The sequence below is a fragment of the Anticarsia gemmatalis genome, chromosome 20 (genome assembly GCF_050436995.1).
Source record: "Anticarsia gemmatalis isolate Benzon Research Colony breed Stoneville strain chromosome 20, ilAntGemm2 primary, whole genome shotgun sequence".
Classification (NCBI taxonomy): domain Eukaryota; kingdom Metazoa; phylum Arthropoda; class Insecta; order Lepidoptera; family Erebidae; genus Anticarsia; species Anticarsia gemmatalis.
Genome location: NC_134764.1, coordinates 2347209 through 2419297, shown reverse-complemented (window position 1 = coordinate 2419297; position 72089 = coordinate 2347209). Strand labels below are relative to the sequence as shown.

Here is a 72089-nt window from a genome sequence, read left to right as displayed (position 1 = left end):
CCTGTAATATAACATTACATTCACAATTTCTAATGTAATGTATGTGGTTTTAAAACACTGGCTGCTGCAAGTATATTTCTGTTGTTACGGTACTGATCAAAATGACTAGAACAGTACGATGCGTATGAGCATTGGTGTTTGTCATCAAACTTTACTTTACAGTCTGATGGATGGATGGATGATAGATGGACGGATGGGATGTTCTGTTCATATTTTACTAGCTGACCCGCGCGACTTCGCTTGCGTCACATAAAAAATAATGGGTCATATTTTCCCCGTTTTTGTAACATTTTTACTGATACTCTGCTTTGATTGGTCTTAGCGTAATGATATATAGCCTTTCTCGATAAATGGGCCATCTAACACTGAAAGAATTTTTCAAATCGGACCAGTAGTTCCTGAGATTAGCGCTTTCAAACAAACAAACAAACAAACTCTTCAGCTTTATAATATTAGTATAGATGTATTTATTTCAGACCTGCTGTATCTGCGCCAAGCACGTGATGGTGTGCTTCATCCTGTTTGTTCCGGTGTAGGCTTCAGCTAAGATCACAGAAGGCACTACTGCCATATTGATTAAGATGGTAACAACGTGAGACACTGTCATCAACTGTAAGTATGTGTCGTTTAACAAGCCAATTGGCATACAACATGCTGAAATTGATATAAATAAGTTTTTGTTTAATACATTTATTGAGGGCATGCAAAGTCCCCAACCCGCACTTGGCCAGCGTGGTGGACTCAAGGCCTAAACCCTTCCTCATTACAGGAGGAGACCCTTGCCCAGCAGTGGGACAGTAATGGGTTAAATTTATTATTATTATTTTCTAAGTTTTATCGACATTACTGTAGCGCGATTCTCTACAATCGGCACTGTTAAGTATCGAGAGTTTGACACTTAAAATGTACTTTAAAAATAGTTCTTGCGGCGCCCGCAGCCCACTTATAATAATAACATACAATATTTCTCGATAGCTAGCCGTTTGTCGATAGTGGTAGAGAATCGCGCGTCAAGAATTTTGCTAGGCTCCTGTTTTTTCTAAATAAATAAATTTCTATGTATTTTATTATATAGCGTGATTTTAACAGTCGTTAATACCCGTTACTATCGATTTCAAAATTAATCAAAAGCATCCGCTTGACGCGATGATCGCACAAAGTTTGTTGACAGCTAGTTGTAACGAGTCAATTGTAAAAGGAAATTGCAATATGTGAGGCTTAATAAGTATTTTGTTATAATTTATAATTAATTAAAATACTCATCAGGTGAAAATTTACAAGAATTTTAAGGTAATCGTTTTGAGCTCTACTTTGTTTGAAAACTATTTTAAAAGATCGCCGTAATTGTTTTTTTATACTGTACAAAAGTCAACATAATATTACCTGTAGTAAAAATAATAGTGTTCCCATACAGTCTAGCTGGTCGAGACACAGAGATGCGCCAGTCATTATTGACTCGCTCCATGCTGAGTGACGCTACTCCGAATATTCTTGAGAAACGTAGAGCAACGCCTAGTGCTCCTGATACTATACACTCATTATGTACAGGGGGATGCATCGTTACTGAAAGAGGGTAAACAATACCGTGTACTATAGAAGGGCTTACGTCAATACAAGTATCGTGTCGAATATTTTAGGTGTTACAATAGTATTATAATGACAAGTTATATGGCTGAGTTGTATGGCTAATTGATTATTATAATAAATGGTCTTCTAACTTTGTCAGTGAAAAAAAATATTTAAGTAGTAGTAAAATAAATGTTGTTTCAGCGCCAAATAAACTTGAAGTTATTGATAGATTTTATCTTGATTAATTAATTTTAGATTAAATTAAATGATGAGTAATATAATTTCAAAGTTAGTTTTTTTTTTGGAAATTGTTTCCTTATTCGTTTGACTTGACCCAGGTTTCGAACCCAAATTGTTATTTATTTAGTTTTATTATTTACTAACAAGAAGGCCAATACTATATCTATCTTTAGGATTTAAATATTAACAATATTTTAATACTTTAACTATTAATACGAAATCATTCAAATCAATATAAGAGTATTCCGAAAAGCTGATTACTGCTTGCGGTACAATCGTTTGACATTTAAAATGACTACAAAATTAGTTTTTACGGAAGACGCTAGGGGCGCTGATCAATTTTTCATACGAAATGATACGTAATTACGTTCTTGGTTCTTGACAGTGCTTGGAAATTGCCTTTGTACTTGCTATAAAATATATTAAAGAGTTAATATGACAAAATGTATGTAAAAATAATCATTATTCTTTTCATGAAATATTCATAGTAACTAATAGTAAGAAAATATATTTGTTAAATAAATGTTGGTTGAGTTAGTTCATTAGTTTATTTACAGGGTCAATTCAATATCAACATTCTGGTCCCATTTCTAAGAATAAAAGGTACAGTAAATTATTTATACATTTCTAAATAAATACCAAGAGGCTCTCTTTTCAAACAAGGAAATTTCCAAGTACTGAATCATTTATATCACGAATAATAGAACCACATAATATATGTGGAAATAAATAAGGTCTGCTATAATTAATTGTGTCTACACACTGTTAAAATATCACCCATGCCTTGGCGAGCACATAAAGCTGTCGAGCCTGCCCGTGATAGATACATGCAAGGTCCATTGGGTTATGAGAGTGATGGAATAGAGAATCTATTGTAATCACAATACAACATAAAGTAGTTCTAAGACACGGTTTTGTACAGTCGGTACTATCGGATAGAATTTAAAATTTGCTGCAAAAAATAGAACCTACGGCACCCTCTACAGGCGCTGATCATATTTTCGTACAAATGTTATATTTATTTCTCTGCACACTGTAGCTAAATATTGGCTTGAAGAACATAATAGAAAGATTCCAGGCGAGACGGTATTTTACATTTATTAATTCAATATTGTTCTCTTTATTTCAGTAACAAGATGCATCCCCCTGTACATAACGAGTGTATAGTATCAGGAGCACTAGGCGTTGCTCTACGTTTCTCAAGAATATTCGGAGTAGCGTCACTCAGCATGGAGCGAGTCAATAATGACTGGCGCATCTCTGTGTCTCGACCAGCAAAGTTGTATGGGAACGCTATTAATTGTATTGCAGGTAAAATACTTTTACATTAACCATATAATTGACATTGGGTTGCAATTACAAACAAATCGAAAACTACACAAAAGTACTACAGTTGCAATTCCTAATATATTTTCCAATAAGATATGGAATAAACGAGTAAAACATTAGCCTTAAAGTTTAAAAAATACAAACAAAACTACAAACTGCGTTATTTGCAATCATCTTGTGACAAAACCGAATTCACAGAAACGGATACTTAGATCCAAAGTATAGAATGAATAATAAAACTATAAATAAATAATTATTGCCTTCGTCGGCATAGTAAAATGCTGACGAAGAAATGAAGGAACATTTTTCACCTGTTTTAAGACTATTGCGTACCGTACACATAATAAAAGAACATCGGGTATACAAGTACAAAAGTCTTAGCATTATTTTACACAAGTTCAATTTCAGTATGCAGCTGTATTTTTCAGTATGTAGAGAGTGCGCAAATTCTACCTGATACCATTAATCATCATGCAAAAGATGCACATGCTAATAATTTCTATTGCAGCGTCTTCTATGTTCATCGCATTGGCTAACGACGCAAACTTACCTACGGAAGTAAGGAAGTACTTTCAGTCAGGGTCCCGTATCGTCGCCACGGTGATAACAGTGACCATGGTGTCATCTGTGCTGTTCTCTGAAGTCTTCACCGGAACGAACAGGATGCAGCACACCATCGCGAGCTTGGCGCAGATACAGAAGGTTTTATCTTAAAGGATGGAAAAGTTATTGGTTATGTTTATGCCTAAAAATACTTAAATACGGAAACTGCAGACTGATGATTCCAAGGTTTTGCTACATTATTTAAGACTGTATATATTTGAATCCTTGTTGTTCATAAAACCTCTGTGGCACTTTTTATCAATATCGACTATAAAATTGTCAATAATATTTCATTGAAATTTTTTAACTTTGCAAAAGCCATTTTCTGTAATTATTTTTTAATGTTAATGGTTGCAGATCGATTGTACTCATTGTAGCAAATTGCCCGCAAAATAAACTTAAGATTCTGAGACTATTTTAAAAATACGAAATCCTATCTTTAAGCCAGAAAGTAACAAAGGAATTATAAATTAGATGTCCATTTCAGATAAACACAGAACTCAATCAACACGAGACTCCTGGGTCGCATGAAAGAATCGAATGGTTCTTGGTCACTTGGTCTCTTATTATCGGCAACATTAATGTACTAGCGAACTCTGCTTTGCTCACCTTTGACATTATTAATACCCCCGTGAAAATCGGTATGTAATATTGGTTTTAACGCTTATCTTGAAATTGCTACTAAACAACATAGAGACCAGCTTTATTCACGTGCAAGGTGCGCGGGTGGCGGAGGGAATAAAAAAAATTGAATTTAAAAGACTTTTTACTAGGCATTTAGAAACCTATGCACAAGACAGTTGCCTCGCTGTTGCGGTTACTTCATTTAAGACATACTGGGAATTATAAATTTTACTCTAGATGTATAATTTAGCTTTCTACTAAGTTGTTAGATTATGATGTACCTATACCTACTTCATGAAAAAATTTAGCTGCGATATCGGCTGTTGTCAATAAAGGTAACAGTCGTTAAGCCATGTTAGAGCTCTTCCAGCAGCCTTGAAACTAGGTTAACTATAAGAAATAACTATAAATTCAAATACCCGATGTAGCACTTGTCCTATAAAGCTTTAAATGATTTAATGTCATAAAGAAAGAAGATATTTTAATAATTGATTGGTACTTTTTATTGCAGAATACTTACAACTGTGTTATTTAACGTTTCAAATGCAGTTGGTAATGATGCACTCATTGATGCTGCAAGTCTCGCTCGTGCATATCAAAGTACTTGCTACATTCGAGCACCTCAATGATTGTCTGAGAAGCAAGTTGCGACAATTACGTAAAGGAGGTCAGTATACTAATGTTTTACTGTGGAATTTTGAGTCTGTAGATAGTTTAAGAATCATAAATAGTAGTATGATTCTCTGCAATTGGATCCATCGAGTATCGAGAGCTTGACATTTAAAATGCACTGCCAAAAAGTTTCTACGACGCCCGTTAGAGACAAAAAAATAATGATTTTTTTAATGAATGTGAAGATGTGTAATGAGCAATATAAAATTACCTAAAACTTATTTTCTTGTACAGACATACCCCAGTCACTTTCTGAAGAAATCCCCGCGACCATACATCGTCTCGGTATTCATTATTGTACTATCGGTGACATAGTACATCAACTGAGTGACTGCAGCGGCTTGTTACTGGCGACCATGATCATATCCTTTCTAATGCACTTCATTATAACATTCTTCAATCTATATATAAGCATTTGTAAGTAAAGCATCGTTTTTTAAAAACTACGGTAGTCCTGTGGTCTAAAGCTTTGAGATATCTTGCTCATTGCGCTACCCATGAGGACCAACTCTTCACGTAAGTCAAGATAATATCTGAATTATTACAGCGTTTCTTTACAGTCGGTACTAATGAGTATCGAGAATTTGGCATGTACCAAACAATTAGTTCCTTCGGCACCTCCACCCTAGTCTCAACCTTCTAACTCCGGGCAATCTCTGAGATATTCTTAACAGGAAAATTCAGAAAAGATTTTTGGCTCCACAAAAGATCTAAACCCGAGTCCTTTGCGCGGCAGACGCATACACTACTGTATGCTCCATAGACGTAGTCACTTAATTAGCCAAATACAATAGAATTGCGGGCAGCAAGTAGTGGTAAGTTAATTAATAAATGATTGAATGTGTTTTGCAGACGGAGATGACCCAGACCTTTTTGAATCAATGATTCTGGTGGCGTGGGTCATCTACCACGCGGGTAACTTGTTGATGATTGTCGAGCCGTGTCATAGGACTTGCCAACAGGTGAGGTTGCACTATATTATGATCCTAAACAATCCTTGTCATTTATTATTTACACAAGAATACTTACAGGTTACAAATATATTTAAACTAAATTATATTATCTAATATATACAAAAATCTAAATATAAAAAAAGGAAAGAAAAGAAAGGTCTTTGTCATGATTCATAAGACCTAACGCCTATTATCGGTATTGGCAAGTAAAAAGCTCGTTTGACATCTCTAAACGCAAACGAACACTATCGCAAACTTTGTTTTTGCATGCTTAAAGACTCGTCAACTTCCCTTTTGGGCGTTGTAGTATGCCAAAGCATAGTTTCCGATAATGTGGGCTTTCATAAAAAACTGCTAAAGGATCCTTTTCTTTATTATAATAAATGGTCTTCTAACTTTGTCAGTGAAAAAAAATATTTAAGTAGTAGTAAAATAAATGTTGTTTCAGCGCCAAATAAACTTGAAGTTATTGATAGATTTTATCTTGATTAATTAATTTTAGATTAAATTAAATGATGAGTAATATAATTTCAAAGTTAGTTTTTTTTTTGGAAATTGTTTCCTTATTCGTTTGACTTGACCCAGGTTTCGAACCCAAATTGTTATTTATTTAGTTTTATTATTTACTAACAAGAAGGCCAATACTATATCTATCTTTAGGATTTAAATATTAACAATATTTTAATACTTTAACTATTAATACGAAATCATTCAAATCAATATAAGAGTATTCCGAAAAGCTGATTACTGCTTGCGGTACAATCGTTTGACATTTAAAATGACTACAAAATTAGTTTTTACGGAAGACGCTAGGGGCGCTGATCAATTTTTCATACGAAATGATACGTAATTACGTTCTTGGTTCTTGACAGTGCTTGGAAATTGCCTTTGTACTTGCTATAAAATATATTAAAGAGTTAATATGACAAAATGTATGTAAAAATAATCATTATTCTTTTCATGAAATATTCATAGTAACTAATAGTAAGAAAATATATTTGTTAAATAAATGTTGGTTGAGTTAGTTCATTAGTTTATTTACAGGGTCAATTCAATATCAACATTCTGGTCCCATTTCTAAGAATAAAAGGTACAGTAAATTATTTATACATTTCTAAATAAATACCAAGAGGCTCTCTTTTCAAACAAGGAAATTTCCAAGTACTGAATCATTTATATCACGAATAATAGAACCACATAATATATGTGGAAATAAATAAGGTCTGCTATAATTAATTGTGTCTACACACTGTTAAAATATCACCCATGCCTTGGCGAGCACATAAAGCTGTCGAGCCTGCCCGTGATAGATACATGCAAGGTCCATTGGGTTATGAGAGTGATGGAATAGAGAATCTATTGTAATCACAATACAACATAAAGTAGTTCTAAGACACGGTTTTGTACAGTCGGTACTATCGGATAGAATTTAAAATTTGCTGCAAAAAATAGAACCTACGGCACCCTCTACAGGCGCTGATCATATTTTCGTACAAATGTTATATTTATTTCTCTGCACACTGTAGCTAAATATTGGCTTGAAGAACATAATAGAAAGATTCCAGGCGAGACGGTATTTTACATTTATTAATTCAATATTGTTCTCTTTATTTCAGTAACAAGATGCATCCCCCTGTACATAACGAGTGTATAGTATCAGGAGCACTAGGCGTTGCTCTACGTTTCTCAAGAATATTCGGAGTAGCGTCACTCAGCATGGAGCGAGTCAATAATGACTGGCGCATCTCTGTGTCTCGACCAGCAAAGTTGTATGGGAACGCTATTAATTGTATTGCAGGTAAAATACTTTTACATTAACCATATAATTGACATTGGGTTGCAATTACAAACAAATCGAAAACTACACAAAAGTACTACAGTTGCAATTCCTAATATATTTTCCAATAAGATATGGAATAAACGAGTAAAACATTAGCCTTAAAGTTTAAAAAATACAAACAAAACTACAAACTGCGTTATTTGCAATCATCTTGTGACAAAACCGAATTCACAGAAACGGATACTTAGATCCAAAGTATAGAATGAATAATAAAACTATAAATAAATAATTATTGCCTTCGTCGGCATAGTAAAATGCTGACGAAGAAATGAAGGAACATTTTTCACCTGTTTTAAGACTATTGCGTACCGTACACATAATAAAAGAACATCGGGTATACAAGTACAAAAGTCTTAGCATTATTTTACACAAGTTCAATTTCAGTATGCAGCTGTATTTTTCAGTATGTAGAGAGTGCGCAAATTCTACCTGATACCATTAATCATCATGCAAAAGATGCACATGCTAATAATTTCTATTGCAGCGTCTTCTATGTTCATCGCATTGGCTAACGACGCAAACTTACCTACGGAAGTAAGGAAGTACTTTCAGTCAGGGTCCCGTATCGTCGCCACGGTGATAACAGTGACCATGGTGTCATCTGTGCTGTTCTCTGAAGTCTTCACCGGAACGAACAGGATGCAGCACACCATCGCGAGCTTGGCGCAGATACAGAAGGTTTTATCTTAAAGGATGGAAAAGTTATTGGTTATGTTTATGCCTAAAAATACTTAAATACGGAAACTGCAGACTGATGATTCCAAGGTTTTGCTACATTATTTAAGACTGTATATATTTGAATCCTTGTTGTTCATAAAACCTCTGTGGCACTTTTTATCAATAACGACTATAAAATTGTCAATAATATTTCATTGAAATTTTTTAACTTTGCAAAAGCCATTTTCTGTAATTATTTTTTAATGTTAATGGTTGCAGATCGATTGTACTCATTGTAGCAAATTGCCCGCAAAATAAACTTAAGATTCTGAGACTATTTTAAAAATACGAAATCCTATCTTTAAGCCAGAAAGTAACAAAGGAATTATAAATTAGATGTCCATTTCAGATAAACACAGAACTCAATCAACACGAGACTCCTGGGTCGTATGAAAGAATCGAATGGTTCTTGGTCACTTGGTCTCTTATTATCGGAAACATTAATGTACTAGCCAACTCTACTCTGCTCACTTATGACATTATTAATACCCCCGTGAAAATAGGTATGTAATATTGGTTCTAACGCCTTTCTTGAATTTCCTACCAAACAACATAGAGACAAGCCTTATACACATGCAAGGTGCGCGGGGAGCGGAGGTAATAATAAAAAAATGATTTTAAAATATTTTTTTCAAGGCATTTAGAAATCTATGCACAAAATGGCTGCCTCTTTGCTGCGGTTACTTCGTTTAAAACGGACTGGGAATTATTAATTATACTCTAGATGTATAATTTAGTTTTCTACTAAGCTGTTAGATTAAGCTATAGCTATACATGAATAAATTGAGCAGTATTGGTATGCAATATCGGTAGTTGTCAATAAAGATAACAGCTGTCAAGTCATGTTAAAGGTATTTCGGTTTGCATGAACAGCCTCGAAACTAGCCTAACTATGCAAAAAAAAAGAATACCCAAACTATCACTTGCCCCATAAAGCTTTAAATGATTGAATGTCATAAAGAAAGAAGATATTTTAACAATTGATTGGTACTTCTTATTGCAGAATACTTACAACTGTGTTATTTAACGTTCCAAATGCAGTTGGTAATGATGCACTCATTGATGCTGCAAGTCGCGCTCGTTCATATCAAAGTACTTGCTACATTGGAGCACCTCAATGACTGTCTGAGGAGCAAGTTGCGACAATTACGTAAAGGAGGTCAGTGTACTAATGTTTTATAACGGAACTTTCAGTCTGTAGATAATTTAAGAATCATAAATAGTAGTATGATTCTCTGCAATTGGATCCATCGAGTATCGAAAGCTTGACATTTAAAATGCACTGCCAAAAAGTTTCTACGACGCCCGTTAGAGACAAAAAAATAATGATTTTTTTAATGAATGTGAAGATGTGTAATGAGCAATATAAAATTACCTAAAACTTATTTTATTGTACAGACATACCCCAGTCACCTTCTGAAGAAATTCCTGCGACCATACATCGTCTCGGTATTCATTATTGTACTATCGGTGACATAGTACATCAACTGAGTGACTGCAGCGGCTTACTACTGGCGACTATGATCATATCCTTTCTAATGCACTTCATTGTAACATTCTTCAATCTATATATAAGCATTTGTAAGTATAGCTTCATAGACTTTTAAAACTACGATAGGTCTCTTCACGTTATTCTTCACGTTAGTCAAGATAATATCTGAATTATAAGCGCGATTCTCTACAGCCGGTACTAATGAGTATCGAGAATTTGGCATGTAGTGAACAATTAGTTCCTTCGGCACTCCCATCCCAGTCTAATCTCCTAACTACGGGCGATCTCTGAAAAATTCTTAACAGGAAAACTCCGAAAAGATTTTTGGCTCTACCCAAGATCCAAACCCGAGACCACTGCGCGGCAGACGCATGTATTACACTACTGATTGCGCCATATAGGCAGTCACTTAATTAGCCATATACAATAGAATTGCGGGCAGCAGTAAGATAAAATAATTGAGTGTGTTTGCAGACGGCGATGATCCAGACTTTTTCGAGTCGGTGATTCTGGTGGCGTGGGTCATCTACCACGCGGGTAACTTGCTGATGATTGTCGAGCCGTGTCATAGGACTTGCCAACAGGTGAGGTTGTACCATATTATGATCCTTGCTAAACATCCTCGTCATTTATTATTTACACAAGAGTACTTACAATTTACAAATATATTTAAACTAAATTATATTATGTAATATATACAAAAAACTAAATATAAAAAAAAGAAAAGAAAAGAAAGGTCCTTGTCATGATTGATTAGGCCCAATGCCCATTATCGGGATCAGCAAGGAAAAAGCTCGTTTGGCACCTCTACACGCAAGCGAACTATATCGCAAACTTTGTTTTTGCATGCTTAAAGACTCGTCAACATTCCTTCCGTCAAGTTTCCGACAATGTAAAAAAATGCTAAAGGATCCTTTTCTTCACCGATGCCGATAATGGGCGCCGAGCCTAAAGCACTTACTATAGTTAGATCTATTGTTCATATGCGAGAGAAACATCTGCTAAATGATGGCATACTAATGGCAATCCGCAGGTGACCCGCACGAAGCACTTGATAAGTCAGTTGCTGCGCTTCAGTCCGGCGGAGCACTACTCTCTGATGTCAGAACTGGAGCTGTTCTATAAGTATCTGATGTCCAGCGAGATCGTGTACACTCCGCTCAACATGTTCAATCTGAATAGAAGTATTATTGCTGCGGTGAGTTAGGGCACTTTTTTAACGCGACAAGTAGCTAACAGTACCTCGATTTTCAATCACTATCGACTACCGACAACCGGCTAGCTATAGAAATTTTGACATTTAGAATGTACTGCCAAAAGAGTTTCTACGACGCACGTCAGAGGCGCTGATCAGACTTTCATACAAAATTCCTCGATGACGGGTTGTCGGACGGTTGTCGGTAGTTATAGAGAATTGTAGCTCGATTCTCTACTTCTATCGACTACTACTTTTGACGTACTTGTAAATGTTAAAGGATTGTAGCGGGTGTAAAAAATCTTATTTACTTGTGTTTCCACTATACTATAGTTTCAGTTGTTCATGCTAATCTAAAAATAATGTAAAGAAAGTGTTTGGTTAATATAAAAATATCATTTTGATTTCAGATCTTGGGCAGCATCACTACTTATATTGTGGTCATAATACAGATTTAAGATGGTTTATAGTATAGTTGTGTATTGTGTCATTAATTAGCAAAAATAAAACCAGTATAAAATGATTGTTTTTATTTAAAAACCCAAAATATGTAAATCTAGCGTCTGCCAGTTTGCTTGTCTCAAGGTTGGGGGTTCGAAGCTCGGGTCGGGACAAATGCCAGACAAAATATTGTACGTGTCCATTACAGTTTTATGACTTACAAAAATGAATTTTAATTGTCTATTTGACATGTCAAATAGTTTAACATTAATAAAAAAATGGCATGAGAAGAAACTAAAAATAATTATCACAGCGAACAGAATCTTGTGATCAAGATAGCAACTGGGACGTCATAATATTTTTATTATTTTCTATCATTTGAGTTTATCTAAAAATATATTATTTGAACCCGTTACTGCCCATCACGATGTTTTCCTTCACCGTTAGTACAAGTGATAACTATTCCTAATACACACATATATAACTGCAAAAAGTCAATGGCCTCGGATTCGAACCATCGACCACTTGCGTGGTAAATGCAAACTTACAGCACTTCACTATCACAGATCATAATTAATTAATCACGATAAAATCATTTAGTTTTAGTTTATTTTGTGCTGAAATAACATTGATTTTACTATAACTCAAATATACTCTAACTGGCAAAGATACAAGACCATCTATTATAATAATAATTTATTAAACTCCATTTTGTATTCCCTGCCATAGAACTGTCACTATAGTAGGGTGTTGCAGAAGGTACTATTGTAACACCTAAAATATTCGAAACTATAATTGTATTGACGTAAGCCCTTCTATAGTACACGGTATTGTTTACCTCTTTCAGTAACAAGATGCATCCCCCTGTACATAATGAGTGTATAGTATCAGGAGCACTAGGCGTCGCTCTACGTTTCTCAAGAATATTCGGAGTAGCGTCACTCAGCATGGAGCGAGTCAATAATGACTGGCGCATCTCTGTGTCTCGACCAGCTAGACTGTATGGGAACGCTGTTATCTTGACTGCAGGTAAGGTACTGAAAAAAAGCAGCTTCTTTAAATATTAGGTCGGGAAAAAAGTCTTTTCGCATTATAGTCTGAATGAACTTGTAATACAATCTCTTTGGCTTCAAGAATCACAAATGAGTACACGGTTTATTAGGTTTCTTTCAGTGAGCTCGTAAGGTACCCAAATATCGAGATTTTTTGTGTAGAGAAAAGATTTTATCACAAGTTCATACATAGTATAATGCGAAAAGACTTTTCCCCGACCTAATATTTGCTGTATTTATTGGGCCTTATGGAAAAATCAGAAAATTAAACCTAGACTAATTAAATTCACTTAGCCTTTTGTTCCAAACTATGTTGGAGTCGGCTTCCAGTCCCACCGGATGCAGCTGGATACCAGTGTTTTACATGGAGTGACTGCCTATCTGACCTCCACAACCCAGTTACTTGGGTATTAACACGATACCCTTCGGTAAGACTGGTTGTCAGACTTTCAAGCTTCTGACTACTGTTAACGACTGTCAAAGATCTTCGAAAATGACAGCCGGGACCCACAATTTAACGTGCCTTCCGAAACACGGAGGAACTCGATATGTATAAGATGGTCACCCATCCACGGAACAACCTCGGCAAGCGTAGCTTAACCTCAGAGATCGATCCGTGCTGCTGTTGCAAACTAAGTCACGAGCTCCTCAAAAACCTAGACTAATATTATTAGGAAAAAAATACCCTACTTTACTAAATAGTCTAATTAATTGCAGGACACTAAATAATCTTAGTTGACTCCATCTATCGCCAAGTAATATTTATACAACACGTTTATTTAAATTACAGTATGTCTGATGTTAATGGCTTTGGGACGCGACGCGTATATACCTCTAGAAAAGAGAATATACTTGCGGTCGGGGTCCGACGTAGTGGCCACGGTGATCAATTTGTCAATAGTATCGGCTGTGGTCTTCGCTGAAGCATACTCCGGAACGAACAGGATGAAGCAGACCATTGCGTGCTTGGCGCAGATACAGCAGGTTTGACATACATAATATTAGATCGGAGAAAAAGTATATTCGCATTATAGTATGTATGAACTTGTAATAAAATCTTTTCTCTACACAAAAAAGCTCGATATTTGGGTACCTCACGAGCTCACTGAAAGAAACCTAATGAACCGTGTACTCATTTGAGATTCTTCAAGACAAAGAGATTTTATTACAAGTTCATACATACTATAATGCGAAAAGACTTTTTCCCCGACCTAATATTTATGAGAAAGAAGCAGTATTTTGAAGTTAATTTTAAATTATAGTTTGGTTTATACTTAAAAATCCATTCTTGATTGCCAAAGTTTGATATTAGGTAAGCAGAAACGTCCATAAACTCAATTGTTGCTAGACCGGTCATAAAAACATGCGATTCGTGTAATTTTAATCAAAGCGGTTAGAAAACATCAACCAATATTGGAGTGTTAGGCAGCCAACATTTAAAAGATATAAAAAAAAACTATTTTATATTAAAAATTAAATATTATGTAACTTGTTTGTTTATTTTAGATTAACGCAGAACTAAATAATATGAATGATATGAAAATAATATGAAATAAATAATATGAAGTAACAATAAAATACATATGTACTTATACCAGTATTAGCAAAGGTAGCTCTGTCTATCTCATCATCATCATCAGCAGCATCATCATCATCATCATATCAGCGTATAGACTCCAGTCTTCTGCTGGACATTGGCTTCCCCCAACGATGTCTACAACGTTCGGTCTAACGTCGCCCGCTTTTTCTTATATTTGTCCATCTATCATGGTGTTATTTTGATAAAAAGTACGGGGTCTATTAAATATATACAACTCGAGCTTTAGTAATTCCTCTAGTGTTGCAGGGACTTTTAGAAACGAAGAAATAACAGAGATCACACACAACGGACCCGAATTAAATTTTCGTAGATTGCACAAATATTTGTTCCATGTTAAAGTAAAATTAAGGACCTCGCTCTTCCGTTGAAATGTGATGTAATTTCCACAAAATACATTTGTTTACCTGCTTATGTGTCCTATGGCACGGCTCAACAGTCAATACCAAGTCTGAAAAGTGGTAAATGATCCACCATAACGACAATAAACCTCGGTAGAAGTCTGTAGAATCTCCCACTGTAATGATATAAAAAGATTTTTTTTTAAAATAATTCGAATAGCAGGTTTGTCTGAATCTCTGAATGCAGCATTATTTTATGTACATTAAAAGCGCAAAATAAATACAAAGTTTGTTGACATGTCTGCCGTATGCACACTTCAGGATGACTATAGTCCGACGTTTTAAAACAAAACTTTTATTGTGATTTCTTACTGTTGGCTAACCAAGTATCGGCAATTTTACATTTTCTTGATAACTAAGTACGTACAGAATTCCCTTAGGACGCTGGTCAAAGGATAGCTATTTATTTATTGACTAGCGGACCCGACAGACGTTGTCCTGTCTAATAAATTAAAAATTAATTAAAAAAACATTGTCCAGCGGACAAAATTGTGAATCTAAACCATTCTCAGATCCCCTTGAACACACACAAAAAATTTCATCAAAGTCGGTCCAGTCGTTTAAGAGAAGTTCAGTGACATACACACTTACAGAAAAATTATATATATAAAGATAGTCAAAGGTAGTGTTAGAAAATCAACTCAGCAATGAAATAATTAGCTAAATGAAAAGAACTTACGAAGCAAGACAATAAAATTGTATGGAACTATTATAAGATGTGTGAAGTAGGACATCATGATAGCCACGAGCAATGGACCGTGACTGTCGCTCATTTGTTTTACTACAGTTTCCAGAGAACAGTACAGGAAGCCGAGGCGACGAACTACGTGAGCTGTCTCGAACGATTCATGTTTTCTCTCTGTAGAAAAATAACTTATGTTATGAGCGATGTTATAGGAATGACAAATAAAGAAATGTAAAATATGTTTTCTTGCCTCCTCCAAATATTGGTCGGGGAAAAAGTCTTCTCGCATGTATGAACTTGTAATATAATCTCTTTGGCTTCAAGAATCACAAATGAGTACACGGTTCAGGTGTCTTTGAGTGAGCTCATGAGTTACACAAATATTGAGCTTTTTTGTGTAGAGAAAAGATTTTATTACAAGTTCATACATACTATAACGCGACTTTTTCCCGGCCTAATAAATTAAAAATAGCTCAAATAAGCATTGCAGTTTCAAATGGGATAATTATTACCTAGAAATCAGAATAAAACACAAGTAACTGACAAGGAACACTTTTAAAAAAATTTACTTCACTTGTTCAGTTTTATAGCAGGGTAATTATTTTTTAAACTCATATTTGTAAGTCACATCACATCTCATGTAGACATTATTATGGAACTATAACTATCATTAATACTAATGATTACGTTAAGATTATAATAATACTAACCTTTTCTACGAACATTTCGCAGTATGCTCTCCAAACAATCGTTGAGGTGATTGAAGGTAGACAACACAGATACAAATATCATTGTGATTTGACAAGTTAACACTTTCATCATACCGATTTTACAGTGAAAAAACAAGAACATACTATGCACGAGAACTGAAATTAAAAAATACAATGAATAAATACAGTATTACGAGGATGAGTAATCGCTTTCTACGTAAGTAGTTGGGGTTTTAAATCAATGCAAATGGGGTTTCAAAAATGTGTGTATAAAAATAAAAATCCTCTTTCTATTACAAACCTGGCATGCCTAGGAGATCTTTAGAAAAGTTCTTGAAGGAATCCAAACTCTCATTTGCAACAGGTCAACGAAGAGGAATCAAGGCTCTACATTAATACCTGACGATTGATTCAAAGTTCGGAGCTGGACGAAGCAGATCTTCATCCAATTTCGATTCGAGGCAATTTTATACCCAGCAGGGGAATAGTAATTAATTTGATTTACTTTTGTAAGCTCATGTTACTTTGAGTTATTTATACATACCGTTTCTTGGTTGATGTCTGAATAGAATATCGTAGTTGTATAATCCACCTTCTATAATGAGAAGACCTCCTCCGCCCACGAGGGTCCATATTGTGATAAATACTTGATACCTTTCATATGACGCGAGGCGGCCATATAGGACGAGTTCTGTATTTATCTAGAAACATAAGTACATGTAACTACATCTATTTAAATCTAGGAATTAACGCTTTAATTGTAGATATTAATAAGATTATTCACCTTCAAAACTTTAGAGCACACTATAAACGAGAAAACAAAAATATCTACAATGTATTGTAATAAGACTAATAACATAAGAGTAAATAAATTATATTTCATACTAAAGACATAAATCCATGAGAGACTCGACTCAAAAGATCAAGAGCATATCTCTAACTGAAGTAGCCAAACTTATTACCTTTTGTATCTGTGCCAAGCCTGCGACTACTTCTTCAATCCTGGACTTTCCGCAGAACAATTCCACCAGTATAACTAAGAACAAGGTCGCAACGGTTATGAAAACAACCACTATTTTGGAACTGGCGCGAATTGCAGCAGACTTTAAGTCAGAGAAGATGGTTGCCGACCAAAATCCGGAACATAGACCTGCAAATGATGTTATAGAAGTTGATTTTCCTGCACAACTCTAACTAAAAGTTGAAAATGACTTGATCAATTAAAATAGTTTTTAGCAAAGCTTTGAGTATCTGTTTCTTTCATTTGTAGCGACTCGACAGACCTGAATATAATTTAGCAGGGAGATGAAAAGACATTTGTAATATTCACATAGACATGACAGACACTGGCATTCATATAGGCAACAAAAAAAACAATGGTGACTATAAATACAACACAGTCGGCATTGTTTATTGTTTGCAAAAAAAATTATATGTCATCAATATATTTTTTTAAAAATAATATTTTGTATCAAAAGCTCATAAAAGTAACTTACAAAAAGATATAACAAGAATTTTGCTGTACAAATTGGCGACCCGTGTGACACGGATGCGCCAACCGTCGTTGCTTTTATCAAAGCTGAGCGTGGCGACGCCGACCGCACGTGACACACGGAGTACGAAGCCTAGCGCACCAGATACTGTGCACTCTTGTCGGACGACATCCATCTTGAATAGTCTAAAAAATAAATGTAGGTTAGTTGGGTTATTCAAGTGATACAATTTTCGCCGAATCCTAATGTTGATCAATCAGTCTAGCCCTTCTTTCGAGTTCTAGCAGTTATTTTGACTCCTGGTAACGAATGTCAAAAATCTTAATATTAGGTCGGGGAAAAAGTCTTTTCGCATTATAGTATGTATGAACTTGTAATAAAATCTTTTCTCTACACAAAAAAGCTCGATATTTGCGTACCTCACGAGCTCACTAAAATCAACCTAATGAACCGTGTACTCATTTGTGATTTTTGATGCCAAAGAGATTTTATTACAAGTACATACATAGGTACTATAATGCGAAGACATGTTCCTCGACCTAATATTACGGTAGGGACCCACAATTTAAAGTGTTTTCCGAAACACGTAGTTCCACTGAACATTCGAAATAGTCATCCATCCACATAACAATCCTGGCAAGCGTAGCCTAACCTCAGAGGTCGAACCGGTAGTTACCTCATCCTAATGTTGATATAAATGCAAAATATCAATTATGCACTAAAATACGTGGTGAACTATTTTGAGACAAAGTTATGGGGGCGGAGAGACGGAATTGCTTTTTTCAAAATTTATTTTGAGAAAACTTCGTGCGATCTACCTACCTGATACTTAGTGTGTTTTCTTATAGTGTGCCGCATAATCCGTCATTAGAATAAAGTAACGATTACAATATTTCTTAGTAATTTGATAACGGATCAAGAATTAGGAATATTTATATTGTTTACATTACGATACGCTGTTAGAGTAAAAGTTACTTAGCAGTGTATGTAAATTGGTTATTTATTGGTCATTAAGGGTTCCCCCACACTTGAAGCAGAATTGGCTAAGTCCAGGCTCTTGTTGGCTAAGTGCTGACCTCAGTCAAAATTAACTTAATCAAGACAGTCTTCAGATTTGTCTTACATTATGGTCAAGTCATTATCAAAGGATCGGTAGCGCGATTTTCGATTATTGACAACCAATAGAAAAAAATGTATGAGAATCTGACCAGCACCTCTTCTAGCGGGCGCCGGAGGAACTATTTATGCAACGCATTTATAATAACTATCTTTTGGTGCTCCATTATACTTATTATAGAAAATCGCGCTAATGTTTATCTAAAACTAGTCTATGAAAACACTATTCCACTCTTGGCCACGTCTCGTAACAAATGATGTGAAGAGACCCTAATACATTTGAAAAAGCCGTAGCCCAATGATTAAGGCTTAGACTTACTTAGGTTGTGGGCTCTAATCCACTTCAAGAAAACATCGCCAAAAAATAGAGTTATGCCTAATTCAGTAGTAGCAATGTCACATCTTATTAGTCCAAGAAAAAAAGTATAGAATTTCCGTTTTCGACTTTTTCTGCAATGCAAGCACGTATTGCAGAAAATATACCTTGAATAAGATTTCTAAGATAACTATGCATAATAATATAAAAGAAGCAATATGATAGTTTTTTACCCCAAAGCCGACTGACTGAGTTAGTTAAATGTCAACATTATGTTTTGACATTTAAATTAACTCAGTCAAAGCCACCTGAAATTCCACATATCTATGAAATAAATCGAATAAAAAAAACGGTAATAGGTACAAAATACTTTATAAATATAGGTATGCATGTGTTGATGTACATCATCATGCCTACTAAATTGCATAGCATAATATGATGGTAAATAATGTTAATCTCAAAATCTTTCCACGTGAACAAAGTCGATTAAAACAAATTTTTTATACAAAGTTCAGTATTTACTGTCATGGAAACATAAGTACTATTTAATTATTTCCCAAATATTATACAATTAGCTATTAGGTATGAACGCCTACAGTTGCATATGGAAAAACAAAACCATTTGAAATGACCGTGAGAGAAAAGGGTATATATAATATCATGTTTTATGTTCTTTTAAATAAATAAAAGAATAGAAATACATTGTAGGATTTATTTACATTTGAAGTATTGATAGTATATCCAGAATAAAGGCCGCACTATACATATCTACCTGTAAACTTATAATATGATAGTATGTATTTTATACCATAGTATATATTTCATAATCTAGCATCTGTCCCCGGCCAGGAGTTAACAAGCTATAAACAAGTGCAGCATCGTCTTATAATGCTTTTGAACCACAATGCTTTTGTGCCTGCGTCTGAACCAACGGTTTACGTTTTGATATGTATGCTACAAACCTTAAATTTGAAATGAATATTTAAGAAAGTAGCTGTCAAAAGAACTTGGCATTATTTTTTACCAGTCTCTTTTCGCGGCTTCTCTCCTAGTTATCAGCCCGGAAATTAAAAAAAAAAATTGATGGTTTCATGCCAATGTTACGTCCTCAGCCTTCTAGGCAAAACTAAAATGCCTATTCAAACCTAAAGTCTTTAATTATTTAATTGTTATTAAGAAAATCCCAAAAATCTCAGACAATCGTGTTTTCTGTCATTAAAAAGTCCAGAAATAAAATGGTATCTTCTCAGCAAGAGTGTTTGGTATCCGGTTCACTAAATTTAGTTCTTCGTGTGTCACAAATTTCTGGAGTAGCCTGTCTAAGATTTAAGAGCACGCGCAATGGAACCTTCGCTTATGTATCACGCGGTGCCAGCGTGTATTGCAAAATGGTCATATTGTTCTTCTGTAAGTTAAATATATCAACCAATCATTATCCCAAATCCACAAACAACATCGCAGAAAAAGAGTATTATTTTGCTTGACTGGCCTAAAAAGTTATCATGGATATCAGTTTAGAATCACTGTACAATATTGAATGGAAAAATATCATCTCCCATTTTGCCAGTTGCTTCAGAGGCCATACCTAATAGAGGAATTTACCAATATAGAGGAATTAACTGTGAATACCGCGCCGAAACGTCAAGAAAAATAAAAAAAATATAAATATGCTTGATTGGAGTTTTAAAACAACTCACGCACATTTTTTTAACACATACGGTACGGATATTTTGACTAGGCTTGGTACTGTAAGTAAAATAATCTTTTTATTCTAGGTCTTGTATGTCTTTTCACAACAATCTACGACATGTGTTTAGACTCTAAACAGTCGATCCACTTTCGCACTAGTTCTGACGCTGTCATGGCAATGATTACAGTGACCGGTATAACAATAGTAATGTTATCAGAAGCAAATTCCGGTACCTATAGGATGAAACAAGTTGTTGTGTGCTTGGCTGAGATGCAAAAGGTAATATGTACATATTTTACCGATGATACTAACGACATTTTACTTTTAAATAGTGATAGCCGAGCATTCGTCTTTTGGTCGATGATTTAACATACTTACTAATTTTTATTTGATGGAGCGACTGGCTACCGGACCTCCACAACCCAGTTACTCAAACTTTAACATGGTAATCCTCGGTAAGGCTGGTTGTCAGACTTTCAAACTTCTAATTACTTGTAACCCCTGTCAAAGATCTTTGAAAATGACAACCGGGATCCACAATTTACCGTGCCTTAAACATGGATTATTAATTTACTGTATTGATTACGATATCTATACAATTGTTATAAAATATAATATATGTATAATGTATATGTAACTTATATTAGGTCGGGGCAAAAGTCTTTTCGCATTAAAGTATGTATGAACTTGTAATAAAATCTCTTTGGCTTCAAGAATCACAAATGAGTACACGGTTCATTAGGTTTCTTTCAGTGAGCTCGTGAGGTACGCAAATATCGAGCTTTTTTGTGTAGAGAAAAGATTTTATTACAAGTTCATACATACTATAATGCGAAAAGACTTTTTCCCCGACCTAATTATATTGAATTAATAAATCATTGATTAAAATAATTTTGTTTCAGATAAACCACGAACTGGATGGCTATGAGGCACGCACTCACTCGTTTAAGACTATCAAACTGCTAATGATAATATGGTCGATTATAGCGGGAAATATCATCATTTTCTCAGACTACGTCATATTGATGTACGAAATCATCATCAGAGATGGCGAATGTATGTATTTTAAGTATTCTTTTTTCGTGGTTCGTTCTCCTAATCTATACTAATATTATAAAGCTGAAGAGTTTGTTTGTTTGTTTGAACGCGCTAATCTCAGGAACTACTGGTCCGATTTGAAAAATTCTCTCAGTGTTAGATAGCCTATTATATATCATCACGCTACGACCAATAGGAGCAGAGTACCAGTAAAAATGTTACAAAAACGGGAAAATTATGACCCATTCTCTATTATGCGGCGCAAGCGAAGGTGCGCGGGTCAGCTAGTTGTTAAATATTGTGGCCTTCATGGAAGAGGCTAGGCAATAAAAGTAAAGAGTTGCTTATCTTATACGAAAATACGACAAGCGTATTCAAAGATTACTTTTCTTAACATTATTTTCGAACCCATTACTGTCCCACAGTTAGGCAAAGGTCTCCTCCCAAATTGAAGGAGAGGTTAGGCTTTGAGTCCACTATGCGAGCCGAGCGCGGGCTAGGAACAACATTTATTTTCTTAACATGATTTTTCTATTTGATTTTTGATTTGTGTATTGCAAATTGCAATAAGGTAAATTACTGTTTGCATGTTTTCCGTTATACTAATATTTCGCTTCCTATGTTTTTCGAAGGAGAAAACCCATATTCTTACAGTGTGTTGGCACAATAAAATTATGTTGAATATAAACTTTTATTTCGCAGTAATTATGGAAGGATTGTACGGAACGTTCTACATGGAGGTTGCGATGATGAAAGTGCTGACATTACAGATATCTTTCGTTCATATGAGCGTGCTTTCCACTTTCAAACGACTTAACAGTTGCCTGAAAACTTTGTTGAAAGAGATATATAGAGACAGTAAGTGTTTTCAAAGCAATAATTATTTTGTACGTGCAGTTAGGTCTTACTCTGTGGGCAGAACTGTAGTGAGTGCAATCAGGGCATCTTAAGTCCGATACCGAAGTCATAAACTGTCTTGTGGTCCAATTTTAATAGGAATGTTCTTAATAGCAATTCAAAGATTGGTAGGTGATACTGTTCTATGTATAATAGAATAAGGGAATTAATGCGAACACGCATTTTACCTTAAAATGCCTAATGTTTCAGCGCAGGTTGCACTTGCTGTGGTCAAAGGTAGTTAGCCTGCGATCACGGCGAGTCTACGAGTCTACCCACCATATTAACAATTTGCTCACTTTCCGGCTAAAGAAACAATTCTTTCCATGTCTGTGCAAAGACCTAAAACTTATACCATCTTCCTCAATCCAGGTACTGTCGGTATATTCACAAGAACAGCTCCAGCAAAGATCCACCACCTCGGTCATTTATACTGTTCTCTTACCGATGCGGTTCTAAAGCTCAGTGATGGTCACAGCGTAGTCATAGTCGCTAGTCTTCTGTTCTTCCTGTTGCATCTGATTATCACTCCTTATAACCTGATCTCTAGAGTTGGTAAGAAATAATGTATATGTTTTCTTTCATTTAGGTTGTTAAATTCACAAACTGTATTTAGATAATGTTACCTAAATCGAGGCGCCCATAGCCAGTTGCGCTCACCGGTCGGTGAACGATCTGTGGGTGAAGCAACTGTTGGCGCGGTCATTCCATGGATGGGTGACCGCATAGTGGTATTTGAACTGGGCGTATCCGTGCTTCGGGGGGCACGTAAAAAGTCGGTCCCGGTTGTTGTCGATTAAGATAACAGTCGTTAAGCCACGTCAAAGGCCTTCGGGCGGCTTGAAAAACTTTGACATTAGGTTGACCACTAACCATACGATGAGAAGTAAGACCTAAATTAATAAATGAAGCTCGCTACGAGTAAAGTAAAAGTACCAAATTTTACTGACCTTCCAAGCAAGTCGATGCGGGTACAAAATATACGCACTTATCAATACGATTATCATGTTCCAATCGCGATGGCTGAAAAATTAAGGTGCTTTTATTCTTGTTGTTAGCCCAATAAGCCACGTCAAAGGCCTTCGGGCGGCATGAACAACTTTGACACCAGGTTGACCAATAACCATACGACAAGAAGAAGAAGAAGAAGCCCAATAATTGTTAAATTCTAAATGACGATATTGAATAAGACTCAATTCAAAACTTAACTTTTGTTACAGGGGCTTTCTTTTCAGTTGGAAGCAAGGCAGATTTTTACAGAGCAATGGTGCAGGTCACGTGGGCTGCGTATCATTTCTTTGACCTATTGTACATTGTTGAACCGTGCCATCAAACACATCAACAGGTTGTATAATTTAACATACTACGTTTAATAAACATTGAGCCAACATCAAGTCACTTGCGCCTTTATTCTATTAACCTTTAGTAGAATAAAGGCGTAAGTGATGATGTATATGTGCCCCATTTTCATTGCTTTTAGGAGCTGATTTAAAAATAGGTTTGATGTTATGTCGTTAAATAATCTAGTATCTTGGCATCGAGATAATATTTATCCAGATTAGGAACATGAAAAATGTTGCAAAAATCAAAAATCTTGCCTGGTTTATTAGGGAGAAGATGTGACTAACTATTTAATAGATTTTGCTTTGTTTTATCCTTATCCCGCGTGAGGAAAGGTCACTCCTGTTTTTGTTGTCAAAAACATGCTGTAAAGACATTTAGCTGATGCTTACGATTGGCCGACAGCATGTCAACCCTCCTTGGAAACTATACGTTAATCTGGAAAGGAAGTATGGGAATGTCGGGGATGTAGATTAATACGTATCATGTTGGGACTGTGGAACATTGCCTTGTATAAAAAAATATTAAATTCACGTTTGGCGCAGTGGTTTAAGCGGTCACCTCGCCGCAACAACCGTACCGCAGCGTGTGGTGGGTTCGAATCCCACCCGGGACAAATCTTTGTGTGATGAGCACGAGTATTCGGTCTGAGCCTGGATGACAATTTATCTATATAAGTATGTAGTTAGAAGTATATAAGTATGTTTATCAGTTATTTGGTTACCATAGTACAAGCTCTGCTTAGTTTGGAATCAAATGACCGTGTGTGAGTTGTCCAATGATATTTATTATTATTATTGTATGTCTTTGGTATATCTCGGGACTACAGAGTCCCGGACATTTGGAAGGCGTGCGTTATTATTATGGTTCAGCTAGTCTCGTTTCAATATAAATTTAATCTCTCCAGATGTTCCGCACGAAGCACTTGATAAGTCAGTTGCTGCGCTTTAGTCCGCCGGAGCACTACTCTCTGATGTCAGAACTGGAGCTGTTCTATAAGTATATCTCGGGAGACAAGGTCGCATACACGCCGTTACACATGTTCAAGATTAACAGAACTGTTATTATGACGGTAAGGTCTGATTAAATAATAATATTCAAGTTATTATAGCGTAGCGTTTGTAACGGGTTTGGGTGATGTCAAAATTTAAAATAATTTCGTTACCATACATACTGGTTGTTAACCATTTGACCGACACGGTCGGCTATACTCGATAAATCAGAAAGTGCTCACGATGCTGTCGTCGGCAAATGTCGACAAAAATATAGCGTCGTGGGCTCGTTCTGATTTGTCAAGTATAGACGACCGTGGCGGTCAAAGGGTTAAATAAAGTAAATCAGCTTTCAACAGATACTTCCAGGCATTCAACTTATACATACTTGCAAGCCTTCGAATGTAGACACTCTGCATAATAAGGCATATTACTTAAGAGATAGTATCATGCCCAATAAAAGTCAATCAATCAACAATTGGTTACGTTTACATACTATAGGATAATGTTCCGACCAAATAAATGCAGTATGTTATTTTTTCAGATTCTTGGCAGCATCACAGCTTACTTAGTAGCGATAATACAGCTATAGAAGATTGGTGTGTTCAGGAGTTAATGGCTTAAATAAAAATTATTAAAACGTATCGTTTGATATATTTATTTTTATTCACAAAACCGTCTTATACCTTAAAGATAATGTTCAATATAAAATAGTTGTGTTTTCAATTTTTGTTTTCTACAATTGAATCACGACTGCGAGATACGTTGCGACGCTTCCCATTATCTGTAAGAAAACAGAGTCAATCTTACAAAAAAGATGTTTAAAAAACGTGGTCTTCTTCTTCTTATCGTATGGTTAGTGGTCAACCTAGGGTCAAAGTTGCTCAAGCCGCCCGAAAGGCCTTTGATATGGCTTAACGACTGTTATCTTAGTAGACAACAACCGGGACCGACTTTTTACGTGCCCTCCGAAGCACAGAGACGTCCAGCTCAAATACCACTATGCGGTCACCCATCTATAGAATGATCGCGACAACGGCCGCTTCACCCACGGATCTTTGTCAGACCGTTGAGCGCAACTGGCTATGGAATATTATAAACAGTAGCACGATTCGCTATAATTTAAACATTCGAATATCGAGCGTTTGACATTTAAAATGTACTGCCAAAATAGTTTCTACGACGTCCACTAGAGGCGCTGATCAGATTGTCATACAACATATTTCGATCGCTGTCCGGTTGTTGGTATTCGATAGTGGTAGAGAATCGCGGTACAGTTTAAACTTTAATGTTTGACCATCTTGTTTCTTACTTTTATAAGGGTTTTGATGACAAGATCCTAATTTGCGATCATTCTTAATGACACATTAATACTACTGTTTTGGTGCTTGTCGGTGCTACGAAACATGATGTCAACTAGAGTCTGCACAGTCAGTACTTACGGAGAAACAAAGCGTTTACAGGAAATGAGAGTTATACAATGTACTAATTTCCGTAAATGACTCAACATTATAATCATAAATAATTAATAATATTCGCTGTTTTTCGCAGGTATATCACACTGTGTCTGGGATTTGACATATATGATTTAGGGCTGCAAATAAAAACGCTCTTTCATACCTTTAGGGAACTTACCGTAGCAATTAAATGTCGACTAAGCGTGAACATTTTCATCGGAGTATAAGCGGCGTCGTTAGTCATGACATGTATGTAGAACAAATCCAGTTCTGACTCCAGCGAGTAATGGTCAGGAGGAGAGGAGAGCAGGAAATCACTGATCAAGTTCTTTGTGCGAGTCATCTGAAAAAGAATAGTATTTTTACTTCATCATTGGTCATCATCTTTGCTCATCTATTGCACGTGATTCAGGTGGCGACAGACAAAGGAATATTTGTAATGAAGGAACATCTTCACTCGTGGCTTAAATGGCCTATGGGTATACGGGAATGAAAACCGTGACTTATTTTTTTACTTACTATTAGGTACAACAAAGGAATAAGATATTTTATTACTTTCGTGCCGGGTCTTATCTCCAAAACTGCTAAACGTATTAGAAAAAGCTCTACCTTGCGTTCGAGAGAAGACCCTTACCCAGCGGTAGGTCAGTGGCGAGTTTTGAAAAAAGTTGATACTGCACCAAAGTTTACCTCGAAGAGTTAAACAAATACATGCCCTTCACAAATTCTCACATTTATATTATTAATAGGAAGAAAGTAGTACTTGTTCGTGTGTCTGATGACAGGGTTCCACAATGGAGATCAGGTCAATTATGTGACAAATAGTCCAGATCACCTCCAGCACTGCATCAAACCAATCAGCATCATCGTCCACTGAAATTTAATAATTATAATGTAATTTGTCCCATTCGGTTATTATCAATTTATTTATCGACCAGCATCAAAATGTCTCGAAGAAATTTAATGCATCAGTATTTTTACACAAAAAATGTCGACTGCTAGTCGGTTGGTTATGGTTGATAGCAGTAAGAAAAAGCTCTGCAATAGCGCGATTTTCTACAGTATAGCTCACCCGCGCAACTTCGCTTGCGTCACATAAGAGAGATTGGGTCAAAATTTTCCCCGTTTTTGTAACATTTTCTACTGGTACTCTGCTCCTATTGGTCGTAGCGTGATGATATGTAGCCTATAGCCTTCCTCGATAAATGGGCTATCTAGCATTGAAAGATTTTTTAAATCGGACCAGTAGTTCCTGAGATAAGCGCGTTCAAACAAACAAACAAACAAACAAACTCTTCAGCTTTATAATATTAGTATAGATGCAAGTCAAATTTCAAATCAACTCACGTATAATAACTATAACGTTGTAAGGTGTGATGACGAGATGTAGAAAGAACGACACGATAATAGGCACTAGAAGCATGCCTTGTCCGTCGCTCATCTGTCTGATGACGTCACACATAGAACAGTACAGCAAGCCCAGCCGTTTGATGGTTTGCACCGAGATTGATGCACTCGATGTGTCTGTATAACAAGCAATCAGTGTCACATTATAGCGGTGTGTGCAAGCAATCAGTGTCACATATATAATATTACTATTTGATTTTTAATAATCATAAAAAAAGATCTTAAAAAGGCTACTCCTGGACGAAGAAATGCTATTGTTTCGCGGGGACTTTTACAAATATACAAACGACGGACCCAAAGTACAAATAGACCAAAAGAATTGACCCGTATGGGAATCGAACCCATGATCTCCCGACGCAACCTTGATCACTGCGCTATAGAGGCAGCCAAATCTGTCAGATCCAGTCCAAAATGAACATTTCAAGAAATCACACGTTAGACAGAATTTTAATGCGTAGCAGAGAAGAGACAGAGAGAGAGAGGGAGATAGAGCGAAGGAGAGAGAGAGACAGAGAGAACGAGAAACAGATAAAGTAAAACCAGCTGACCTTTTTCTTCAATTGAATCCATGACTCTGTTCATTGTCTTGTGAGATATAAACGTAAACTTGCGAGTGTCTAAACTCTTCTTTTTCTTTGGTTTTGATCCTGATAAACAGATAAGCCAAAAGTTAACAGGCATTTGTCTTAAATAAATCTTGGTTGAACACAGATATAATTATTTCAAAGTGTAGCGACTAACCGACGCCGACGTTGATTTCGGCGCCGGAAGATTCTTCTCTTCTCTGAACTCGACGGAATGTAGGCTGACAAAAATGATATACACTAATGCTAAAATGCTATTATGAATGCAGATTTTTGGCAATCGTGCTACAGAGAGCCCATAAGTGTGTGATAACTTTTTATGAATAAGACCGACAATATTAAAGAATTAAAGGCTCGCCTACCTGCTGCCATTGTTTGTAATAATATTAATGGTAAACTCACATGCCCTCACTGTACACGTGAGCTTTCTGTTAAAAGTGGCTATGCAAACCACCTTCGTCCGCATCAGCGCCAATTTGATCAGTAGTCGAAGTGGTCGCCATGGCCGAAATCGGTCGGATATATTATCACAAGTATAATACCAGCGAGCGTGTTGAAGGAAACTTTCTGTGCCGAACGTTGCACAGGTGTGTCGGCTAAGTTAACCGTAGCGTACTAACCTTTGTCATATAATTGTTCCAGTTGGTTTTCTAAGCAGTCATTGAGATGATGAAACGTAGACAGCACAGTCAAGTGTATTAAAGCCACTTGTAAAATCAGTGCCTTTGCCATTGACACCCCCAAATAATAGCCGAAGTAGAAGCATTCCATGTAGACTGAAAGGCAAAGATTATGATATAGAATGATAATGTCCTACTGCAGAGTGCTGAGCAAAGGCCTCTCGCTAAGATTTCCAGTCCCTTCATCCGGCCGTCCAGAAACGCGTCCAAATCGATAAACATGCTATAGAATGGTAAAATAATATGTAATTATACTTACAGACTCTGTTTCTGCTGATCATATAATGAATTAGCGACAAAATGTCAAGGATTATAACAATGTTTCCTAGAACGAGTGAAAATACGGTCATTGTTCGTTCAACCTTTTTATAACTTTTTTGCAGTGGAATGTAGTGGTTCAACTCTGCGTTTATCTGAAAGCAACATTTTATAAAAAAAATGCTTAGAAACACTATGAAAATAAGTAATACAAAACTAAATCGTATAAAAATGGAAAAAGATATATTTGGAAGTACCATTACAGGCAATTTTATTTATCGATCACATACTCTAAAGTGGAGTTCTAAGAGAAATGCAGCATATAAATCTAACACAAATACTCCTGATATATTGAAGAGATAAGAAGAAGACACGAGCTCAAAAATATTGCGACACAAGGTGCTGTTTCTGTATATTTTTACACAAAGTATTTTTTTTATCTAAGAGGGGACTTCATGGTCAATGGTACTATTTTCCATGTTCGTTTCTTTTCTGGCTACTTCAAATGCAATAAGTTACCTTCTGTATCTGTACCAAGCAATTAATAACTCGCTCCAACCTATATACTCCAGAAATGGCTTGAGCAATGATCACTCCAGACATAGTAGCCACAGTGGCGACAAACACCACGCTATCAGAATTGTGGCGGGAGTGGATCGCGTCTTTACGATCTAAGCAGAAGTCGTACACCACCGATATTGCTGGAAAAATACCTGAAACATAAAGTAGGTACCTATAAAAAAATACGTCTGCCACCCAGAAGCACGGTTATTCACCACTGTCGACTAACGACAGCCAGTTATCTATAGATAACTAGCTGACCCGCGCAACTTCGCTTGCGTCACTTAAGAGAATGAGTCAACATTTTCCCCGTTTTCGTTACATTTTTTGTTGCTACTCCGCTTCTAATGACCGTAGCGTGATGTTATATAGCCTATAGCCTTTTTTACTAAATGGGCTATCTAACACTGAAAGAATTTTTCAAATCGGACCAGTAGTTCCTGAGATTAGCGCGTTCAAACAAACAAACAAACTCTTCAGATTTATAATATTAGTATAGATTTTGGTTTAAATAAGATATACGCCCCTCTAGTGCATTGCATGCTGATTGTGATCACACTTTGACTACTAGGAGTGGAGCTGAAAACAAAAGTCTACGCAGACGATGTGGCGGGCTCCCGCATTTTATAATAAGTGCCTTTGAAAAAACTGATACTTGTGACCCATCAGTTGGAAGAAAGTCGTGCTTACTAAAATTTTGCAGATGATTTAAATTTCTAACTTAATTATAGTCAATTATTTATATACCTTTATTGTTTTTATACAAGAGATTTCATACAGTAAAGAGTATGCATTATAATATTATAGTAAATAAATTAACTTACATGCAATAAAAGTAACAATTCTGCCATAAATCTCAGCTACTCGTGATACGCTGATGCGACAGCCTCCTGGTACATTTCTGCACCTGATAGATGCAACTCCCAACATTTGTCCCACTCGCAGTGCAAAGGCGAGGAAACCCGAGACAGTGCACTCGTGTTTTTGGGGTAGATCCATTATAATTAACCTAAAAGCGAAAATTTAAGACTGAAATTAAATCATTTTTATGTAAGGTCTTTTGATATTTCAACCAAGTCATAGTTTACTCGGCGATCAGTACAATGATACAATGTTAAAATGTCAATAGAATGATGTAGTATGTATTAAAATCATTCTAAAGGCAATGTGATATTATTTAGAATTTGAATATATAGCTAAGTTAACACGATATAATAATATTGACCTTTAAACAAGTAACAAATAAACCGGCATTCTGTAAAACAATGTCTTGCTTTTTTGTGTACAATGTTCTTAATACACGCTTTAAATACCGCCTTAATTATTACCTCAGCCTAGATATTAAATTACATTGTTAGAATATAACACAAATCACATTGTTACGAAACAAAAAACATCGCAACCTAATATTACCATTACAAACTTGTAAATTGACTGTTGGCACTAAAGGAGAGCCCTGAGGTACTCCATATTTTTGAGTATATGTATTATCAAGTTATTTTACGAATAGACTAGTATTTGCAGGAGTTATGGTAAACTATTAAATAACTGTTAAGATAAGCTTAGCCAACAAAATCATCTGGTTACTAGTCATACCTGGTTACTTGGACTAATTTATCTAAAGTTTGAAGAGTTTCTACGCATCCATAATCATCTTCTTACTTAAAAATACATAGACTTAAGAACTTATTTACTTATAACTCGTTCATAACTACAACTTTTGTGACACACAGATAATTTTCTGACCCAAAATTAAGCGAATATTCTGTTTCTTCGTCAAGTTTTTTACTACACAAGTATAATCCATTTCTAATGTGAGACTTATTAAAACAATAAAATACATTTTCATTGTTTTTGTTATTTCTACTACAGTTTAAATATTGTATTTCTATTAATTAATCATCGTCGACACATCTTTAATCGTTTTTATTCAATAAAACATTAATGACTTCAGTTAGCAAATACACCGACATAATATGAATAATCGTTATTTGAAACGGTAGTAGTAATACTGATTGTTTAGAAACCGGACATTTTTAAAGCACCGGTAAAGATTGCTTTAAATTATTTGTTGTCTATGTACTGGCAAATGTCGTCACCTTTTGGCGCGAATTTATATACAATCATGGCTGGCTTTATTTTTCATCAATGTATTACCATATTTCTAGAATAAAAAACTCCCAGAGTTTCCGATTGCTCCTAAGGAATCATATATGATCATCATCTATGTATTTTTGCAGTTAAAGCGCCATGGATTTAGACGAGCCTCTTCGAACTGAATGTACAGTATCAGGACCTTTGAGTTTCATTCTGTTTATCTCAAAAATAATTGGTGTGGCTCCTCTGAAGTTTGAGAAAGTGCGAAATCGTTATAGAATCAGAGTGTGCAAGATCCACAGTTGGCATGGCCAAGTCATCAGTATTATATACAGTGAGTATTACTTTGTAGCACATGTGAGTGCGATTGCCTTGTGGCATAAATATGTGCGTCTGTAAATCGCAGGTGTTTGTTTTTCTAGTTGACAATTTTTTTCTATAGTAAAGCTTAACTCGCTCTTTTTATGAATGTTCTTCTTTTATAACATACGATCATTATTGTTATTATAACTTCGGATGGGAAAACGAAAGGAGTTACAAAAACACATAGCTCCGAAGAGTTTTTAAAAACATTATAATCCAAGAGTTTGACATTTAAAATGTGCTGGTATAATAGTTCTTACAGAGCCCGGTAGAGACGCTAAACAGATTTTCATGTAAATTTTTTCGATAGCTAGCCGGTTGTCGGTAGTCGATAGTAGTAGAGAATCAAGCTACAATACTAACCATGTTTCTGTTATTCTAGTGTCACTCTCATTGGTAGCCTTAGCAGCAGATTTAACTATAGATACGAAGACTTCGTTCAAGACTACTGGCAACGGTAACCAAGTAGTGTGGATATCAGACGTGGTCATTGTTGGCGCGGTGGTCATCACGGGGACGTTCACTCGCATGACTAGGATGAAGAATATGATTGATTGTATTGCACGAGCGAGAACTGTGAGTTATATACTTTTTTATTACATATTCGCTGAAAATTCCATGGACAAATTCCAAGCCATGCAGATGATTCGCATCTCCCGAAATGAGGAGTGGGCCAGGCCATAAATCCACTACGCTGCTGAGCATTGCAACCTTTGAAGAACTGATTTCTATGAAGTCTCAAAAAAGCGAGGCGTGATAACGATATTTTCCTTTACTGCTAGATCAAGTGACATTTCATTTTCAAAAATACACAGGTCCAAAAAATATTTTAAGTACTGCCTTGGGTTTTAACCTCCAACCAGTTATGTTCTTTGACCACAAAAATATTTTCGTTTTTATAATAATACCATTGAGATATTTTTTTCCAGATTCACATAGAATTAAACAGCTTCCATCGACCACCAGTTTCAGGAGAACGGAACACTTGGATAATGGTTATGGGAGCAATACTCTTGGGAACATTTACTGTGTTTGCGGACTATGGTATATTTATGCACGCAGTTTATATTGCAGATGGAAAAGGTAGATTACCTATCCTATAATCATAATTATAGGTTTAATAATAGTTTTGTGTATTTATTGTTTGGGTGCAGTACTCGTGATCGAATTAATTAAAGTAAGACATACATACGTCATACATATATACAAAAAATCACGATTTGTTCCTATATTGGAGACCAAAGATAGACTCTTGACTTAAGCAAGATATTTGGAACCAACTTCTTTCTGGCAGAGCCCTGAGTCTTTGAACCTGAGACCTTTGCACGGCAACTGTTAAATACAGTATGAATATGAATTTATATTATTATACATACATAAGTACATAAAATCATGCTATCTAGTAGGCAGCGACTAGAGAACACCACTTGGTACGATCCTTACAAATTTCCTTTGCTACATTCACATCCATACATCTTGTCCTACAGGACAGCCGGTTACAATACCATGCACCTGAGAATATTATTTAATTGAATATAAATTTTTCAGTATTAACATCGAGTTTCTACGTATTTTACACAATATCAGCTTTAAAACTTTACATGTTGGTGCTTCAGTTCAATCTAATAACAATGCAAGTGTTACCGTCATTGGAGGTACTGAATAATTCGCTGAAGAGTATGGTGAAGGAAATGTACAACAGTTGTTAGTATATTCCAATTTTTTACCTTTTTCTATTTATAGACAACGCATGAAATAGCAATAGTGTTTTATTTTTAAGAGAGTTTAAAAATAGAGGACTTAATAAACGAAAAACCACTTAGACCCAGAAGTAAATACTTTTCCGAGGATTTGAAAATCTGCGTAACGATAATGAAATGAAAATTTCATAATACGTCCTCATCTATCTATCGATTCAGCCCACTTCTTCCACTGTTGAGTATAGGCTACTTATCAGAACGCTACTTAGTATAGTACTGTGCTTCTCTCATTCGTTGCAGCTTTATGCATCCATCTAGTTAGAGAGCCTACTTTGTGACCTTCGCCCTTTACATCAATGCCTTCAAATTTGAAATTATAGACAACTGTGCTTCAGAGAGCAAGCAGACCTTTTAGCACTTAAGTTTCTTTTTTAGCTTTTTTTATCTCATACTTAATTATTTGTATGCTTTACAGCGTCAGCATCATGCTTTGAACCAATATATCGTAAAACAGTAGTGACAAAGAAGATTAGTAGAAATAATCTGTTTAATAAAATTACTAACAAAACCAACGGTGTATCTGATTCAATGAAGATGAATGGAGGTAAGCATCGTATCCTCGAGCCCTTACCGATATTTTAATAATAATGGTCACAGTTTGTCGTTTGTCGTTTTGACGTTTGTCCTTCTTTCAAACACAGTTGAATATTTTTGGGAGAAAGTTTCTGAACCGGAGAAGCACATACGCTACTTGTTTCAAAGAAAATTCCAGCGACATTTTTTATTTTTTTTACCTGAGTAAATGAATTATTTCTAATTTCAAACATTAAGAGGAAATGCTAAAGCAGAATCTATTATGCCGAATTTCTTTTCGAGGAAGTATAATAGGTCACATTTTACTAATACAATAAATTGTCAAGTTGTTTTGTAAACCCTGACATGTATCAAGTATTTTTTCTTTTAGGTGTGAAACTGTCTCCAACATCACTCCGTCGAATGACGTCCCTCTACTGTTCCCTCTGTGATATTATAAGACAGTTGAACGACAGCAACGGACTGCTCCTAGTGATCTTACTCCTCTCTATACTACTACATATGGTTATCACACCTTATCATATGATTGTTGGGTTATGTATGTATTTGTGTGGTGTATTTTTAACTAGGTTCTTATAAGCATTGGTAGCTGAGTGATCTAGTCACTTTCTCCAATTTCATGGTCGATCATTCGATAATCGAGGTTTTAAACACGAGGCAACGTGAAATGACTTTTCAAAAATTTACGCGTATCAGAAATAAATATGACTTTTTCTAACTATGAGGAAAGCCTCGTGATCAAACGTGCATGGCTAAGAATTATTTAATACAGTTTTTGAAAGGATACATTATTATTACCCCCAACGTCGTGGCCTCACTGCTTAAAGCCTCTTTCATTTCGGAAATGGATTAAGTGAGAAAGGGGATCGCTTTCTAATTAAGCTGCTATGTTTATAAATATTTGTACTACAATTTTGCCATACAATGTCCATATTTGCGTTTTGATCTGAATGTTTTTTTTACAGTCCATGCCTCATTGGCCGATCAATCAAGAAGTATTGAGCTGCAAGTGCCGTGGGCTATGTTTCATTTCTCTAAGCTGTTGTTAGTCGTTGAACCTGGACATCTTACTCATGAACAGGTATTCAGGATACGGTTGATATTAAACTACTACAAAATTTGACTTTTGGTCTACATCGCTGATTGTGGGCATCTCTTATTGTTAATTATTGTATCAACTTCATTGTTAATCTTTTGGCGATTAAAAAGAGAGGCTGTGAGTTTCTTGCTCTTCTCATAAAGCTTTATGGTATATTTAATGGTAGATGCAATTATTGAAACGACTATTCTATTTATAACTACCCTGTCCTACTTCTTTTGTTTTTATTCCCTGCGTTCTTCTTCGTAGCTTGTTGCTATTATCAGACACATACTGATTGACGCGTATTATGATAAGTATCATTTGTATGTTTAGATGGATCTAACCAGAAACCTGGTGAATCAGATGCTGCGTTACACTTCTCCGGACGACGTGGCCATCACCTCAGAACTGAAGCTGTTCCGCAAACACATCGTACTGAACCAACTCACATACTGTCCTATGCAACTCTTCACGCTGAACAGGACTCTTATATCTGCTGTGAGTATCAAATTTATAGCAATTTTATAAGACGATCGACAAATATCTAAATATATATAACTCAAAGGTGACTGACTGACATAGTGATCTATCAACGCACAGCCTAAACCACTTGACGGATCAGGTTGAAACTTGGCAATCAGGTAAATGTTTTGAGGTTAAGCATCCACTGAGAAAGGGTTTTGATCAATTCTACCCCCAAGGATATGAAATAGGGGATGAAAGTTTGTATGAAAATTCTGTCCAAAGTCTCAAACCACGTGGAAGAATGCTGCGGGCTAAAGCTAGTTTGATAATAATGTCTAAGCATCAGTGGACCTTTCAAATAAACCTTGTCATAGTGAAAAGTTATTCTTTCTGTTTTTTTTCAGATCATGGGCAGCATTACAACTTATTTGGTCGTCGTTGTCCAGTTGTAAAATATACAACTCATTCAAATATGGACTTAACTACTACCGTTACTTAGTTGAACAATATTTTGAATCGTTTTTCGTTATACTATTTTCATCATCATCATCATTGGCCTGTGTCCATCCATTGCAGATGATTCAGGTGGCGTCAGATAGAGGAATATTTGTTACAAAGTAACATCTTCGTTCGTGGCTTAAAAGACCTATGCCTATTATTTTATACATAGTATAATGGCACATTGATTTAATTTAAATGGTACCAAATAAAATTGTTTACAACTATAAAGGGCTCTTTTTTATTATTATTTTATTATCTCAGGATAATTACCGACAAACCAATTGGTTGTCAAGTAGCCAGACATTTCTAAGTAATGATCAATCAAACACTCAAGACTTTCTTAGAAAAATGTTATAATGAAATGCTTCATAGAACAAAGTAATTAGGTAGTACCGTCAAAGATATGATCTAAATCATGTTGACTGAGCAATAAAGACGTAGACACACACATTACACGTCTGAACAAATATCATTATGTAGTTCCAATAACTAGTGTGTCGACGACCTAATATTAGTTTTGTACTTAAACTATGGGTAGTTTGGATAAGAATAAATGCGAAATAATATAAAATGTGCATGAAATGCTTCCGGAGTTTAAGTATTTGTTATGCGACGTATTTATTTATTAGGATTCCCTATGTATCCTTGATTGGACTTAGTAATTCTCTGTGCAATGTTCAAACGACAGCCGGAAAAATTGTTGAATGTACTGTGAATACATCTTTGCAAATAACAACAAATGTTAACCTTTGAGTCACGATTAAGTTATGGATAGTATTACATTGATATACGGCATTAGTGACGATTTTCTTTCAATTCATACATTTCAAGTTCAAAGTACCATTTTCGATGTCCCGTGTTTGCACTGAATAAGTATTATTTCTATTGGCAACTAATTCGCAGATTAAGGATTGTTAATTTTGCTTTAATAAATACAGGCTTCGTAAAAATAAGGAATACCTTTACATTTTACATTCCATATCAGGATTTAAAATTCGTGACGAACAGTAATAAGTTTGTTTTTCGATAGAGCTTTATGATAATTCAAATGACCGTTATTCATTTGTGTACTCTGTACTTAACGATCGTTGTTTACAAAGAGCGTATGTGACATGTAGTTTCGAAACACGTCGCATGGCAAGGAGGTGAGAGGTAAATACTCATGACATATTATTAATTTAAGATAAGATATTTTCTCACACTGATTGGTAAATTATCAATGATTAGAGCAAATTTTGTCGCGGACTAAAGTCAAGTCCCAAAGTCAGTAACTATAAATAGTGAATGTTATTAAAAATTAATCATAGTCAAAAAAGATATAAAAATGATTTGATTGTAATTTGATTTAAAATGATAACGATTATATACCTTCTGGAATGAGGGAAGGGTTTATATAAGATATAAATAATTCAAACAAACACAACAATTCAAACCGAATTTATTACTTAGAAATCGAATTAATCTATTGATTAATGATTAGCGCCCTTACGGTAACTTTTTATTGTTTTGTGCTAGCGTTAAAAAGTAATCAAATTAGGTCATTGATTATGGAATTCTTTTATAAAGTGGTATGTTTCCGAGAAACCAATGAGCGACGAGATATCTACTGTTATTAAACATTAATTATAAATAGGTTTCTGCTTAATTTTATCGTAAAATTTAATTTAACTCAGTGCGTTACTAGATTTCTTTCAAAAATACTGTATTCTCTACAAAGATACTATATTATATCGATATTTAGATAAAGTTTTACCAAATACATGCACAATATTTCGTATGCAAGCCGACCCGTGCAGGCAAAATCGTAGTTGTGCTTGTTCCAGTAACGCGATTCTCTACAGTCGGTATCCAAAGTTTGACATGTAAATGTACTGCCAAAATAGTTCCTACGATGCCCGTCAGAGGCGCTCATCAGATTTTCATGCAAAATTTATCGATAGCTGGCCTGTTATCGGTGGTCGATAGTAGTAAAGAATCGAGCTACAGTACATAATATGCAGCTGAAAAATAAATATGTACTGCCAAGTTCCTAAGTTCTGATTGTTTATGTTTTTTTTATGTGTAACAAAAATAAATGGTTTAATGTCAGTTAAATCTCACAGATAATCGTACACTCTCTTTAGTTTCCTTCTACAAATACTTCAGGTAACACACCATGGATTTAGAAGAGCCTCTTCAGAAGGAGTGCACAGTATCAGGCACACTAAGCTTCGTACTCCGAATGTCTCGCCTGGTTGGTATCGCACCGCTCAAGTTTGAAAAGGTCCGCGATGGGTGGCGCATCCGTGTGTCACGGTTCTATAGCGTTTATGGGTTTATCGTCGTTATTGTTTTTGGTAAGTTTTATCTGATTATGTGAGAGATTTTAAGACCCTAGACGAAGTTTAAGAGTTAACCATGAGATCAAACAGTAGTGTGATTTTCTATGACTACCGGCTATTGACTGCGGAGTCAATAATTGTCTGAAAAACAGCGCTCCTAGCGTTGTTCACAAGTTTCACGGCAAGTAATAGTAGTAGTAGTCTTTGGTCAATAGACCGTCTGCAGATAAGACTAGTAGCCCTGCTAGTAACTTAAACCATAGATTAAGATTGATTTCAGATATTTCTATTATCACAATACTATTTCTAAGCAAAAATGATCCAGCAGACTGGTCCTAAAAGCGTTACAAAACGCAAACTTTCACATTAAAATATTAACATATAGATTTTTTACTAACGTAATATTGTTCTTTCTTCCAGTGCTATTCGCAATAGTAGCTCTAATGAGTGACTTAGCCATCGACACGGAGAAGGCGTTTAGGACGACGACTAACTCCAACCGTATGGTGTGGATACTGGACATCCTCGTCGTAGGAGTGGTGGTTATCGCTGGAGCATACACCGGGATGAACAGGATGAAATACATGATCGACTGTATCGCGCAGTTGAAAGATGTAACGTTTAGATTGGTTGATATTGTTAATGTATTGAAAACATTTTAAGATATTTTGCACTGAGGTTTTTTGTACCTATTTATGTAATCTTCATGTGAAATAGTGGTACATAGGTGAGCTTATTACACGAAGGCTTCCTTTACCAGCCAATAATTGGGTCAAAAAAACTACGAACTTACTTCATATCTTAGTTATTTATGTTTAACTATAACTTAATAATTATTAAGTTTTTGTTTATCGTAAATTCGGATTTTCGAGTTAAGCCAAAATATAAATATTTAAAAGTTTACGTTTAAAGTGGAACTTAAGCAAAAATTCTAACAACAAACTGTCATACAAAATAACGATTTCTTGAATTTTGTGGAACTCTTAGAATTAACGGTACATTTAACGATTTCAAAGAGGTTCTCTGTTATATTTCTTCCAGTTTCGTTTCTTTAGCCTAGCCGTAATATGGGTAAGTACTTATAAATCAGTATTTTTGCAGATAAACAAAGAATTAAGTCATTTCAGTCACCAAACAATATCAGAGAGTGACAGAAAGAAATGGATAATGGTAGTCTTTACACTAGTGTTCGGATGTTTCACCGTGTTTACTGATTATGGCTTGTTCATGTTCGAAGTGGTCGGGGTCGATGGCAACCGTGAGTATACAGAACATTTACAATTGTTGGAAATTCATTATAAGATTTAATTTTTCGTCGACTTTTTCTGACTTCATAATTTTTAAACTCTCGCGTTGCATGTTTCATACTTTTGATATAAGTATTGGTTAACTTTAGAATAATTTGGAATATTGGGACAGATTTTATCACACTGGCTGTTTCTCTTTCTATTAGATAGATTATCGGACTCTTATTTAAAAACTTTAACATTAGTCTTTAGTCTAATAACTATTATATTGTCCTGTGCCAGCTCAATAAACTAATAAAATCTTTACAAACATAACATGTCCTTTTTTTTAGTAGTTCCTACTACACATTATTTCCTGACATTTCAGTGAATAGAGAGCCTTATGAGCAATTATCATAAAGGTGGATACAATTTTCCTTACTTGTACACAGACGCAATAAAATTGTATTTTTCTTTCAGTCCTAACATCAAGTTTCTACATATTCTTCGGCATATCGAGTATAAAACTACTGTTACTTGTAATACAATTCGCTTTGATAGCAATGTGGGTGTTGCCGACACTGCAACTGCTAAACAACTGCTTGAGAGACGTACTACGGGACGTATACAAGAATTGTAAGTACCATTTTTGCTTTATTATTCTCATTGTTAGTTTAAAGACAGTCGTTCGATATTTTGTCATGTTCAAAACTGCTGGTATGATTCACAAAATAAAAGTAATGAGAACCCAATCGGAAGTGGTTTAAAAAATATACATATTTTTGAGTTATAGAGAGCAATAATAATATTTTCTTGTATTTTTTCTGGAGGATTAATAAAATAGTATTTGTTTTTTTTTACAGCTTCCGAATCAACATTGATAACAACGTACCCGAAGTCTATTGTCGTCAAAGAAAATAGCAAAAATAATGTGTTCAACCGATTTGGAAATAAATCAGTCAACCGCGTGATAGATTTAATGGCAATTAATGGAGGTAAAAGTGTACAGAACATTGGCATATCGTCATTAATCGTTTCTTCTTCAAATTAAATATTGAATGACTCGTGAAGTAGCGCAATTCTCTACAGTCGAGGTAATCGAGTATCGAGAGTTTGACATTTAAAATGTTCTGTAATATGTATGTGTATGTCCATAGCCAGTTGCGCTCACCGGTCGGTAAACGATCTGTGGGTTAAGCAACCGTTGGCGCGGTCATTCTATAGATGGGTGACCACTTAGTGGTATTTGAGCTGGGCGTCTCCGTGCTACGGAGGGCACGTAAAAAGTCGGTCCCGGTTGTTGTCTACTAAGATAACAGTCTTTAAGCCATGTCAAAGGCCTTTCGGGCGGCTTGAACAACTTTGACACTAGGTTGACCACTTACCATACGATAAGAAGAAGAAAAAGAAGTTCATACGTGGCTCACTAGAGGCGCTGATCAGATTGTTTTCATACATAATTTCTAAAAATGGCCCAATATTTGAAGCTTTACTTTTAATTGTTATGTATTAAATAGGTTTAAAAACAACACCATCGACGATACACCAGATGTCTCACCTGTATTGCTCGTTGTGTGATATAATACGTCAGTTGGATGATAGCACCGGGTTTATACTGGTGCTGCTACTCTTCTCTTTCCTAGTGCATTTAATTATCACGCCGTATCATCTTGTTACTGGATTGTGTAAGTATTTAAAATTAAACAGTTATTTTTTGTAATAATAGTACCTGATATTTTGAGTAACGCGGCTATCCAAAAACTAATATCAACTGCTATGATAACATCGTCTTTATATCCCTCTTCGAAACCATAAGCTCCACCGACATTTGACTTATTGTCTTAAGCACGATTCACTCAGAAAGCGAGTCGGGACGGGAGTATAGCTGGTCTAATTATTTGTATTCGTATGGACTACACCACATTGGCTGCCCCCGACCCCATCATGCTATTTTCATATGATGATTTTTGCAGTTCACGACGAACAGTCCGATCATTCAAGCGTTCCTCTACAATTGGCATGGGCTGTTGTTCATTTTAGTAAGCTTATGATGATAGTAGAGCCCTGTCATCGAACTCATGCACAAGTAAGTTATCAAATATCATTCTTCTGTTTATAATTGGATTCACTGTTAATTGTTAACTCTAGATATAGCGCTCGAGATTTATTTTTAAAAAGTATGAGGTAGGAAGTACAAATTGATGAAACATTTTGACGTAGAATCGTACCTACTAGTAAGTGATTGGCGAGTAGTAGCTGAAAAGAGAGACTGATGAAAGAGTTCGCGAACCTTTGTTCAAATATAGGACTAAATCGGTTGTTTGTTTGTCGTATGGTTAGTGGTCAACCTAGTATCAAAGTTCTTTAAGCCGCCCGAGAGGCCTTTGATATGGCTTAACGACTATTAGCTTCGTAGACAACAGCCGAGACCGACTTTTTACGTGCCCTCCGAAGCACGGAGACGCCCAGTTCAAATACCACTATGCGGTCACCCATCTTTGGAATGACCGCGCCAAGGTTTGCTTTACCCACAGATCGTTTCCCGACCAGTGAGCGCAACTGGCTACAGGCGCCTCACTAAATCGGTTAATAAATAATAACCAAGTTACATTGAATTAGTTAACAAATAATTTGTCCGTTTACTTATTTCTAGATGGACCAGACTCGTAACCTGATCAATCAGATGCTCCGCTACACTTCTCCAGAAGACTTCGCCATCATCTCAGAACTGAAGCTGTTCTACAGACACCTGATGCTGAACCAAGTTACTTACTCTCCCATGCAGCTCTTCACTTTAAACAGGACCCTAATAGCAGCTGTGAGTGTTATTTTAAAAGATTGTGATACCGATTCTGATGTTTTAGAATCTTGTTAGAGAAACGAAAATCGATGGATTCTTGATGGTTTCACGTTTGCGTTTATGTAAAAGACGTCGTATTAGATGTTGAATGCATTATCTTCTGAAATTGCATGTAGTTGTGCTAATTAGTATGCAAGTACACGACAAAATCAAGGAACTAAGTGGTCCGGTCTGATGTAATTAATTTTATTCTATCTATTTTTCAGATCATGGGCAGCATCACAACATATTTGGTTGTTGTGATCCAACTATAAAGGAGTACTTGTACATATTCATGTGTATGTTTCTAAATAAAAATGTTATGATCAACCTATAATAATTTTATTGGGACAACGGTGAAAGTATTTTGTATTTTAAATAATAACATTTAAACAGTGTGTCACGAAATGGTTCTGAGAATAAGTAGATATTTTTTTTCATTAGATACTTTTTTCTACACATACATTTCTAACTAAGAAATATAATTATTTCTAACCCTATTACTTAAGTTGAATGACCACAATGAGGTATGTAGGTACAGTCCCAGCAATCTGTAACAATCAAAATAATGAAGTTATAATTAAAATACACGATCCTGTCCTAGACTATGTTAGTTTTGAGGAAATTGGGTAATAGATATTTTAATCGCAAACTAAAGTCCCTTAAACATTTCATATTTGAACGTACTTTCACGTTAACCGCCCGCACCGCAGTCTGGCAACTTTTTTGTGCGTATGAATTTACACACCTAATACATACATATTACAGTGAATTTGGGACTCAAAATTCGGAGCTCCGACCGCTAGAACGCCGATGTGTGGCTTATCAATCTCTCAAACCTCAAAGTTAATGTTAATATTTCTAAAGCCAATACTAAAAGACACTTTTACAATTCCCTAAACACTAAGGTATATTTAGTTGAAAACAAATCACACATTTAACAGAAAAGCTCCTTACCGCAGCAATGAGCATTCTATCCAAGATATAAAGTTTGAGCGGCGAGTAAGAGATCTGCTTCAGCATGTAGTGTCGGTAGAACCGTTTGATCTCGTGCACCATGCCGAAGTGTTCAGACGGAGTGTAGCGGAGTAGCTGCTTGATGAAGTAGCCCGTCAGGTTGAACTGTGAAGTACAAAATCATATAATCTTTTTTGGAGGCTGTTGATGATCATGGGCTCAATATGAATAAGAAATACTATTTGACAACACTAGTTAAGTTTTATAGAATTAAAATATATTTTTGTCTAAATATAAAGTAAAACTTTAAAAAGTATAAAACACACTTGAAATTTTTAAGTTTTGGAGTAGGTAGATATAAATACGACTTATTTTGCATGCTGGAAAAAATAATTGTGAAATTACTTCTCTAATGTTTTTTTACCTGTTCATGAGTGCGTTGGCAGGGTTCAATGACCATCATCAGTTTAGTCAGACTGTAAATAGCGCATATAGTCTGCACCGGCGCGCTGTAGTTATCTGAACGCCAACCTTTGACTGAAAATCGAAACTGCTTATTGAGCCTAGAATAAGGAGTAAAACGCAAAAAAGATGCAAAAGTTTTCTGGAATATAAACATTTATTCTAAATGCAAAATGAAATTTTAAGCTTGTAAATACATATTTAAGACAACAGAAAGATTTTTCTAAAAAAATATTTCAGTTATTTCATTCAAGTAAAGGTGTAGACAGCATGAAAATATCTATTCAAAAAAGACAAAAAAAGCCTTAAAAAACTGTTCCAAAATACGTACATAGTCCAACAGTGATGATATAATACAGTTCAATGACGAGATGCAGCAGAAACGAGAGCACCAACAACACTAGTACTAGTCCGTAACTCTCATTCACTTGCTTCACGATGTCACAGATGGAACAGTACAGGTAAGCTAGACGGTGAACTGTAGTGGGTATTGGTTTCAAACCTGAAAATGTAATGTTATGATTATTTTGAAAATTTTCAAAAAAGAAGATAAGTTTCGTTCTTGTGTTATTGGGTTGAAAACATACAAACAATGGCTACAAAGTGCAATCAGAAACAAATAATTGTGGATCACACAAATATTTTTTCCGTGTTGGTATCGAACACACGACCCGACTTAATGGCGTTGCGACTACTTAAACTACTGCGTCACGGTGTCTTATGCCCTGAATTCGATGGTCTGATGGCATTATTAAATAGGTTGGGCTACGGTACATGGTACAGGCGCAGAACAGTACAAAGTTGCGTACCGGGGTACTCGTAACTTTAAGGGCTAAATACATAAAAGACCTTTGTAAACAGACTAAAGTCACTTAAATTATACATACTTACTTCTTTTAAATGCCATAGTGTCAATGACTCGATTTATAGATTTATGTGATAAACGGTTGTACCAAGTTGATGCAACGTCCATTATTAATTTCGGTTTTGAATACGTTGAGGCTGCAACAAACTTTATATTAGTAATGATATAACACCTATCAGGCATTGTTGTTGTCAAATCACGACCACACACCACATTTACACGTTGCACGTATTTCACAGTCGGAACAGTGTAAAAGCGAGCATTTGACGTTTGACTCCCTAAAACCTATTTTAAATGGTCTGAAGATATCCTTCGCAACATGCTTGGTGCCATAACCAGTTTTAGTGAAGGCATGTTCTAATTAACTAATTTTCCTACAGTACTGTATTTGACCTACTTACATTCGTTGCGTATTTCCTGTAGTAGTTTCTCCAAGCATTTGTTCAGTAGTTGCAGACTAGACAGTACTGACATGGCGATCAGACCAAACTCTATCACGAGGAGCTGCAGCATCAAACACGAGAATATGTTGTGGAATATGTAGAAACTTGATGTTACCACTGAAAAAGGAACAATCTAAATAAACATTGGTTTATTTATTATTTTATATATATACATATAATCACGCCATTCTCTCAAGGAGGCAAAGACTAAGGAATAATTTAATTTTTAATCAGATTTAGCATTGCTATAAAATAATTCGATCAAAAAACCGCTATAACTTTATTAGTACCAAGAGACAATCATAATAGTATCAAAATGTACAAAGCTAGACATTTTTTAAATATCTCTATAGGAACTTATTGAATCTGTATCAGATTTAAATCACTTGGTTAGATGCTTCTATTTCCATAAAGGTGTACGCAGTAAAGAGATTACCTCAGATAATTTATGGAACTTACCTTTGCCGTGAATAGCGACAATTTTATTCATAAATAATGAGAAGTTGATGAAGAGACAGGAGGTTCCCCACACCATTAAATACACGATGAAGAACGACCACCAGTTCTTGCTGGTCTTCGATAACGGCGCGTGGTAACTGTGCAGTTCTTTGTTTATCTGACAATAGTATGAATTATTTTGACAAGGAAATATTATGACAAAAGTAAGAATAATTTATTTTGAATGTAAGATAGTATCTAAAGACATTATTTTATACTGTCGACAGAGCGCTGGCATAATAACAACTTAATTTTCTAATTACGTGATGGGCGGGGTGTTTTGAAAAAGCCAGCTTCTGAAAATGCCTGACCAATAACCGAATTCACTAGACAAGACACAATACCGTAGGTATTATCAAGTATCGAGATTTTGACATTTTAAAAATACTGTAGCAATAGTTCCTACGCTGTCTGCTGGAGGCGCTTATCAGATTTTCATATAAATTTTCTAGACAGCTAGCCGGTTGTTGATAGTCGATAGCGGTAGAGAATCGCACTATAGTTGTTAAGCTACTTTATGGTAGGTACCACTTTTACATAACTGTCAGTAAAATCAGAGCAATGTTTCACATGCTTTTCACTTTACATAAAACGTATTTACAATATTTTGTCTTACATCTTTCAACTTGGCCAGACAGTCAATCATCTGGGCCATCCTGTTCAAGCCGGTATACGCTCCGAAGAACAGCACTAGCTCTACAATTGCCACGTCCAGTATCCACACCAGCAGTAGACTGTTAGTAGCAGTCTTGAGGGATGTCTCCGTGTCTATGGCCAGGTCTGCTACGAAGGCTACAAGGACTAATGAAACTGCGAATAGAAAAGTTTATTAAAACGCTTGGACATTCAAGGCTAAAATCCTTATTGATTTGCAGAAAAAAATCGAGCAACGGGTTTATTGTAGCCAAAACTTTGTGTTATGTTAATTTTATCACAGTATTACGTATATTCCTAGTGGGCAGTAAATTAGAAAAGAAAACTAAAGCGTGTTGAAAAATTTAAAAAAAATCTTCCATTTCTCAATGAAAGAGGCCTAGTTTGTAAGACGTTACGTTTTATCAACAAAATTTGAAAACTACAAAATTAAATCACTTTTTCATTCGTACAGTTACAAAGCCAACTTATACAAGTATAATACAATTATAATAAAACTGCACTTCAACCCGTGATATAATAAACTTACTAGCAATAAAAACAAGAGTATTTCCATAGAAGCTGTAGATCCTAGAAGTTCGGATCTGCCAGCCGTCCCGTACCCTCTTGAACTTGAGAGGACAAATACCTCCGATACGACAAACATACAGCACTGTAGCCAACATACCGGTCACCGTGCATTCAGTACGTAGAGGCTTCTTTAAACCCATCTTGTTATAACTGAAATAAGGTATTTGGTTGGCTAATAATTACCTATTACAACACAATGTCCGACGCCACTGTCTATCTGTTTACGATATATTTAAAATCTTTAGAAAATGAACCTCGGGGAAAGCCTTTGTGTATAGTTTGTTAAGATTAACCCGGTGTAACTCGGGCGAAATCGTGCTGGGTCGCTAGTGCAGTTTTACATTACAGCAAATCAAAACAAGAGTTTGTTTGTCTAATAAGGCTAATTCTGCGACTAAATCTCTGAACAGACTTCGATAAAATTTATCAAATAGTGGAAGTCTGGAATCAATCATAAGCTACTTTTTTTACAAAAATAACTTCTAATTGATGGAACTCTGTAAGCAAACGGAGCCGTGACAATCCGCTAGTATTCCATTAAATGGAATACAAAAATTCCTAGAAATTTCTAGCTTACCTGACTTTTTGTATAATCATTATGCTGACACGGGTATACGATTAAAAAAGAAAAACTTTCTATTGTCCAACATTGAACAGAATTAGGTATATTAATAAAATTAATAGTCACTAAATACACGTAACTTTATCAAGGTCTGTAATATTTTAGAAGTGAAAATATTGGATAAGAACACTAACTTAGGTTATTCTTTTAGGTAACAGCTTTTGTGAAGTGAACTTTAACTTTTCTTATCACAAGAAGCTTGTTACAACCTATCGTATGAAGGTGTTCTAAATATATTATAAGCTAGTCAATAGCTCGATTTTCTCTGTAGCGCGGTCGGACCACTAGGCCCCAGCTTTGATTTCCAGGTTGAATGAAGTGCTATTGGTCTTCTTCCAACTTATATGAGATTATTCTTAACAGCAGCTTAAGGACATTTACCCAGGAAATTGCAATAGGTTCGCCCCCTATTACATGGGAAACGCGGTAGTATTTCATACACCTCTGCTTATACCTTCTGGTATAATAGGCGTGATATTATGTATGTGTGTTTGCATGCTAGTCAAGGATAAGCTGACACAGCTTTGTTGTTTTTAATTTCAGCACTCTGCTTGTAAATTCAAAAATGTATTCCTTCAATTTAATTACTGAATTTCATATCCAGCCTTACTTATTCTTTCCAAGTCTATTTTTTATATTCTATTGAATGAAACAATTAATTATGTTTCTATGAATCACCTGTATGACATAAATAATCATTGTGAATATAAATAACTACGTTTAATCTGATTTTATCTTTGTTAGCTTTCTATAATGTAAACTTCAAAGACAAGAGACGACATAATGATATTTGCTACTTTTACAATGGACCAAACTGATACTCAATTTTGTAGATCAGTTAGCTACTGCTCGCGATTTCATCAGCGTGGAATGATTTTCTGGGTTAAAATATTGAGGTCCTGGGCTGTCTGTGCGTCGGGATTCATTAAAATGCATCTAGTATTTATTGTGTGAAAGAGTAACAAACAAACTTTTAAATTTATAATATTAACCAGACATTTGAAAAAATACCTAAACAGCATGTAATGTAATAAAAAAATATATAACAACAACATTGTTTTAAATATCAATTAGAGTTCCATTAAATACGTTTATGAGTTTTTATTCTGCACAATTCTATGGGAACCAAAAGATGTTTGGAAAACATGTTATTCCCAGATTATCGATAGATTATACTAAGTGGATGATATACTATTATGATTACACAATGTTTACTAAAAGTTCTAGAACTATTGGCATAACGTAGGTACAAAATTGTGCGATTAAAGGTCACTTATCTTATTATATCTAACTAATCTTCTATGAATATTAAAAGTGATAAAATTAAGTAAAAGTATGCAACGCCTCTAGCGGCCATTACACGAAACTTTATTTTCATAAATGGTAACTTTCGTGCCCTGAGCATTGGAAGGTTACGTAGGTCACAGTTTGCGAAATGTTTTACCAGGTGGCGCTGATGAGGCTGTATTTAAGGATACTATGTACAATATTTATATATTACTATATACTATGGTATGTACTACTGAGCTAAAGGTTATGAGTTCCAATCTAGGGATGTGATTAAATGATGTTTAAAATAAGTGGATATTTTAATAGAAAAAAAGGTATGATTATGAAAATCTTTAACTGGATTTCTATTTTGAATTATTCGTTTAAGGAATTCTGAAAACGGTTTGAGCTAGATTAATGCGAGTGAATTTAGTTTGTCGTTTATTCATATGAAAGTAAAACAAGTGTTAATTTTATTTCGATCTCTGCAACTATTTGCTTGAGCTTAGGTTACCTAGCAAATGCCTACAATTATCCTTGAAGCTCTTGCCCATAGCTCTACCTTTTATCAGGTAATAGAAAAGTTACTACCTAATGAATTTATACAAACATTAGTGTCAAACTCTAATGAAACCTAAATGATAATATAATTTCATTTTGATTGTTGATACCTGTGCGACACCAATACAAAAACTATTGCATAACATTGTTACATTATTCTTTATTTCTTTATCCATTATAAGTCTGCCATAATAACTAAAACTAACCAAGAAAAATATCTTCATGTTTTTATGAGAAAACAACATTAATTACACAAATAATTTTCTAAACATCCACTGCTGCTTTTGTACCAGTAGCATAATTATATTTCGTACAGAAGCGTCAATGTATACTGTTCTACAAGGAGTAGTCGTTGTGTAACGTCGTTGCTCTAAGCTTACTCACGTCTCGTGTTACGATTCGGTCGTTAGTTCTCGTCCCGCCCGCCCTACATCTCCACGCGATTTCTGTTACCCTAGTACTTTACGGACGATAATTGTAATTTTTTATTGTAAAAGGAGTTCTATGTGAGAAAGATAAAAGTATTTAAATAGTTTTTGTTTGTTACTAGTTAGTTTTATCCATCATGTAAAAAATGTTGTTATAAAACTAGAGTTTTGGAGTTTTCGCATCAATGGGTAAGTTAAATTTATTGTTGACAATAAGTTTATACTACATGTTAATTTTTTTTACAATTGCAATACATAATATTCAAATAACCTTATCTTAATATAATTGATATTTTATTGTTGCAACTTTCATACATCAAATAGCTTGTAAGTGGGCCCCCATTTTTATAATGTGGTCAAAATAATCAAGGTTTGAGATTGACTAAATAAAATATTTATCCACAAAATTTAATAGTTAATGAATACATTAAATTATTTTTATCAGCATTTTTCACGAATGTTTATGAATGGGATCAAAGAGAATGTCACGCTATTTATATGACATTTAAAGCTCAAATTAACAATAATGTGATTGATCATTAACTTCAACGTTCGATTTTATAAACGACCGTTTACTTAACTAAAAATTGAAATTTATTTGTATTCTGGCATATTATAAAAATATTTTCCTGTAACATACTGGGTCTTAAATATTTTCTCTGAATCGGCTTTGATTTCCCGGGGACAAAAACAAATCAGTTTGAGATGATGTACTTTTTTAACTCAAATCTTTGCTCAGCATTGACGAAAATTAGAAGCAAACTTAAATAAAAGTACTAAACCACGAAAGCCTGCCTATATTAGTTACGTTTATATGACTTAACCGTCGGATATCTATATATAAGATTCCTTGGGATCAAACATAGGCTACCTTGTTTTTACAAAAGTCATCCACTAGGCCTCGGTAATAGAAGATGAACACATGCGGAGTTGCGAAGAACTGCTGGTTGCAACATATGTGTATTAGTAATAATATGTATCATTTCCTTTATTAGTACTTATTGAACATATGATTCAAATCATTTGGACGCGGTGTTTATGTTATAGAACATTGATTCCGTCGGTGTCGTAATTCTAAATAGTGTTAATGCTTTTCCGATTGCAGTTCATGGAAATATATACATACATACAAAATATCACGCCCTTTATAACCCAGGGAGTAGCCCAAGGTGTATGAAATAAACCTGCGTTTTGCCGTTATCAATGTAAGTCACATGTAATAGAGGGTGAGTACACCGGGCTACTACTGAAAATATTGTTGTAGTGTAGTGTAAATGTATAAATAAATCTTTATTTATATAAAAACATACAATAAATCAGAGGAAGCCATTTATACAAAATGAGTTTGGTTGCATCACTGGTAATTTTACCCTGCCTCTCAAACTACGTTATAAGCTGTATTTTGAGAAACAGTTAACAGTTAGAATGTATTTCCTTATTTTTGTACAACAGTCGAATGAAAGCTGCAAAATAAGAGTAGTTTGCGCGACCCGGGAATCGAATTCTAGCCCTCATAATTAGCATTGTGTCACACTACTGACCGCGCAACTGTCAATGAAAAATGTATATGAGTTATAAAAGAAAATTTTGTTTTGAATAGACTAGCGCCGCTTAAAACATTCGGCTAACTTCAAAGCTTTGAACTGCCAAAGCCGGTAACTTAAAAGCGATCATTTCAGTAAATATTTACTAACATTTTTGCCAACGAATTATTATCAGATAAGATAATATCAAATGGTAGTACATCAAAACTACGAGTATCTGAGTAACTCGGTTAGTATGTTACTTCAACAACGATCACTCAATTTCAAACGCTACAAACTTTTTTACAACTTGTTCTCGAGAGAATAATTTTTATACCGCAAAGAGGTTTTTATCATTAATCCTTTTTACTGTCTTACAGTTTGCCACGTGTTGGTACAGTAGAAACCGAATACGAAAGAAAGTTTTTACATTCTTGAAGGATTGTGAATTTTTAAATGTCGGCCACAAATGTTCTCGAAATGATTTACTGATACTTTTGATATAGTGGGTCGTTTCATCTTTTCAAAGAGATCATTATTATAACTAGTTTATAATCTCGGTACAATCTGCGTTATAATTAGAAAATCGAGCCTTTACCAATGTGTCCAAAGAGACCAGCCGTTTTGAAGTGGAAAAATAGTAAACAACAAATTGATTATTTATAATTCCAAGATATAATCCCAGGTTTAACTTGCTTTATTAACTTTTTATCCGATTTCCAAAGAAAGTGAAATCTTTAAAATTTCTTAGATAATCCATCACGAGAGTTACTCTAAAATCAGTGGCTTGTCGGCTTTATAGTAGGTTTATTAAAAATATTTAAATTCTGTTAACGGAGTGCATTCAATAACATATGCGTGTTATTTCACATAATGGCATTGTTATTTATCGCTATAAGGTATCATCCACACTGTAACACTGTTACTAATGTTATGCATTTGTTTCTTTATATAATTTATATTCGTAATGCATTTTATTACTTTTAGTAACTTTGTATTTGATTTATTTTTATTAAGATTACACTTTTGTTATTCGGCGGCAATCCATGCTAACAAAGTATTATAAAAGTGAAATTTTGCCCATCTTTTCGACTTTAGCGGCTAAACCATTGGACCGATTATCGTGAAAGTAAACATCATCATCAGTTAGAAATCTACGATCAAACATAGGCATCTTAGTTTTCCAAAAATCAACCTTAGTTTGAGTTAGCTAGCTTTACTTTAAAGTTATAATAAATATCAATAGACAACCCTCGCACGGTCATTTGATTCCAAACTAAGCAGAGCTTTTACTATTATAACCAAATAACTGATAAACATAATTCATAATTCTAAATACATACTTATATAGATATATTGTATCTATAAAAAAAAGACAATTCTCGCATTAAAATTTGCTCTTATATCGCGACGACTTTTACAAACATACAAACAACGCACACAAAGTACAACCAGACCCGAAACAATTATTGTGGATTGCACAGTAATTGTTCCGTGTTGTAATCGAACCTACGACCTCCCGAGGCAATGGTAGCGGCGTGGTGACCTAAACCACTGCGATACGGAGGCAGTTAAAATTTACAGCAGGGCTCTCAACCAAATAATCTTTAAAAAAATTGCACTACAACCTACCCAAGGCTTTAGGAAACCTTTAGTCTCTACCGCGCGTTTGTCTACCTAATTATCAACCTATAATCATACCCTGTAATAATTACAGACACGTCAAATAAATCACCACACAAATATATTTGTTGTTTATAAGTTGCACTCGCGGTGTGTGTACGTGTTTAACATGGACGAAGAACAAAACAGTATATTGTTCTACCGCGTTCCTTTGAGAATACAATGCATCGAGTATTATTATAATGGTACGTTTGGAACCTTTTTTGTAATTTTCAAAATGTCTTTATTTAAGTTGAGGTCCAACTTTGTACAGGCCAGAAAGTGTTTGACTTTGTATTTGCTAAACTTCTGACAAAATCAAAACCGAACGTTTCAAGTACCCTTTGAAGCACTAGTTTAACATTAGTTTAACTTTCTTTTAACATAGTTATAAAGTTAATTTACTGTCTTGTGTGAATCAATATCATATTTTTTGTGGTCACTCTACAGTCTGTTTGTTGAAACTACTTGAAGGCTTTTTACTTAAATCAGCAACGATTACCTATATTAATGAACAGCAACAACAAAAACAACTTGGACATTTTCCACTAACTTCTAGGAACCTAAAATTTGCAGAAGAGGTTTTTTTCACACCTCTACATGTTTATAAGTTTACAATTTCTTTTGCAAATAAAGTTTATATTAATTGGCTTAATAACTGCAGTTCATTAAATCCGCATTGTCTTTTTTTAGTGGTTCATTGTCAATAAACGATTAGCGTAAAACAATGTTTGGTGTGGTCGGGTCAGCTATAAATACGCTTAATGGTATTTGAGTACTTCCTTGTTTTGGAGGAAACGTTATAAGTAGCTTAGGCATAATCTGAACACTTTCTGTTGATATAACATGTGTTATGTATATCAATACATACAATGTGTACAAACATAACATGTTTCAATTTAAATAATGCCATTTTTTATGTCATATCAGACCATCCTGAAATGTACCTATTGTATATGGTAAATTTGGACATAGCATTATTATTATAATTTATGATTGTATGTGTGATTTATGTCCTCATCTAATAATAATAATATGTCTTCTTCTAAATCCTTACTCAGTGCCTACGCAAAATAATCTGCTTTAATGACTAACACCACTTCATAAAATTATTACCGATAATCTCAAAGATTTTATCATCTTAAGCTTGTCCGTAATCTATTTTCTTCATGAACGAACATTTTAACTCATTGTTCCTTGTTATTTTAGTTATAATCTGCAATTCATCTATTCTTTGCCATGGAAAAATGGATTTTTAACCGTACAAAAGCAAATAAAATGACGTTGGAAGATTCCAAGTTGTACAAACATGAATGTATGTGTCATACAGTATTCAAGGCGTTAGTGATGTTTACGTTTGTTGAAGACATGACTGAGTCTACAGGGCTTGTGATAATAGGGGAACATTTATAAGGATATACTGTTTAAGTTGGATCAATTTCATGCATTTTTTAAGCTTATTTCTAAGATAGATTGTCAAAGGTCCAGGTTTATCGTCTTTGACTTTGTAAAAATGAAAAGAATATTTAACAGAACAATTAAAATCGATCATTTTTTAGCCAGTTAATCAATTCAAATGTTTCAACATTGTGTGTACAAATAAGAAATGCGGTGTAATATCTTGTGCTGCCTCGAAATAAAAATGTGTTTGATATTTTCTGCATCCAAAATCTCAGACTTTATTTGGTAGTCATATCATGAAAAGCAAGCCATCCATAGCCATAGTTTTAAAAACATATTTCTCGACTTTCATGACTTTAAAATTTTATTTAAATACAATACAAAATTAAATACACTAACATTTAGCAAAGAACCATGAAAAAAAACGTTTAGTCAACGTACTATATTCTAATCATGACTGTGTGTGTGACTGTTTGTGTGTATGAACTAGATCTATTGATTCAATATTGTCCATTTAACGTGCACGTTATTTATGTTAGAATATAATAAACAAGTTGGTAGATTGTAATCGCGTTCAATTTTGTTTACAAAGCTTCTCGTATTGTACGGAATAACTGAAACACGAACATAGCATCACGCTTCGTTTATAAAAGTGACGGACAAAAACATATTAAGACCATCACGGTGAAAAAAAAAAGTGACTTGACCCTCATTCCAGAAGACTCTTGACCAGCAGTGGGAAAGGAACTAAACCATTTTTTTAACGTCTCAAATAATAGATGAGAGTTAATTGCAGTTTACATTTGTACCATTCTCATGACCCATCTCATTCCTATTATAAACCAAGCATTAAGCTTACAGTTTAGGATTTTTAGCAACTTACTTTGTCTCATCATCATCATCATCATCTCAGCCGGGAATCGTCCACTGCTGGACAAAGGCCTCCCCCATCGAGCGCCAATAGGACCGGTCCTGGGCCGCCCTCATCCATCGGACTCCGGCAACCTCCGGACTCCGGCAACCTCCGGACGTCGGTCCATCTTGTGGGGAATTATAGTGGTTGTGTTCTTGCCCCCGTGAACCGCAGAATCCAAGCAGCTTGCATTACAGTTTGTGCCTCCAACCCTAACGATTTTTATCGACACCCATTCAATCATACACCCACGGACAATACCTAAATTCTATTATAGTAGTAACCCGAAAAACTTTTTCAATAGGCTTTGACGTCAAACGGTACACCTTGGATCAACAGATCATCGTTCTAACAAATTTTTATCACAATGGGAGAGGGTTCAAAGTTGAATGGCTGTGATGTAAATTCGATGATGTGCGGTTGGCCCACGATAATAGTTTATCATTTAGTCATATTTTATGTAGAAAAACGGATCTAATGGTCTATTTTTAAGGACGTTAACTTTCGTATATAGCCTACATATATTTATCTAATTGATATACTAATTTTATTTTTCTTAAAGTACCTGTTGTAAAAGCAAATCAAGACACGCTGTAGCGTGATGGCCCCAAGTTCAATTAAACCACTGTTTAATTGAAATTATTATGAGACCACACTAAATAAAAGTGATTGCTTAAGGTACGGAAGTGAGTGAAGTACTCATGTAATAAAAAATGTGTAAAGTTTTAGTCTCACCAAATTCAAAGAGTGATTGATTTACACTTAAAATATTTAACGTGCTCACGCTCAATTTAAACACAATCGGCGGTCACCCATCTACGGAATGACCGCAGATCGTTTAGTGACTGGTGAGGGCAACTGGCAAAGAAATATGAAAGTAAAGCATACAAAACAATAAACACAGTCAATTCCATATACTAGACGGAACAGGTAAACAAAAAATAATTGCATGATGGCATAGATCTCCATTTCAATATTCAACATAAATAGATTTCAGCTTTAGACGTGCTGTTTCAACGCGAAAAACGTCACGCGTGCAAAAATATTCAGCAATGTAAATCGTGAACATTTTGATTGAAGGGAATTTTGATTCATTTTCTGATCTTTGATGTAAACATTTTATACATACGTCAGCGTAATGATGCTAATGTAGACAGTATTGATGATTGAGTGGTACTGAAATAACTATACGCGTGGCTTATGGGTACAAAAATAAAATTATGCGAGTTTGCGACAAATAGGTTTATAAAATCTTATTTATGTGTATCTAAAAGTCACCCGTGACTTCGTCTGCGTTGAAACCCTTCAATCCTGTGTAAATCCCGACCCCGAAGAACTCCGGGATAAAAAGTAGCCTATGTTTTATTCTAGGTCATCAGCTACATACATACCAAATTTTATCGTAATCGGTTCCGTAATATTTGCTCACTTCAGTAATACTCCCAAACCTTCGCATTTTATAATATATCATTTATTATTGGTAAAAAATGAAAATAATCCCTAGATGCGTGAGTGTCCTTGATTCATTTTTATCATAAATTGTTTGTGAACCGAAATCAGTTATTGTGATTTTTCTCAATGACCCGCTATACAGCTACAGGAATTAGTAGGATGTTACAAAAACTTATTTCTGAGCAACGAAAAGCATAAGGAATCTGACTCATAAATATTTTTATTACTCAATAAATATGTTTCAGTAAGGAAGCGAAACCAAGTCTTGTGAAAGAATAATTTTATTTATCGAAAAATATACTTTGCTATTATTTTACAACTAAGTATTTATAGTCCAATAACCTCCAGCCGAGGTTTGAATTACAAAATAATGAGTTACAGCTCACTACAATGTTGATAGTTGTTTGTTAAAACATTACGTACGATTGTTTGTTTTGTTTCAATCTATTATTCATAAGGGTTCAACCATACAGTACCGCATGTTATTCCACTGACTTTGCGACTGCCATCGAAAATCTAGGGTTCTCACCATAAACGATTTTTTTTTTTGTCAAGAATTGCTGAGTGACTTCGCTACGCATTTCTGGATTTTCTGACCCGTTTTTAGGAAATTTGAGGTTAGTTCACCTCTGTGTCTGAGAGACCACATAAAGGTGACTGTCCTGCCTAATTCAGCCTAATCTATTACGTATTATTTAGCTATGCGTCAAACCAGGCTATGAGAGTGAAGGAATAGTCTACTGTACCTGTGTGTTGTGCACACATTTGGACACTAAAAACAAAGTCCTGATGAATCACATATCTTAGTTGACAACTATTTGGAAGCCCCTTTACTGTACATCGTTATCTACATTAGATTATTGTGATTAATACGTCAAAGCAACAATGAACCACAGATCATCAATTTGACGTACACTGGTTGCCAACCGTGATATTTGATATTGTTTTTAGTATCCGAGAGTGTGTGTGCACAATGTTTTCCAGAACTGGAAGCCGTTGTCAATGAAACTGGCCGCCGTAGCCGGATAACAGCTAGGGCATTACTATTCTTACAATGACACACCTCTACGAGGGTCATTGTCTAAATCACGGGTCTAATTACGTCTGTGGGTGTGTCTGCGTGTAACGGAATAAACAAATGATAGTGAGTCAATAATGATTACTTTCCTGTATATTGCGTTCTCGTTACTACGTGTTTTGATGACGTAGACTATTTACTGAATGAGGAACGCAATTTGATGAGGTTTGTCACTGAAAATGACAGTTACCCGAGAAAAATAGACGCAGCATTTTTTTTAAATGGAACAGATCATAGACAATGATCAAATGCATGCTATACATGATTAGTATTTCTTTAAAAGGTGTGATACTGTATTAAAAGAGATTTGTTGGTCTACTGCTTGTGAAGATCGAAAAGTTATTTCTAAGAGGTAAAAGCAGAATATTGCATAATATTGCATACAATATGCATCTGGGAATCACGATATATATAATATGCATAAGACAATCATGAGCGAGCGACATCAAAGAGAAACCAACTGAATTTAGAGACCAAAGATATTGTAATGTTTGAAAAGAGATTTATGACCTCATCTTTTTATTGGTTTTAAAAGACAACTTCCCGAAATCGAATCTTAAGATAGATTAGAAACAAGACTTTGCCGAGGAAATATGCATTGCGTAACATACTCGTTAAAAATGCCATCAAATATTCTGCACTGTTAGACAAAATATCCTCCCGAAATGAGGGAGAGATTATGTGTAATGGCCACCACGGTAGCCAATTAAGAACTGTCTTAAAGAACTCTATCATCCAATCTATATATCACGAAGTTTTTCTTCACCATGAAAACATAATTATATTTAATTATTTCTAAAACACAATGTCATACAATTTCTAAAAGTCCGAATCCTGGGAGAACTAAGCAGCTACCTTGGAGTCAAGGCATATAATGCGTAATTAGTAGCTTATTAGACTCTAAGATAACTTCTATGTAATGCTACAAACCTGGTACAACTATCGATTATAAAGTCCTAGGCTTAACAATCCTTATTGTTTGTTGTGAAAGTCCATAGCGTGAGTGTCACTCACTCGTTCAATAGTTTTGTTTACAAACAGCCTTTGGTTTGTGTTAGCCGATAGCCCGCGTTCTTTGTATTTTTATAACGAGTTGACATGACAGTACCAGGGAGACAGAAGTGACTAGGAGGTTTCACGTTTGCTATGATTTGTTTTGTGAAAGTATTTTTTTGTAGTTCTGGCTGTTTGTTTAATGATGATTCTTTTATTTTGTGAGTTTAGTTTGTATTGTACAACGCACTTTTTTGCCGGCTGTGCTGACCGAATAACTATTTTTCTAGCATAATAAATATTTATGGAAGTATCAAAAAAAACTAGTTTTTTCCTTCATTGCAACGTAGACACCAAAAATATTATTAATTTCGAACAATATTGTTTCTTCATCATCGCACTTTCTCACAAACATGAAAATTTAAAAAAACGAGTACGTACCCCGTATTCTTTATTAACACCTACCTTCTGTACGGTCAAGCGTCACTTGATAACTAAAACTATTATTCAACGTGGTTGTATTGTAGAACTATTTGAAGAGTGTCATAATTATCAGTTAGCAACTTTGTTATATAATTAGATATACAATTTCACTGTATAGAAAAAGTACTGGAAATAAGTTGCCTAGGTGTAAGCTAGTGTGAATGGGATTCTGAATCAAGGGGTAAAATCAAGGAAATTGAGTATACGACCTTATAAGCGTTGCTAAGTTCATCTTTACCATTCTCCACATTTTTACTGTTAGAACTTTCTTCAGAAAATCACCACGATATAGTATATTAAATTAACATAACATAGTGACAAAATTTTAATCTCGGAGAAGAATTATACTTTCTAGCTATCTTTAGTCACCAATGGATAATTATCTAGTTATAGTATGCATCATTTTACTTCGTTATGAATAAATGGGTTAAGCAATAAATCGCAATTTTTGAAGGTGAAAACACCGCTGCACATTTAAGAAAAAGTTGTAATGTTGAAACCTTAGTTTTCGAGTATTTCTATGGAAAAAACGTGTCACTCCTAAAGACGTAGCCGCTCTTCACACTTAAATCATCAGTGGTTTAACGGTGAAAGCGAAAACAGGCACATTTATAACATTATTATAGCTTTATCACAAATAAAATGTAGTACTCAAAGTATAATGGTTATTGAAGTTTTCAGGAAATGAGCACCTTCAGTTTTGATTTCCTTACTACGCACTTTATAGAATTGATATAATGAGTAGATTGTTCGAGTTTTTTATTATTCGTCAATGTGATTTCATACGGAATAGTGGTTAGACAGAGAATAGCTATTTTATTAGTTTTTGATCAAGTTTATTATAATAAAACTGTTTGGTTTTTTATTAAGATTTTATAATAAGATAAAAAAATTGCGTTAATTAAAATAAAAGTATTTGATTTGTTCATTAAGATTTTATACCAAGATAATTGCATTTTTTTTTCAAACCATTACTGTTCCACTGCTGGGCTAGGGTCACCGTCTCACCGAGCAAGGGAGGAGATAGGCCTTAAGCCCACAACGCTGACCAAGTGCCAGTTAAAGACTTTTATGCATATTTTTCCTAAAATAAACTCGTGTTATTATCGTGAAAGAATATCAGATTCATATAATTCGTGTGTTATTCACATCAAAGTAGTAAGACGTGGGTTTTTTGTTTGAAAGACTTCATTTATTCGTGTCAACTGTGTATAGTCTACCGAGTGAATTAAATTGTACATTTATTAGTGTTTAAGTACTTTTTGTTTTTGCGAAAACTCTCAGTACATTTCTAGACTTTGGGTCAGTTGCCTCGTACCACGGTATTCATGATCTCGCGGTAACTGTCGCAACTCGTTTGCGTTGCCATAGTAACAACGACAGTCGATAGAGAAATACAGTTCATAGTACGGGATAGTTTTGGTGTGATTTAAAATATGGTTTACGAGTATAAGTTTAATTGTGGCCATGCGTTAGCTGTTCCGCCTGATGTTGATGAGATATTTTGTGAGTATTTAAAAGATTATTAATTTGATTTTCTGTAATAATCTTAATATTAATAATTTACTTCAGTATATACCTTATTTTAATGACAATTCAATGTATGAGGCTCCTCCCAAACGAGGGGGAGGGGTGAGGACTTGAGTCCACCACGCTGGCCAAGCGCGGGTTGGGGACTTTGCATGCACTCAATAAATGTATTAAACAAATTTTTAGACACCCGAAATAGGAACCACATTACGACGTTTTCTTGCAAACGGCTACCCATCTACTACTGACCTCGATTACACAGCTTTACACTGATTACTATCTGGGCTCACGCCACTAATCTTGTAGCCTTTTTATTAAACATCAATTTTATTACAAAATCAAGATATTATTATACTGTTTTCAAACAAAAACAAAATTCAAAATATACTGTTTTCTAATACTTTATTTTCGTCGTTGATTTATTTCTCAAATATGATGTGGTCCTAATTTTATCGATTAGAGTGTTTACGTTCGCACATACGACTGAGTAGTGAGTATGGCTATAAATCTAGTAGATAGCAATATTGATTAATGGCCTCCCGCGAACTACTATCATCTATGTGATGATATGTAGATATTACTTTAAGCTGACTCATACAAAACAAAAGTAGTGTTTTGGGACTTGTGACGTCACTTGTTCTAAGATGCAACACGTGTACAGTCCCTTAACGCGATAAAGAATGACTTGTCGTGGAGAAAAAGAAATAACATTTTTTTCATAAAAATAGTTTTGTAATACGAGCATTCAGTCAACTGGACCCACGGGTCTTCTTGATGGCTTGTGACTTTTTTGCAAACTGTCAAAATAAAACATAATTTTGGACTGTATTTAATTGATTACTTTTCTTTATCTGCTAAAATTTAAAGTTTTCAGCGTGAAAACTATTATTTGAATCATTTAAAACCACGATAAGCCGCGGGCAAATGGCTTTTATTCTTATTATCGGATTGTCAAACGTATAAGACAAAATGTTTTCAATATTTTTTCTAGATATTTATGAACGTTTCAGAACAAACTACATTCAATAAACGTTTCTCATTATCGTCCTACTACACTGATTGATTTTAATTACATTGCATTGTATATTGTTTTCAGTTTTTATTACAAATTGCTTTACTTTATGTAGTAGAACGAGACGATAAAGTGTCAGATGCTAATTTACTTTTTATATACACGATCTTTGATAAATACGAGTCTAGACTAGAGATGGTATTTTAACATTTGATTTTAACACAAAACTGTGGAATGACTGTGATAAATTACCACAATTTTGTAGAGATTATTTCCTACCTAGATTTATTGCAACTAGACGTTTGCCAAACGTATTCTATACTATAATAGTTTCTTGTCAGCCGTAACATGTACGTAGTAACAAAACCTAAAAAATAGCCATGCTCTCCCTCTTTTCTTTCTCTGGGTCTTTTGACAATATCACTAGGGAGATAGCAACACAAACGGAAACAAAGAGTTTTCAAGCAATAACATTCACAAAATCATTTGAAACAATTTCCAATCTAACAAAAATCAACCTACTATTGCCGCTACAACATTCGCATTTATACAAATATCTACTTTATATACTGTAACACAAGGTTTAATTTCTACTGGTATGAAGCTCGAGTGTTTTGCAAAGATAATTAAAAAGTTCTCTATCATTGAATGCTGTAAAGTGATAGATATCGCGTTTTAATATACCGACTGACACTCTAATAGAATACTTTACCGGGTGTTATTCATGAGTGTTTTTATGGGAAAATCGCCTGTTTATCGAGTTTTATAGTAACTTGCGATGTGTTTATAGTGTAACGTAGAATTCATGAGGTTCTGCGAAAAGCGCATAAGTATTATACGCATTTATGCATTTTACTTCGAATTTGCTTCTGTAGCAAAGCTTTATTACAAAACTTCAGTAGGCAGACTTAGGTAGAATAAGTTATGTATTAAGATGTCATATGGTTATTAAACTATTATATTGAATCTATTGAACATATTTATTACTAAATATTTTCAAATCTCCTAAGATGTGTGGAAACTGATATACTGTAAAAAGCTAACTATAAAAAACATACTATTCATAATTCAAGAAATAAGTTGTTTATTTTTCACAATAATTTATTTTCTTAATTTTTCTTCTTGCAGGCGTGGAGTCAGCGAAGGTTGATGGAGCAACGGCGGCGACGGTGTCCGCCGAGCCGGAGCCGCGAGCAGACCGCGCCACTCACTGCGTGGTCGGAGGAGCACATGCTTTTATACTTAGGGTGAGACCTCTTGTACTTGTCTGTCCTCCTGGTACTTGCAGAATGGTAACACACGGGGGAAGATGTATTAAAAGCGGGCCATCCGGTAGCAGTAGGGTAGCGCACCCTACTGCTACCCGATAGGTTGATGTTGGGGATATCCTGATTCAAGAGCTCTTAAACTTACTGTTATCCTAGTACTTGAGGCTGGGGATATTAGGGACTGTTTGACTCGAAGAAAGAAAGAGAGAGAGAGAGAGAGAAATTGTCGTCACGGGTTGAGGTGGGAGGAGGTGCTTTGTTAGGAATTACTTTTTACATTACTGCCATCCTGGTATTTCGAATCGAGATAAATGAGGAGCGCATTTCCTATAAATAGACTACAACTAACCTAGGCTTTTAAATTAACCTAGACTAGAAGAAACTTAAGAATAAGAAAAAATTGTAATTTCATTATCATAATATGTTTCAGATATCAAGTTTCTTCGGTCTCGCCCCTTTGAGGTTCGAGTCCCGCAGCAATGGCTTCACAGTCACCATATCCAGTGCCATGTGTGTCTATAGCTACATACTAGTTACAGTTTTAGGTAACTATACTATAAATATGTATCAATTAAAAACTCTCAGTTACATTATATTTAGGGCAAAAACATTACATTGTTTACCAACAAATAAAAAAGATCCAATCAAATTAATTGCGAATCCAATCCTTCTAGCAGTAAATAACAAAACCAATTTTTATTTTTTTAATGATATTAACTAATTTTGTTTATGACTTTTTCATGTAACGTTACTTATACATTAGTATAGTTATTGTACTGCGCAGTTTCTCAAATAACTTGTGATATATTTTTTGGGCCACTATTCGAAATGAAAACTTGATAGACTGTAGTTTACTGTACAACAACAGACTTTCAATTTAAATCTAGTAGCACAGAAGCAATCATCAACTTTATGGCTTTACTTTTTGTAGTACAAGACTTGATTTATTTTTAAGATATTGTTTTCTATTAATATGACTGTACGGGCGTTCAATGCTGTTTTTTCATCAAATTTATCATTTGATAATAATCGCATCCTAAATCAAGATGTTGTTTGAACTTAGTCAAACACTAAAAGTAAGACTTGTATAAGTAAGAAGTACCAGAAAAAATGTATAGGTCCGAGTCCAATTTTAGAATTTTTGCCAGTTCTCCATCAGTTCTCGTATATAATTTTCATCTCAAATACTAACCTCGTATAAAGCGATTCGAATGAACCCTTTGCTACCAGGCTAACATAAAACCACAGATACTCACATAACTATGTTTTCATTTTCAGTAATATGCACAATATTCGGGCTAGTAGCAGAGATCAACGTGGGTGTGGAGCTGTCCGTGAGAATGTCGTCTAAAACGTCGCAAGTCGTGTCGACATGCGACGTTTTAGTCGTAGTCGCGACGGCTGGAGCTGGTGTGTATGGAGCTCCAAGAAGAATGAGGAATATGCTGCAGTTTATGGAGAATGTCGCTTCGGTAAGGAAGCTATTCACAGAGAGTTTAATCCGTCCGTAAGTCCCGTTAGAAGAGATATCTAAATTAAGAATCAAAAACTGACTATCTACTATAAGAATCGCAAAAATCCCTGGAGTCAGTGAGATTTTCCTACATTTTTCATTTTTAAACTTCCAAGCTAATTAAGAATTAGTAAAATGTTAGAACTTTGAAACTTTAATAAGGTAATAGCATAAAATAATTAATTACTTAAACAATTATTTTATTAGTTATACCATGTGTTATGTGTATAGACAAGATGACCTTAAAACTATTAAAAAATACATGACTGTACAGTGTACACATATGATAGTCTAACCGTTATAACTTATATTTCTAGGTTGACAACAGTATAGGCGGACAGTATTCAGTAGTGTCAGAACGTAAGCTGTGCATCATCATCCTCGCGATACTGGTGTTCTTCTCCATACTCATCGCTGATGACTTCACCTTCTACGCGCTGCAGGCCAAAAAGCTGGACAGGGAATGTATGTTGTATCACTTTATTATAATTATACGATGGTCTACTAGTAGATACTTAGTGTTCGTTTACAAACCAAATGGGAGCATCTTAAGTTATTATCATGGATGTAGAGGCGAAACCATTTAAAAAACTATTGATGACATGTAAATGGCCTAGGTTTTAATAATCGTCACACAATAATGGCAGGTGCCTAATGCAAAGCCTAACGCCTATAAATTATTTATCCTAGATCAGGACAAACATAGATTAGGCTGAATGCAATTATTATAAAACCAAAATATTAGTGCTTCAACTTCTAGTGACGTACATTTAACATACTGTTGCTGCCCTGCGGTTTTAGTATTCAGTATTTTTTGGCAAAAGCTTACACCTTATACCTTTTTTCCTCTAAAGAGTGTTTTGAATGTCTACTTTCAGGGGATGTAGTAACAAACTACATCGGCTTCTACCTGCTGTGGTTCGTGGTGATGATCTTAGAGCTACAGTTCGCCTTCACCGCGCTGTCAGTGCGCGCGCGTTTTGCAGCTGTCAACGATGCGCTTGCACTCACTGCTAGACATGTTTCCATACCTGGTGGGTATTCATTATATTAGGTTGGGAAAAAGTCTTTTCGGATTATAGTATGTATAAACTTGTAATAAAATCTTTTCTCTACACAAAAAAGATCGAAATTGGGTACCTCACGAGCTCACTGAAATAAACCAAAGAACCGTGTACTCATTTGTGATTCTTGAAGCCAAAGAAATTTGATTACAAGTTCATACATACTATAATGCGAAAATACTTTTTCCCCGAACTAATATGTACACAGTTTTTATGATACTATAAATATATGTCTCTGCCTATGCCTATGTCTACGATAAAATGATAATGTGCTCTAACGATGCGCATGTAGTCTGTAAAAAAACTTTTTTACTCTTTCTTCACTCTTCACTACTTCAAACTTAAAAGACTGTTAACGATGAACTGAACTTGTGTCGTGGGGAGTTTGAGTGGAATGTTTGACAAAGTTGATAACAAAGAACGCAAAGTAGAAAGAGACCCACAAGTCGCATCGTCATCGCATGTAGAAATCGACCTCATGATCCTAACACCGCGATAGCAATTTGTGTAGTTGATCTTTGAGAAATGTATTTTACCCACTGAGCCACGATTGCCACGAAACTCATTTGAATTGCTTTTTAATTACTAAACTAATTTACTTTTCTTTATTTTCAGTGGAGAAGCCCAAAACTGCGACACCTCTGAACATCTATGCGATCAGAGTAGCACCAGTTGATTCACAACGATCAGCTAACGTCAGCCTACTGGTGGACTCTATGACTTCCAGAGAACAAGTCGTTATTATTAAGAGAACAGGTAAAGTAAATCAGCAAATATAGTTTATTACTGTGCCAATGTAGGTTACCACCAGTTTCCTACCAGGAAGTCACAAAATAGTTTATTGTTAGGAAGCGGTTTCGTTTTGAAACGATGAATCCGAAAAGATTTTACAGTTTATTATGAGATCAAAAAAGGGCAAAGAATGAAATGCAAAATGCCTAATTAGAACGTGTTGGTCTAACGGTTCTATATAGGTTAAGTTAAGTAAAGTTGGGTCTAGGCTTACGTTGATTAAGCCCCATGAGCAAGATATGCTGTTTCTTTATCTATTGCAAAATATACGTACAATTAGAGATTCCTGCACTTAGTTATTATCTCAAACTCATTTCTAGATCTCAAAAAAGTCACTAGTAAAATATTAAGTTTAAAAGAAATATTGTCCTTTTCCAGCAAGCGGTGAGCCCCGTCTCATAGTATCACCGTGTGACGCGGTACGTCGGCTTGCATCCCTCCACGGCACTCTGTGTGACGTCGTCAAACGTATCGACGACAGTTACGGCCTGCCGCTCATTGTCATACTGATATCTACCTTGTTACACCTCATTGTCACTCCTTACTTCCTGATTATGGAGATCAGTAAGTATCTTAAAATAAAATAAATAAATAAATATTATTGGACAACTCACACACGATCATTTGATTTCAAATTAAGCAGAGCTTGTACTATGGCAACCAAATAACTGATAAACATACTTATATACTTCTAAATACATACTTAAATAGATACATTAACACCCAGGCTCTGAGCAAATACTCGTGCTCATCACACAAAGATTTGTCCCGGGTGGGATTCGAACCCACCACACGCGGCGCTACGGTTGTTGCGACTAGGTGACCGCTTAAACCATTGCGTCAAACGTGCATTTAAGCATTTTAAGAGATATTTCCCACACTAAGATCTATAGAGCAAATTTCTTCAGTCAATAAAATAACCTAAATGTATATGTAGTTCTTGTGTGACACGCTAGGGGCGTTAGTCAGTTTCTAAACGGGATATTGATTGATTTCGTGAATTGCATTAATATTCGTTACGTGTTTTGACGACTACTAAGTACAGCACCACGAATTTGTAACAGTAATTATACATAGTGGTATAAGTTGACACCTCCCACGCAAGTGGTCGCAGGTTCGAACCCGAGGCAACACACCAATGACTTTTCGAAGTTATCTGGTTATTAGAAATAATTGTCACATGCTCCAACGGTGAAGGAAAAACATCGTGAGGAAACCTTGCATGCCTGATGCCTAAAATTTGTTTAATATATTTGGGCATGCAAAGTCCCCAACCCGCACTTGGCCAGCGTGGTGGACTCAAGGCCTAACCCCTCCCACATTACGGGAGGAGACCCTTGCCCAGCAGTGGGACATTAATGGGTTAAATTTTAAATTTAATTATACATTAAACATAAACAGCTAAATATAATTTACCTTGTTTTAATGCAATGTTTATCTGTTTCAGTTGTGTCAACAAACCGTCTGCATTTCCTAGTACTTCAGTTCCTGTGGTGTGTGACGCATATGCTAAGAATGATCGTCGTTGTTGAACCTGGACATTATACTATTGCAGAGGTAAATTATGTCTTATACAGTAATTATTTTATACTAAGTGACTAAATGTACACCGACGTACGATTCCTGAATTTGTACCAAGCGTAAATTCGCACTTAAAGATCATTGAGCTTAAGTTAAATCTTTATTAATACAGGGAGGAGAACAATTTGTCCACTTTGTAATAAGTCAGTATATGGTTTAGCTCGAACGCCTTAGACAGCCCTGAAACCGTTATGATTCCAAAATTGTACCTAAACACAGAAACATAACTTATCAAATACTATAATTTTCTTATTTCAGGGCAAAAGAACGGAAGGCCTAGTTTGTCGTCTGATGACGTCAGCTCCTTCCACTGGTGTGCTACCATCAAGGCTGGAGATATTCTCCCGTCAGCTACTGCTGCAGTCTGTGAGCTACGCGCCCATGGGCATGTGCACGTTGAGCAGACCGCTCATGGCTTCTGTAAGTAGAATTAACTCCTATTTAGATCTGTTGCCTTGGTAAAATTAGAGGAGTTTACACACGCCAATCCGCCAAGCACATGACTTGATGATGGTGTCTGTTTATTAAAGAAAAACATATTGGCGACTAGTTTTCAATGCATTCAAAACTTAAAAGGACCTACCACAGGGGACCACTGACGGTAGTTTTTCCTATTCTGTCCTTATTTGAACGGGCCAAGAGCCCAAAAAGAGCCTCCTCCGCTTATTAAATACATTTAGTATTAAAAAGGACTATTATTATCTATCATAATCACTGCTTTTAAAATTTCGTGATGCAAGTTTATTGTATAACAGGATACGGGAATTAACGCAAACACGCACTTTACCATGAAATTAATGCTTGACAATTCGACGACGGCTACACTAGCGGTCGCATTATGTAGATGATAAATAAATACTCCAATATTTGTTTCGATTACGAATCGAATCTATAACCTCTGTCTTATTGTAGTCAGCCACCAACCACACATTAGGCATATTACGTACATTTTATTGATGCTTATTACAACTTATTGATGCTGTCGCATATGACGTGTCTGGACCAAATTGAAGAAGAATTCCTTCCAGAATGAATCGACTAGAAGAACACATTATTCAATTTGTCCAATTCAATAACTGCGCTTTTCCTAGAATCTAATCTGAAGCGGTCAAGTGAATCATTGTTTTCAATTATACATGCATGTTTGCTTTTTCCAGGTCATAGGAGCAGTGACTACATATTTGGTGATTCTCATACAGTTCCAAAGATACGACAATTGAAACCCATCTCTTGCAGCATATGGGTTCCTGGTACCTTGATTGTTATTAAGCCTTAGATTTGTAAGATTATTTGTAGGGTTTGATATTTATACTGAATGGTTGTAAATATAAATAAATGGAGTAGGTTTATAATTAAAACATATTTTATTAAGCATTTTAACCCTATTCTTTTACAATTTCTAAGATCCAGCATTACATCACAATATTATTCATCAGGGACCTATGTATTCATGATAATATAGTTATAGTTTTGTTTTTTCATGATAAAATTATCGAAATGATTATTAACGTACTACGTAAACGATAGTTTCCACAAATATTTAAAAATGCCTAAAGTTTTCTATGTGGGTACGTAGAAATTGAAAGAGTTTTGCCTGACGACCCCTTGCCCGTCTGGGCTGGACAAAGTCATAGTATTAAATAATTCCCGCTTTAACAGAGGGCGGCTAATAAGAAACTATTATCGGTAAGTATTATGAAAAATCCATCTTAGTTAACCCTTTGAGCTTCACGATAAACTAACATACAATAATCATCGATATTGTTTTAAATAACCTTGTTCAAACAAATTCCCAAAGAATACACTTAAAGCTAAAAAGACACAATTAGTTCCTCGTCTACTCATAATTTACTACTAACCTTTATAATTTAACACTTATAATGATTTCACGAGCGCAGCGTACGGCGAACATACATTAAAACTTGCCAACATCGCGTCTCTAACTTTTCTATTAGATTTTCATAGTGCCTGGTGTTAAATATTGCTGCAGTCATTTTATTTGAGTTTGTAGCTAATGCTGATAAAAGCTATGTTAGAGTAAACTGTTTTAGTAGCAAAGCTTTACAACTAAAACTATATTATTATCTCTTGTAGTTTATGCAATCTTGGTATCTTATAACGCAAAATAAATTTAACCTACTGCACGAACATGGTATTTCCTCATAAGTCAAGGGCTAGGGCCTGTATCTTACCACTTTGACAAAGTGCAGGAGCAGGATGTATCAATTCAAGAACTGTTTTAAAAGGCATACAAAAATGCATCCTGATGAATTTTCTGCCATTAATCACAAGTCATTCAAGAGGTCTGCTCAAGTTTGGATTCAAATCTGGCCTAAGCTTGCCCGCTTCAGTATTGATCAATGATTTTCACTTTTCTGGGTCACATTCTCACATTTGATACGGTGACTCAATCCTTCTGACATATAATAGCAAAACTGCTTAACCGATCAAAAGAATTTAAAGCACCTTATAACGAGATAGTAATCGCACTATCTCGTTTTATTGGCGTATCTTTTCACAAAAACCACGCGAGTCCTGGACAAAAACTAGTACAATTTATATTGATAAATAAAATATGATTGTCAACAGCGTGTCTATTTACGTTGAAAATATGATATTCGCACGGCTTCATATTGAAACATTATTAAACAAACAAGCCTTTTCATTTGCAGTTTGTACATATTAATACAAATACACAATACACTGCAATATATAAAATTCTAAACGAAATAGAGTAAAAAAGTTGAATTATTTAGACTCGTGACTGAATTGTTTGAACGATATTGTATACAGTTTTTTTGTTTTACGTGAGCATTCAAAGGGAACGAGGATTTTTCACGTTTCAGCTTATGGAAGAAAAGGTTTTGGAAATGTACTATCCATATGTAAATGTGAGACTTACTTTGTTTATAAAACCTTTACCAGCCAAGCTAATGAGCCAATTACAGTTAAATGCAAAGCCAGTTAACATACATTTTAGAAGAGGCAGCTTTGTTTTTCTTAGCTTTACTTTGTCACAGCATAATAATATCGATAAAGTATGCTAAGCGGAATTAACACACTCTTTCTAAAAAAAATATGAATGATGGGAAGCAAATCAATTTAAACATAGGTGATAAATACATTAAAAATAAATCTGGTAAAAGAAAGTTTATTATAAAAATATCGATTCATTTTACTTTCATTTACCCAATACACTGTTTTTGTATAAGTAATAAATGTATACAAAATGTATCATACAATAGGCTGCAACAATTTCCACCAACAATTTGCATGCATACCACGTTATGGCACAAATTACAAGCATTTCTATAGCTCTGATTGGAACAAAACGCAACGAGAGAGATGCACGGATAAC

At 35.1% G+C, this 72089-nt stretch overlaps 6 protein-coding genes across 12 annotated transcripts; 5 read left to right on the top strand and 1 right to left on the bottom strand.

Moving 5' to 3' along the window:
• Positions 1–1436: 1436 nt before the first annotated feature.
• LOC142981868 (uncharacterized) lies at positions 1437–8520 on the top strand. Its single transcript, XM_076128006.1, has 9 exons — positions 1437–1573; positions 2939–3120; positions 3647–3840; positions 4229–4382; positions 4877–5032; positions 5272–5454; positions 5890–6004; positions 7607–7788; positions 8315–8520. Exons 1-9 carry the CDS (start codon positions 1437–1439, stop codon positions 8518–8520), a joined length of 1509 nt encoding a protein of 502 aa, XP_075984121.1.
• Positions 8521–9896: 1376 nt separating this feature from the next.
• Positions 9897–11692, top strand: LOC142981867 (gustatory receptor for sugar taste 43a-like). The gene is made up of 4 exons (XM_076128005.1): positions 9897–9900; positions 10514–10623; positions 11073–11237; positions 11645–11692. The coding sequence occupies exons 1-4, from the start codon at positions 9897–9899 to the stop codon at positions 11690–11692; spliced, it is 327 nt and encodes a 108-aa protein (XP_075984120.1).
• Positions 11693–32200: 20508 nt separating this feature from the next.
• LOC142981866 (uncharacterized) lies at positions 32201–36702 on the top strand. The gene is made up of 8 exons (XM_076128004.1): positions 32201–32381; positions 32793–32986; positions 33340–33454; positions 34586–34714; positions 35075–35242; positions 35670–35785; positions 36119–36283; positions 36655–36702. The coding sequence occupies exons 1-8, from the start codon at positions 32201–32203 to the stop codon at positions 36700–36702; spliced, it is 1116 nt and encodes a 371-aa protein (XP_075984119.1).
• Positions 36703–38906: 2204 nt separating this feature from the next.
• LOC142981865 (gustatory receptor for sugar taste 43a-like) lies at positions 38907–43412 on the top strand. The gene is made up of 9 exons (XM_076128003.1): positions 38907–39087; positions 39493–39686; positions 40174–40330; positions 40779–40934; positions 41162–41293; positions 41816–41983; positions 42272–42384; positions 42952–43116; positions 43365–43412. Exons 1-9 carry the CDS (start codon positions 38907–38909, stop codon positions 43410–43412), a joined length of 1314 nt encoding a protein of 437 aa, XP_075984118.1.
• Positions 43413–43637: 225 nt separating this feature from the next.
• LOC142981864 (gustatory receptor for sugar taste 43a-like) lies at positions 43638–47726 on the bottom strand. The gene is made up of 8 exons (XM_076128002.1): positions 47546–47726; positions 46979–47172; positions 46324–46480; positions 45823–45981; positions 44888–45058; positions 44519–44631; positions 44095–44259; positions 43638–43688 (listed from the first exon to the last, which is right to left on the bottom strand). The coding sequence occupies exons 1-8, from the start codon at positions 47724–47726 to the stop codon at positions 43638–43640; spliced, it is 1191 nt and encodes a 396-aa protein (XP_075984117.1).
• Positions 47727–50467: 2741 nt separating this feature from the next.
• On the top strand, positions 50468–70083 carry LOC142981512 (gustatory receptor for sugar taste 43a-like). 7 transcript variants are annotated; one of them, XM_076127490.1, is made up of 12 exons: positions 60740–60766; positions 61279–61477; positions 63642–63760; positions 64212–64326; positions 65060–65253; positions 65612–65759; positions 66173–66328; positions 66974–67114; positions 67529–67714; positions 68598–68707; positions 68990–69151; positions 69889–70083. In XM_076127490.1, exons 2-12 carry the CDS (start codon positions 61408–61410, stop codon positions 69949–69951), a joined length of 1464 nt encoding a protein of 487 aa, XP_075983605.1. In that variant the 5' UTR covers positions 60740–60766; positions 61279–61407; the 3' UTR covers positions 69952–70083. The 7 variants fall into 7 exon arrangements, with proteins under 7 accessions (XP_075983607.1, XP_075983601.1, XP_075983605.1 ...); XM_076127491.1 differs by having other exon boundaries at positions 60746–60766; positions 61343–61477; XM_076127488.1 differs by having other exon boundaries at positions 60746–60766; positions 61220–61477.
• The last annotated feature ends 2006 nt before the right edge of the window (positions 70084–72089 follow it).

Coding starts and splice junctions, on each gene's coding strand:
- LOC142981512 (XM_076127486.1), top strand. CDS start 53,782: ATGGACGAAGAACAAAACAGTATATTGTTCTACCGCGTTCCTTTGAGA. Junction 65,760..66,172: donor CAAAAAGCTGGACAGGGAAT/GTATGTTGTATC, acceptor GTCTACTTTCAG/GGGATGTAGTAACAAACTAC. Junction 66,329..66,973: donor TAGACATGTTTCCATACCTG/GTGGGTATTCAT, acceptor CTTTATTTTCAG/TGGAGAAGCCCAAAACTGCG.
- LOC142981866 (XM_076128004.1), top strand. CDS start 32,201: ATGGATTTAGACGAGCCTCTTCGAACTGAATGTACAGTATCAGGACCT. Junction 34,715..35,074: donor TTCAATGAAGATGAATGGAG/GTAAGCATCGTA, acceptor TTTTTCTTTTAG/GTGTGAAACTGTCTCCAACA. Junction 35,786..36,118: donor GACATCTTACTCATGAACAG/GTATTCAGGATA, acceptor TTGTATGTTTAG/ATGGATCTAACCAGAAACCT.
- LOC142981867 (XM_076128005.1), top strand. Junction 10,624..11,072: donor GTCATAGGACTTGCCAACAG/GTGAGGTTGTAC, acceptor GGCAATCCGCAG/GTGACCCGCACGAAGCACTT. Junction 11,238..11,644: donor ATAGAAGTATTATTGCTGCG/GTGAGTTAGGGC, acceptor TTTTGATTTCAG/ATCTTGGGCAGCATCACTAC.
- LOC142981868 (XM_076128006.1), top strand. CDS start 1,437: ATGCGCCAGTCATTATTGACTCGCTCCATGCTGAGTGACGCTACTCCG. Junction 6,005..7,606: donor AGGACTTGCCAACAGGTGAG/GTTGCACTATAT, acceptor TCTTTATTTCAG/TAACAAGATGCATCCCCCTG. Junction 7,789..8,314: donor CGCTATTAATTGTATTGCAG/GTAAAATACTTT, acceptor TTTCTATTGCAG/CGTCTTCTATGTTCATCGCA.
- LOC142981865 (XM_076128003.1), top strand. CDS start 38,907: ATGGATTTAGAAGAGCCTCTTCAGAAGGAGTGCACAGTATCAGGCACA. Junction 39,088..39,492: donor TATCGTCGTTATTGTTTTTG/GTAAGTTTTATC, acceptor TCTTTCTTCCAG/TGCTATTCGCAATAGTAGCT. Junction 39,687..40,173: donor GTATCGCGCAGTTGAAAGAT/GTAACGTTTAGA, acceptor GTATTTTTGCAG/ATAAACAAAGAATTAAGTCA.
- LOC142981864 (XM_076128002.1), bottom strand. CDS start 47,726: ATGGGTTTAAAGAAGCCTCTACGTACTGAATGCACGGTGACCGGTATG. Junction 45,059..45,822: donor ACAGGAAATACGCAACGAAT/GTAAGTAGGTCA, acceptor TTACATTTTCAG/GTTTGAAACCAATACCCACT. Junction 44,632..44,887: donor TATCATCACTGTTGGACTAT/GTACGTATTTTG, acceptor TTCGATTTTCAG/TCAAAGGTTGGCGTTCAGAT.